We start from the raw sequence: 72,089 nt of genomic DNA on the forward strand, positions 1-72,089 counted from the left end.
ACAGATGACACAGTTAAAGTTGTTGTGTGAGCATTAAATTAGGGCTGCCTAACTTGATGTCCCTCAAAGCAGTTAGGTGTTTGGTGAAAATGATGAATTCTGGGGTGCTGACTCATGTGATCTGAAAATGCCATCCATTTCCTGATTCACCTTCATGTCTTCTCTAGGAAAAGAAGACTGTTTTACAATGAATACTTGCAGTCAAACAATGTTCTGTGTGTTTGTTTTTCTATCTTTCAGCCACTTCTCTGAACTGTTACCTTCAAAATGAAGAGCAAGGCAGAGGTGAGAACAAAGAAAGCCTTGGAAAAATCCAGTCATAACATCCGAGGAATAGAAATAATAGGAAATACTTATATGGTCAGAATTTGGATGGAATTTATGAGAAGTTACAAAGGGTCCAATTACATTTGAATCTAGATTTGGGAATTTTTATTTTGTACATAATAAAGATACCAGTGCATCTTTTCTTTGGATGATAATGCATTCTGCTGTCTTTAGACTTGCAAAACTTTCTTATACAGACTAATATAAGTTCAGCTTACTTCTCTAGTTGTTAGACATAAGACACCTCACATCAAGCTAGAACATGAATTTAATAAACCTTCACTGTTCCTCTGTATTTGCTGGTCCATAATTATAAATTTTAGGTCCCTGCATTTCTATGCCCCCAGCAGAACAAGTGGGATTTGAATAACAGGTATACATATATGTGACCTTATCACTACCAAATGCCAAAAGTACATAATATAGAGCTTATCTGGATATCAGGCTTTTGGTGATGTGTAGGTAAAGGTGATACTTGGCATAACTCCTACCTTTGTAGAATTAAAACATCACAGTTTTTAGAAGAGTTCTTAACCAATTGTGTAGACATTGTACTTGGGCAGTATTTCTCTGATGCTGATGTAGCCTTAAGAGCCCTAAATCACATTTTGTCCATGAAAACACATGAAACAGTCAGTGAGTGCCAGGCAGTAGGGAGTACTGTGTGAAAAGGGGCAGCAGCAATGGAAGTCTAATCCCAGTGATAAATTCCTCTGTTGCCTACACACTCTGCTCAGTTGCCTGCTGAGAAAAACTAGCCTAGATTGTGTTATTTACAACTGATCTTTTTAGCCTAGAACTGTTAAAACAGAATGCCAAACAACTTGAAAGTTTCTATAGAAATACTGTTAGGCAGACAAAAGAGAAAATAAATTAAAGCTAATGATTATTTATCACTGAGAAACACACATACAAAAAAGCCTTCTGAGTTTACTTCGCTAAATACTAAAGCATCCACCTCAAAGTCTGTTCTTCTGTCTCATTAGTCTTAGTTCATGGCAGTACAGAGCAATAGTAGCGTAAGGAGGTGCTCATTTCATTCTAAATTTGAAAGGAAACCCAACAGGCAGCTCTACAGATTGTTGGTTTTTTGCATCCTGGCACTTCTGGATTTAGCAGCTGCTCTGCCTGTCTGTGTTTGAGGTCAAACATTTAAGGGTCGACTAAATGTGAGGGAGATTTCCCTACCAAGCATCATTTACAAGAGCAGATGCTGCAGGCTGTGAATTAGGGACAGTGGATATTAGTTTCACATCATCTATTGACTGCTCTTAATAACCCTGTTTACATCTGATTCCTGCCTCAAATCCCTCCCATATGGTACTCAAGTACCAATTTCTTACGTTTTCCAAAGGTCACCTATAATCAGCAGGAAGAACAAGCCACAGGTCCCCTGACACAACATCACCACTGTGCAAAATCGGTGTTCAGCTGAACTCTCTGCAGACATACCTTTAGCTTTTATGCTGTGCTCTGTCACAAAGTGGTGCTCAGAACAAAGGCATCCCGTTTCCTAAGCACTTGAAAACTTTGCTAGCAAAATGCAGTGCACTTGTTCACTGCAGGCAGTCCGTTTAAAAATGCATAGCTATCTTCCACGTTGTTTTTCCATTTAAATCTGCATAAATCAGCGTGCATTGCATCTTTGTCAGCTGGCTGATATTCAACAATGAGAGGAAGTAGAAAGCAGCAGAATTAATATCTACTGATCATAGTTCTAGTGCTACCTAACATTAGCGTGTTTGACTAATTGATTGCCCTTAGCATTCTGCTAACAACAGATGTATGGTATGAGTTAAATTATTAAATCTGTATTGCTCTTATTGCTCTCCATAGCCTCAAACAGTTGTAAGTACTGAAATTATTTAAATCAGAAACATTGCATTTAAAATGTTTTAATTGATTTTCTTTGTATTTTTTGTTAATAAAAACCACTCCATTAAATGTACTGTGGGGTAATTATTTATAGTTTTGGCTGGATGCTTGAAAACATGAAGGGGATTGCACTGGAGAGCAGAACACCTACCAGAGTCAGCTCCAAGAACTCAGAATCTGATTCTTCACACTCAAAGTTTCAGAAAATAAGCCTCCTTCCAAAAGGCTTGGCAGGAGAAGGGATGTTCAGACATACTGGCAAAGAGCAAGAGCTATTGTTTCTTTGTAGTTACACCAGCTCCGCTGAGATTGTAATTTATTTTACTCTTTTTTCTATGTAATGAAGCTTGGAGTTCATAAAAGATCAGGTTAAAGTAAGGAAACTGAAATTAGTGTTAAATGTGTAAGTCGATCATCATGCTTTAAATAATACCAGAAAGGTATTATTTTATATATTTATATTATCTGGTATTTAAATAGTACCAAAAGGAGACTGAAGCTATAATGTCTATACACCCTGAAGTACCTCTTGTCTCTAAAGGACAACCTTATTGAAAGCAAACAGTGTGTGCACTGACCTATTTAAACAAAATGTGATTGGTCACTTATATCCTTTATCAGATGATATATGTTTGCAAAGACTTTAAAGGCTGAAATTTTTGAATTAGTACAATTACTATGCACAACAAAACCATAAATGAAATATTTTGCATAAAAATGTCAGCTGTGGACAGACAGTCTAATTAAACAGACAATAAGAAGCAGAGCAAGAAATAAATAGGAGCTATATTGCTAGTGCTATCATTGTTACTCTGATAATCAGTTCCTTATGATACCAGAAAGAGTGTTATTAATAGGACTCTGTCAACAAGTGGGGAAAAAATCTTGTGTTATCTCAACAAAAACAGGAGTCAAAAAATAACAATTCAACCCAAGGCCTCCATGCTTGCCAACTACTCAACTCTTCTCAAAAACAGGCCATATATTATGCTGAAATGACACAGGAACTTGGGCCACAAGACAGGAACTAATTCTGAAGTTAAGGACTATTTCTAAAGAACAGTCTTCCCAAAGCCATTCATTATGATCACTTAGTAAATGTGGATATCCAGTGCAAAGAGACATGATGGTTCTGAAGTCTGTATGCGTAAGAGAAAAAGTCATTGGGCATTGTAGGTGATTGGCAGCTTCTGGTTGGAGCATCATAATTCATCTAGTGAAAAATGTCTGCATCAAGTTCTGTGCGTTTTCTCCATGACACTGAAGCAAATGTAGTATCGTAACCACTGCATGTGGAAACAAGCAGCTCTGTTGAAGCCTGCATTTCCGAAGCTGTTATATATCCAAATGGTGAAAGATCCTCCTGCTTTCAGTACACAGGGAAATATGTGCCCTATACTCCTCGATCTGTCATGTTCTTGCTGAACTTCCCGCCCTTCTAACCTAAGACATCAGTTTTGCCAACCACCCTGGCAGGGAACAAGTATAATGATCAAGACAGAGCTCATTACCAGACATTACTTGATTGACTGATGGACCAGTGACATCCAGTCACTGCCTCTAAGAGTCTGGTCTGGGACAAAAATGTGGTCTGTAGTCCAGATAGAACCACAGGTTCAGGGATTTCAAAGCTCATTGGAGATTGACTGAAAGCATAATGATCAATTTTTGCATCCAGGATAAAAAAAACTGCTGCTTTTTAAAATCCTAACACTATTTTTGTAAAGGGATTTCTTTGCTCTTTTTCTTTATGTTTGTTTGTTTCTGTTGTTAATTTCGTAAATGAGTTTTCTGAAGTCAGAACAACAGAGCAAATATCTGCATGTATACCTAAATTATAGTGAAAAAAAAGAATAAATAAATAAATAAATAAAGGCAAATTGTTAGGATCTGTCATCATCTTTACTCTCCCTGATTCTCCTTCTGATTTGTAATACACCATTGTAAAATGGTGAGGTCACCAAAGCCAAGCTTTGCATATAGGATACACAAATTTAGATAACCTTTTTAAAGGCAAATGATGTCAGCAAATGATTTGATGTCATCAAGTGATGTGCTGCAAAGCACAGAACAGCTCCAAAACACAGATGGTCAATTTTGCTGCCTTTCTGCTGGTTCAGGGAGTTCAGAGTAGGAACTCAGGTTGGGTCAGTATTCACAGCTATTCAAACTGTTAGGGTTTGAGGTTTTTTTTTTTGTTTGTTTTTTGGTTTTTTTTGTGTTTTTTTTTTTGTTAGAGAAGGAATAGAAGTGCTACTCTTGAGGCAAAAAGCACATGAATTTGAACAGGTTTTTGTAGTCATTTGCTTTCAGTTTGTTGCTGTGACCAAAAGAAATGTGAACTGGCAGAAAACTGCTGTTAATATAATTCTATTTTGCAACAGCTGAGGAAATGACAAGATTAAAATAACTTCCAAATACTTGCATTGAACGTTTAATGGCTGATGTTCCTGGGGTCAGCAGGCATGGAGATGAGATGGGGAACATTTGGGCATTCTTTACAGCAGATTTCCATGAATAGCCTTCCAACTGAATAACTCAATGGGGTTTTTCTTCTTTGCTACATGCAGTAAGAGCATCTAAAAAAACATTCTGAAGTGTTGGCTAAGAATAAATATTTGGCAGAGACTATTCTGACTTCTCTGGGAGTGAGAACAGGTCGTATCATTTCTTAGTTGATAGTATCAAAAGTCTTTTAAGGAAATGAAGTGCCTTCATTTTCTTAAGCACCGATAGGATTTGCAATTAGGGGGAAATTATAGGTACAGTAAATAAATAGAGCTCAAAGCTCCCACTATATTCAGGGACATCTTGAAGTACATTGCAAATCTTAAAAGTGACACAGTGTGAGAAAGTACCTTCTAAGACTGAAGCAATTACATTCTGCTTGGAATTCTTTATGAAGAAACTGACAAAACAAAATTCAAATGCATTTTGCATATAGCAGATATGACAGAAGAAAACAACATGGAAAGACTTAAAGGGTGGCAAAATACTCTTTGGATTTGTTAGCTGAGATGCCAAAAGCAAACTAGAATTTGCTCATCACATTTTAAATGATGTCTTTCCTTTCAGTTTTAGCATTCATATCACTTATTCAAAAATACAGATAAATAACATATAGTCTATGTTCAATAACTATGCTACATAAAAAGGACAGTTGTTTGTTGTTCTTTTTTAAATCTATTTGAAAGAATCACAATACTGGTTACCACTGAGATTTCATTGTCATCCATAAACATCATGCCCTAGGAAACCACAGAAGAGTTGATATCCCTGTGCCATTTACTCAGTGGTTAGCACAACAGGCCTCTGGTTTGGCTTGGATCTATCACCAGGTGTTACTGTTACATATATATAACAAAAAATGATAACAGTCCTTCTGTTTGATAGAAAGTTACACACTGTGATTATCTGGGAACATTGTTAAAGATAAACTCTTCAAACATGATGAAGAAAAGCCATAGGCGTTCTGATAATAAGGACATATGGAGAGATCTGAGAGTCCTACACCGCCACCAATATCTAGGAATGGAATATCCAACTAAATCTAGCTAAAATGTCCTTAAGAGTACATTCGGTTCCTCAGAAATTAACTACCTGACAAACATGTCTTTTCTTGATATTTAGTTTATCCTTTGTCTTTCAGCTCCCTTCCCCACATCTGAAAAGAAAGTGCTGAAGGAATAAACAAGTCCTACTCATTAGTTTGGGTTTTTCTTAGTGAGATTATAAATGAATACACATTTGACTAAATCCTGTGGAAAATGTAATTTTTTATGTCACTGTAATTGCTCAGCACGTGTGCAGCTGGGTTTGATGATACCAGACCCAGCTTGTTGTAAGATCAATAGCAATGGCCTCAAGGAAAGAGGGATTGATGAAGAAAGGCTGATGGCTTGAGGGCTAAAACTAGTTTGGGTCATCAGGAGCTAAAAGTGAAATGTTTTAACTTGCCAATGAATGACTCTCTCAATACAAATACCAAGAAGCAGAGGCCAAATCCATTTTTTCTGCCTCGTTTCAGAAACTTTAATCTTTATGTCTTTTTGATTATTACAGAAAGAGAAGGGGAAATATTGTGCTATGTATATAGATATCACTTAAAGCACTTCTAAGAAGAATGAGAAAGTAAGTAGAATTAAATACAGTATTTGCAATGGAGCTTGCCATAGGCCAGATTTAATTCCACCACTTAAACGAAGCAGTACACAACTTCTGAAAATCTATCAGTGTCCCATTTGTTTGTGTTAGTTCAATTCAAGATGATGTAATTAGAAATGCTTTATCTTGGAAGAATCCAAGAGCCTTGCACAAGCACCTGGGCAAAAGCAGAACTTTTATCCCTCCAAACATTCATTACTGCCAGCTTAATGATGGAAGTGTAGCAGAAGTACTACAGTTCCAATGCAAACAAGGCTAATTTACTTGAGATCCCATCGAGGTGTCAGCCACTACTGCTGGGCCGAGAGCTCTGACTGTGCCATTGCTCCAAAATAACTTTCCTCTAAACACTGAGTGAATAAGCATGCAACAAACTACAAGTATTAGTTACAGAGCTCAAAAGTAAAGAAGTATCATAACTTTGCAAATCTTCCCCAATTGCTTCTCCTGATTCTGCCCTATGGCTGCAAGACAGGGCTGTAGGTGAAGCTCAGCTCAGCTCCATAACAGAAAGCTATTTCCTTTTTTTGTTCAAAGAGGAAAAATCAAAACTCCTTTGCAGTGTATTTTCACTGGTGAGGGTATTCACTTCTATTTAGTCTTTAGGGCTGAAGGATTACTTAGCAAGAAGGAAAAAGAAAGAGGAGCAGAGATTAAAAGGCAAGCAGATAAAGAAAAGCTTCAAGATGTAAAAATAGCAAAGGGTAAGGAGCATGTGAAAAGAAAAATAAATCATTTTTTACTGCAGAAACACAATAATAAAATCTTTTATCAGTAACACGAAATCCAAACTATTTATTTCCTCAAAAATATTCAATTAGCCCATCACTCAAAGCTTTCCAATTCTCTAGTGTAAGAGACAATTTTTTAGGGAAACAGACAATCTAGTTTAGGTGTCCTGCCACTGGTGCTCACCAGTATCAAATGCTTGAGGAAGAGTTTAACAAGTTAAACATACATCTAACCTTCAGTGATACATGATTTATAGGCAACCAGTAATAAAAGATCTTATCACGTTTATAGAGCCCTTGATTTCCCTAATTTATTTATTCAGCGTTTTTGAGCATCCACAGCATCCTAGAATAAAGAAATATCCCAGCTGAGGTTGGTTTTGAAAACATGCATTTTGTTTTGAACACATTCCCATTTACTCTCCACAGTAATGGAGTGAGATATGGAAAGGCACAGGTAAGACCAGTCCACCTGTGCATGTCTCCAAGACAGGTGCCTCCACCAGAATTTTGGGTTTTATAATAATGGGGAAGTCTCTGAGACACAAGGCCTGCTGGGGGATGTTGTAAACCACCTTTCTCAATGGGGGAGATATTTCTTGGCCTGTAACTTGGCAAGCCTGAATGAGAGGGTTTAAACTATGATCAGCTTGGTGGGGATAGCATTAGGAACACAGGTTGTGCCACAGGATGGTGTAGAACTGTCTGAGAGTGACAAGGCTAATGGGAACTTTTGTGTCACTTCAGGAAATTCTACAGGTTCAGGAGTACATCTGAAGTGTCTGAATACCAACACACACAGTATGAGGAAACAAGAAGTTCAGAATCCACTACTACTTGTGCAAAGTTAGGCTTGCTTCATTCTATGAGCATTCCGTTACAATTACATAAACAAAATTTCATTCTCACTCTTACCATGCTACATTCTGAGATCTTTTTGCAAAATTTGTAGATGTTCTTTATCTTTGCCACCCACAGTAACTCAGTATTATCAACATGTGCCCAAATGCCTCTTGTACATGAAGAATGACATTTTCATCAGATTATATTACACAATTAAAAAAAAACCAGAACATGAGTTAAAATACAAAAAAATGTTTTGTCTATTTCATCTCAATCTCTGATTTTGACTGAGTTTGGAAAAATAAAAATAAAGAAGAATGATAAATATTGTCACATTTACCACTTCAACACAGTGGGATTTGATTTCCAAACTACTTTCTACTGCTTGGATTATTTCCTTGATGAACGGCATGGCAGTTTAAGAGATTATCACTAATTGATTCAAAATGACCATATTGAGGTGTAACCTTGAAGATTCAATAAATACTGAGAAATTTTTTTTTATCTCAATCTTGCAACCATAACTACAAGCCAAAATGACTGCTGGTCTTCAGGTGTTTTAAACAATGCTTAGAGAGTGAGCCTGATTATTTCTTGACCTCTGCTGTCGTAACTGAGGAACTGAAGCATATGTCAGAGTAAGGCCTTCAGCTGTAAATGCAGAGCCTCAGACTAGTTCACTGCTTCTATCAAAGCAACTCATTTAAGCTTTCAGTTACAATGATAACTGGCCACAAGTTTAAAACATACAAGGAATAAATTATTTAAATGGTCAACATATACTAAGAAGATTCAAAGTTCAGACATAAATTTTCCAAGTAATAGTTGGCCAGCATTTCCCCATTCTTTTCACTTGTCATTTGAACCAAGAAAATGTTGCATTTATGTAAGTATTCAATTTCCAAAAAAAGCCTTCAGTGCTATCTCAGATAAACTGAGAAAAGCAAACAACAGGGGTTATGATGAAGAAAAAAGCAAATGAAAAAATAATTAATTTGTGGGAAACTTCATTAAATTCTTTGTGTGAAAAGTCCCCTTGACTTCTGAATACACTGGGAAAAAACAAACGAACTAACTAACTAACTAAAAACAAACTAAAGAAACCTTTACAATCCAAAACAGTAACTTAAGTTGTAAAAGTGAGAAGAAAAGAGAATGCTGTTGAAAACAGAACAAAGCAGACTAATATTTATGTCATTTCACCTCATTCCTTCTCAATAATTCCAATTTTCAAAGATTCAATTAACATTGGGCATTAAGCAGTAACAAGGTCATTGCCTCCAGCACCTCAGGGGCTCATAGCCATCTGCATTTCCTTCCCCTTCATTCATAGATTTAAGAAAAAGGCTGAGCAGGTAGCTGCTCAAGAGGCAGAACGGAAGGAATATTGTACTCCAAGACTATATTTAACAAGCAGCCATGGGACAGGGCTAGACTTTAAAGAGAAATTGTTTCCTTATATGTTTAATTCCATCTGACCTCTGTAGAAAAGCTTTGGATGACCAAGGTTATCTTCCTACTGTAAAAGCTATATCAATTTATGCATTGCTCTTCCTGTACAAGGCCATTAACATTGCCATTTTAGGCTAAACAGATTTTTCTGCATGATTGTGACTAGTGTAGAAAATACCTATGTAAAATCAGGTCATAATTCTGTAATATTCAAAGATCTTATATTATTTCCTCTTTGAAACAGTATTAAAACTGTGTATCTTACCCATCAAATATTCTATCAGTGTTAATACACTGAAGCATTGAATGAGTTAAGTAATACTGTTTAAGATGAAGTAAGCAAACTTTCATATGAAAATTATCATATCCTGAAAGAAAAGTGATGTACATGTTACACTCAAAATGCTCTTAGAGGTGTATACACTGTGAACATGGCGCTAAGCATTTATAGTGAGACTAAATGGTATCTTAATAGCCTAGTCAAAGTTATTAGTAGTCTAATTATAATAACACTGAAATTTACAGCAAAAAATATACAGGGAAAAAAACCCACACACATTAATAAGGAGTTTTTTTCACATGCTTTTCACTGTAGATGCATATCTGTTCCTAAACATTTCAGTGGAGGGGGCACAACAGCCTTCGTGCACTGATACTTTTATCGCTGCAATTTTTCTCCTCTTTTACCTAAACAGCCCTTGTAACAATGCAAGTTGACATCTTGTTCTGATCATTTTGGAGAACACTTAATTTTCTCCATTTTTGTAGTCACCTGAAGTGCTTAAGTAGACTATAACTGTACTTTTCCTTAGCCTTTTTCAGATGAAAATATCCTAATTTTATTGTGATTTCTTCTGAAGTCACATTTTCTACACTTACTGTAGTTCATTTTACTTCCTTCCAAAGTCTCTCTTGATCTCTTTTCATGTACAAATTCCATTATCAGAAGGATCATGAATGCTGCTACATTCCATGCCTAACCCCTTACCTAACACATTACATTCATCATCTTTCATTCACCTAGGCATGCTGACATACCTTTGTGACTGCCTGGCCACCATCTCAAACCCAGTATAGCCAAAACCAAACTCTCAGCCTTCACGTCCCAGCCACCCCTTTCCTGTCTTCCTCCTCTCAAAATTCTCAGAGGTCTCTCCCCATCATACCAGTCAGACACCCACAGGCACCAGCTTTAATTTAGCCTTTCAGCAATGCCTGCAGAACCCTCCCTCCATTCACGCTGTTAAAATTCTTGTTAAGGTCGGAGTTATTTTACAGATCACTTACTGTAGCATCTTGGCCCTGACAAAGGCATTTTTGCTGCAGACATATCTGTTTATAAACTGCTGCCAAGACTGTCTTCAAAACTCAACACTTCGATTAGCTCACACAGCTCTTTGCATTTTTGACAGTTCTTCTCACAATAAACAAACAAATGAAAAAATCACTTTTCAATAGCTGCCAAATCATTGACAACTATTATCATCCTATGACTCATTTTTTTCATTTATTATCCAGTGACAAGACTCAAGCTTTAATTAGTCCACATATTGCCCATCTGTTTATTTGATAAAAAATGCCTCTTCAAACCTACATGGAGCTGCATATAAACACACATAACTTCTCCATACCCACTCTAAACTCACCTCTTTTCTGTAGTGTCTAAACATCCTCTCCAAAACCACCAACGATGATTCATCTTCTAGTGTGCAGGAGACAAGCCTACAAAACTGATATTGTCCCATAATCTCCTTGTATGCTCTGGTTTGTCTTCACTTTTTAAGCCCTTTATTACGATGGACATTGTTGTTGTTACGCAGTGAGCTTTCTGCCTGTGGGTCCTGTGAACAACAGTGATAATGAAAATTAATAGTTACATTGTACCCTATGGAAGCTGAATTGATCCAACCCAGAAAAATAACTCCTCAGCTAGGATCTTTCACAAACATTGTAGTTTACAAAGTTTAGAAAAGTGCAAATGTCTGCCAACGTTGCAACATATTTGTATTCATTAAAGTTCCAGAGGCAGTAGTCCTGCTAAAACCAGTATAATAATATGGAAGTAATGTTGGCAGACCACATAAAATGTTAGGACAGAACCAGATGTTTCCTGGACTGTATGGTCTCAGTAATTTTTACACCATTAGTTTGCAAATAAAAGTAAAGTCCTTTTTAATGAAGTCAGTTTCTCCCTTTTTCCTGGAAGGCCCACCAGTTTTCTGGTATTGCACAGAAACAAGTACATAAGTTACCAATCAGGTTTTCAGTCACTCACTCTTCCTAGGCAATTCTGTTATTCTGACATTGTCCGTTTTCTGTTAAAAATGCCAGGCCTTCTTTGTATTTTATTCTACATTTTTATTCACTACTAGAATTTAGAGTTAATAATATAACTCATTTGTGGTGTCAGATTATCTGTTATAATCTGAAGAGCCCAAATGTACTTACTTAAGTACTTAAGTTTTCCAATTTTTACCTCTCTAAAACTCCCTGAAAAGAGGTTGTGGCAATCTGGGGGTTGGACTCTTCTCCCATGTAACTAGTGATACAGTGAGAGCAAATGGCCTCAAGTTGCACCAGGGGAGGTTCAGTTTGGAAATCAGGAAATACTACTCTGCAGCAGTGGGAAGGCATTGGAATGGGCTGCCCTGGAAGGTGGTAGAGTCACAGACCCTGGAGGTGTTCAATAAATAATTAGGTGTTCTACTAAGGGACATGGTTTAGTAGGGAAATGGTGGTGGTAGGTGAATGGTTGGACTGAATGATCTTGGAGGCCCTTTGCTAAAGCCTATTACAGCAGAGGTCTTTTCCAGCCTTAGTGACTCTATGATTCTATGATTCTATATTTTGAACAGGGAGTGATTAAACTACTCTGAGTTGCAGAATCACATTGTCACATTCACTCAAGATTTTTCTCTCAGTACTCTAAGTTCCCTATACTCCCTGTATGATTTATTTTTTTTTTCTGCAGGAACTCATGTAGCTTGAACTTGGTGTGCAGGTATTGAAAGTTCGAGCTTTTGTTTAAAATGCATCCTGTCCCTGTGCTTTATTCATCATCTCTGCCATGAAGTTCAGCCTATACAATCTCATAAAACTTTCATTATCAACACAGTTTTATTATTCCCCAGACTGTAATATTTATTTCTAAATATATGTAGATTGCTCCCAAAGTAGTGTCTCCTATTTATTTCCATGGAAACTACAACTGATACAAGGAGCACAAGAACACTGCTTGATAGAGAAGATTCTCAGCTACAAAATACAATTTTTCAGCATAGTCATCACTATTAGCTATGCATTTTTGCCATCTACGAACAATAGACTGCATGCCATCCTCATAAAATCTGTACCAGTGAAGATGGTCCATTGCTGCTAACACTGCTACTGAAATGCATCACCCACACCACTGAGTCCACATCCAGTTTTTGGTCTCCAGAAACATTCCACAAGTGTTGATGAACATTAATGGGTGTCATTATTTCCACATGGAGGAATTCAGTGACACACCTTTTCATCAGACGCACTTCCACGTCTGGCAGCATTTTGTCAGACTGCACCTCTGCTGCTATCTGTTGCATAGCAAAAGAATGTAATGGAATATTGGTGTGAAGGTTCAGCTTCTATTGACATACCACCACCATCTGCCTCTGACATCATGGGCCATGATAACAAAATAGAAGGCATTACTTTCAGAGCAGTCTTCATGTGTAGATTCCCTTACCGTTGTTCATACAGTGACATAACTTTGATATTCATTTATCCAAGTCTTTGAATTTCTAGAAGCATATATGTACTGTTTACTAATAGCAAGTATACACTGGACATGATGAAATGAATCCCAGAGAGGAATAATAGTAATTTGGAAAAAACAAACGAGCAAACAAACAAAAAACAGTAAAAATAAGCTAATGAGGATCTAGGAAGCATGGTTTCTCCAGTAAATATTATCACTTAAACATGCACATTTTTTAGGACCTTTACTGTCTCAGCTTTAAGGAAGATCCTAGTCTTCCTGATTAAGGTGGGATACACAATCCCAATTTATTAGATATATCTTGGAAAAGTCAGCTGGAAGCTGGACAACATTGTCCCAGTATGCAAGAAGGGCAAGAAAGAAGAGCATGTAATTATGGTGCTGTCAGTCTCACTTCATCACTTCATAAAATTATGGAGAAGATCATTCTGAGGGGTACTGAAAAACACCTGAAAGCAAATGCCGTCACCGATTGCAGATAACAAAGATTTGAAAGGAGAAAGTCCTGTTTAATGAACTTAACCGCCTTTTATGACAAGGTTACCCACCTGGTTGACTAAAGCAAGGTAACTGATAAAATCATTTTGGATTTCAGAAAAGCTTTCTCACAGTATCCTTCTGGACTAAATGACTAGCATACAGCTAAAGAAATACATAATACAATGAGTGACCAACTAATTACAGGCTAAAAGGGGGTTACATCAGGGGTTACATCAGTAACTGAGGTACATCAGGCTGGTGGCTAGTTAACTACTAGGGTTTCTCAGGTCTCCATTTTAGGGCCAGATCTCTTTAACATTTTCACCAACAACTTCTATGTGGTATTTGAAAGTATACCGACATTGCAGATGGCACTAAACTGGGAGGAGCTGTTGGCTCTCTTAAGGGTTGAAAAGCTTTGAATCTCATCAAATTAAAAGGCATCACCATCTACATGAAGTTTAGCAAGCAACTGATGGATTCTGTCTTTGGAACAGTGCAGCCCTGGATCTCCATGCAGACTGGGGGATGAGAGGCTGGAAAGCTGGTCTGCTGATACAGACATGGAGTTCTGGCTGACGATGAGCTGAACATGAGGCAGCAGAAGAAGGTTTTCTTCTAACACTCTAATGAACTTACTATGGTTAGTACTGAAGAGAAGAAAAATTTCACCAGCAATAATTTAACTACAATCATTTTTAGAATCATGATTTCTGGTTCCTGTTTAAGTGTTGCACTGCTGTGTGTGGAGATAAAGATATTACATGTAATGTTTTACATGTTTTATAACCTTAAAAACTAAGTTGACCGGTGAACTAGCATCACTCATGTCCCTTCCAAAATGGCATTTTGAGCTCTATTCTCAGTCAGAAAACATAGGCAAACAGCAAAATCAAAAGATAGGCAACCAGAAGATAAGGGCAAAAGTGTTTAAATCCTTTATGTTTCCTTGCCTTAGCAATGGATATTCAGCACTAGGAACAAATCTGATCCAGTTCCTTACTATTTCTGTCCTGAGACCTACATACCTGTGACACTGAGAGACAGATCACAGAAGATGGAGGTAGGAAATACACAAGTCCTTACTTTTTGCTTTCAAAAGGCAATGTCATTTTGTCTTGATATTTTGTTGATGTTGATATTTCCTTCTCCTTGGAAAAGATTTACTGACAGATGGAGTAACTGGTCGTTTTTTCATGAGACAAAATAGACAAATATATGTTATGGGAGGAGCATAAGTCCCATGTTTTGAATGCAACTTCTCAAATCACTAGGATTTAAAATCTAAGATCTTTCTGTGAAATTAAAACAAACAAACAAATAAAAGATAAAAAAAAAAAGTCAGGTTTTATAAGGAATTAATGCCTACTAGTTCGTAAAGCAGAAGTTAGAGAATGAGCTACAGGCTAGCAGACTGTCAAAGGCTGTAAGAGGGAGTTAGATATCTGTTGGCATTCTTTCTTTTATGCTCTTGCTGGATGAAAGGCCTAAAGAACTTGTTTTTTGATCATACACTTTGGCCAAACAACAGTACAAAGATATACACAGTCCTGTGTGTGTCTAGAGTGGTTTCCACACAAAACAAGCACTTAAAGAAGAACCACATATACTGAATCATAGAAACAAAGGTCAAAAAATGTCCTTCTGCAAAGTTAATAGCATCTGTTCAGAGAGCAGGAGGTTTAAAGCTTGGATACTTTTTCTATATTACTGAGTTCAGCACTAACAGCTCTGTTACCAAGCCAATTTTTCTTTTGACTTGGCCAGTACAGATTGTTGGGTTGTTGGGTTTTGTTGTTGGTTTTTGTTTGGAGGTTTTTGTTGTTACTTAGAGGTTTTGTTTGGTTTGCTTGTTGTTGTTGTTTTGTCCGTATGTTTTATGTTTTTCTGTTTTATGATCTGGACAAATACTTGTTTAAGTGAAGAAGTTTAAATAGTTGAGAACTGTCTGCATCGAATGGATTTAAGAATTAAAACCTTCCATCATTTTTACAGTATTATATATAAAGACTAATTTCTGAAATGTGTATCATGAAGGACATTCAGTAGAAAATGTAGAAGAGAGCCAAATTATGTTTCTGATGAACTTATGTTTCACTAGCTATTTAGAACAGTAAGCATAATATACAAATGATTGTGTACAGCATAATCTCTATTAATTACACCTATCCCAATTCCCACACATTCAAAAATACTTAGAACAAATAAACACCATTGTAAACTAGATGGTATAAGAAGCAAGGTATAATAACGGAATGAAGTATAGGAAAAGAGGATTCTATAACACATGAATAACCCAGTCCTAGAGTAAGTCCAGTTTTAAGAGAGGAGACAAGGGTGGTCTTCCAGATGCACTAAGTGGTGCCCATGGAAGAGGTTCTTCTCTCCCATACTTGTCACCAAAATTTACATCAGATCCTCTGCTAGTGGTGTAGCTTCCACATATTACATAAAGCTGCCAGGTTGCTTCATACAATTTTCACTGTTTATATAAGCTTAAATGATTTTATATTGAAGCAGATGAGTCATTCCACTGGTCCTGTTGCAGTAGTAACAAGAAGCAGGTGCTGGAATCATACAGTAAATTGGCAGATACCTTTCTCAGCTTAAGTTTAAAGCTTTAAACTTTGTTAAATGTGGAAATTCTAACTATCATTATAATTGTTACCATCCTACATGAAGATTAGGAAAAGGAAGGAGGTGTGATTATTGTAAGACCCCACTATACCTAAGAATAAGTTATCTTCCTCATCCTTCATTCTCCAGCTCAATTCTGATGTTTGGCATGGCCAAGACACAGACTCCACTGATTCTTGATCTCACTCCACATTTTCCTGTTTGCCTGTCTATGGACAAGCATTCAGTATCAGACACTTCTGTGTTATCCTAGCCAAGGATATGTGTCCAAGCCGTAAGACTAAAATGCCTAACAAAGCATTTCCCATTTTTATCTAAATAAGAAAATCAAGTATACTAGTCAGTTTTGGCTAAGTTTCTTTGAAATGTATTCAATGACCCAGAACAGATCTCCAGTGCTTGGACCACCTCCATCTTTCTTACTTGCCCATATAAGCAATAGAAACAATCTGTGCAGCCAATGGAGGAATTTCAAACTTCAGTTCATACTGTATGAATGCCTTATAAAAGAGGGGGTATTTTTCATAAACTTGAAAAATTTGTGCTTACTTTCTACAGTCTGTTTTGTTTCTGTAAATATCACACTACTGACTTAAAATGAGGACATTTAATTGTTACGTTATGCTTCACTGAATCAAAACCACAGGACTTATTTCGTTGTGAATTTATTGCATATTTTATTCCTACTCAAGTAGTGGAACAGGCTGCTTGTCTTTGATTTACAGAAAGAAGAAACATTTATTCCTTCATATAAATGTTTGTGTCTTTTTACCTGTTTGTGTACAATTGAATCAGTTTGGAAAAAAGTATTTAATTTCCTCTCTTAACCAAGCTTACACAAACACAATGCAATGCTAGCAACTGACTCCAACAACAGGGTCTTCTCCATTTGTGTGGTAAGAAGGTCAACAACAGGAACTGAAATGCTCAAACTGAGGTCAACATCTGGTCTGTGCCTTTCAGAACCTGGTCTCAAGTATCATTTCTGAAGCAGATCTGATGGAAGTTTGCTTGTGTCTGCAGCTGCAGCCAGACAGCATGCAGCATAGCTTGCCAGCATGTCGCTGACCCTCCATTAGCTACAAATTCTTTCTGTTGTGTAAATGAGGCCTTAAACAAAGACAAGATCCCAAAGAGCCTCAGTGCATTTCATTGGCATCTCACTCCAGGGGAGCAAGTTCCTCTGAGGTAAGTCTTCATTTCACAGGAGTTCATACAGTCCAGATGAGTATTAATAGCCAAATTCCAGATGGGTCATCACTTCCCCTTCCCTTTTGGTACTGCCTGAGAAAGGCCAGAGAAGATATTTGCTGCTATGCTGGGATAATGAGCTGTCTCAATCCTATTGTGGCTCTTCTTCACTGATCTTGCCACAGCTGCTGCGTGACTCTCACAATTTTTAACAGGACAGACTACATATTAATCTAGAGTTCAAACAGAAGGACTACTTCACAACTTTGTTCAAAAGAAGCATTTAATCTCCCTTCAGGGCAAAATACAATAGTATGATTCAAGTTGGAAAAGGTGGCAGAAGAAAATGCTTGATGTATTGCATTTATTTCAAATGTGGGCTGGATTTTTTAAAGGCCAGATCCCACTTTATGCAATAGCTATTGATTAAGAATTAGCCAACAGAGATCTTTAACAGAGGTACTGGTACAGTACTGTCCTTCACAGAAGGGATTTTCTATAAAGGTTCATATCTACACTCAAATTATTTCGTTTTTCTTGTCTAGAAAAGAAGACAAGGTAGTAAGCCACATACTCATCTACTTTTTCATGCACTATCCAAAGGTGACGTGGACCAAATCACGTCCGTAGCAGAAACAATGGAGGATCTAGGTGAAGTAAGAACTGACACACGACCCTTTGTCAATAAAGCATTCTGCTGCTAGTACACCTGACAGCTGCAAATTGTGAAACCAGTTCCTGCTAGCATTTCTGGATGAACAATCTGATCATCTGCTTCAAGGAAGCTTTCCTTTGCTCTGAAGATAAACTTATCTATATATGAGAATAGACACTTACCCATAACATAAGTAATGTATGTCTCAGACATGCATTACAAGGGATGTTATGCAGCCCATAATTGTTATGGGAATGCTCTCTCTAAATAGCACTGAATTCACATCATAACATTCCACGGCAGGATATGATAAATGTGGTCTTCTCATGCACCTCAATGTCTTCTACACTGATTCCCCTAAGAGCTACCTGACGTACATCAAACAGCAAGAAGTGCTCATAGGATATTTCTGAACAACGATTGTGCTTGCTACAGTACTCAAAACAGCAATTAGCTACAACAAATCTGGAACAGCACATACAACAGGATTTCAACCTTGCTGTCAGTAAACCACACTTCATATCCTGCCTCTTATCACTTCATCACTTTTATTCGATTTCCAGCAAAATAAAAGGATCAGAAACCACCAATGCAAAAGGCAACAAATCCATCATTCCACAGTGTATAGAGCAAAAATAAGCTTCATATCTGCATTGTTAAAAAAGACAGGCAGTAATCTACAGTACAAAGGGCAACAGAACATAGAATCATAGAATATCCTAAGTCAGAAGGGACCCATAAGTATCACCAAGTCAAACTTCTGTTCCCACACAGTACTGCCCAAAAATTAGACCGTATGATTGAGAGCATTGTCCAGACGCTTATTGAACTCTGTCTGCTTGGGATTATGACCATTACTCCCAGTGTCTGACCACTCTGGTGAATAATTTGTTTCTAACCCCAGCCTGACCCTCCCCTGATGCAGTTCCATGTCTTTCCCTTAGGTCACCGTCACCAAAGGGAGGAAATCAGCTACATGGATACAACATATCCAATATGACACGGATACCAGAAGAAGTAAGGACAGAGCACTGCTAAAGTCTTGAAAACCAGAAAATAGGTTTGGGCTTGTTTTTGTGGGATATATGCCTATCCAAGCCTCATTTCATATTTTATAGAGATAACAAATGGAAGAACAGAGATAACTGCCAAGTCGTTTATCGCAGACTTAACATTCTAAAGCTTTTTATTTTGTGCCATGTGAAATACCAACCAAGGGACCAATGTTACACAGTATAATTTTGTACATTACTGGTCAGAAAACCTTGACTAAGAAACATCTATCAAGAAACAGATTGCTAGCAACCGTTAGAAAACGTAGGCTGCTTTTCTTCTCTAAGGGCATTTCCAGCAAGAACTGGAATACTATCTTGCCTTACCAAAAGCGTGAACTACAGTGATAAGCTCAGGTGAAACAAAAATCAGAAAAATACTCTCTCTCTCTCTCTCTCTCTCTCTATATATATATATATATATATGCTTATGTGGCTTGGATTGGTGCATTTCTGCTTTTCCATGCTTGCCATAGGCCGTAGCCCATGCCTCAACTGATCAGATCTCATAGGAACAAGGCAACAAGTTTTGGCTGGATAACAATAGTAGTATTTTGGGGGAAAGTTGCAACAGATCGTATAAGCTGAGAGCACACTAAATGAAAAAGTGGTCAACCATAAAGAGAAAACTAGACGGCATGCATGAAGTTAGTTTCAGCTGTGGGATGGGCCACACTAGTATTCAGATAACTAAACAACTGTTAATATTTGTATTTTAAAAAGAGCTTTGAGAATTGAATACGATCAACAGAAGAGGCAAAACAATCTAGAAAGAGGTGAAAAATATTCATAGATAATTCAGACTGTAACTATATCATAGTAGAAACATAAAAGGTTACTTGCTTACAGTAAAACTACCATTGTTGTGGAAAAGTATATATATAGTGAATATTAATGAACCACTGAATCCAAAAGGAAACAATGTGATCCAAATCCTACCTCAAAAAATTGGAAACAGAACATGCAGAATTTGAGCCCAGTGAAGTGGATTTACTGTGCATGAAAAAGCACTGATTGTGAATCGAGTGGTCAGGAATCAAATGTTTGAAATACTGCTCAGGAAAGCTTAGAATCATAGAATTGCTCAGGTTAGAAAAGACCTTAAAGATCATCAAGTCCAACTGCAACAAGCAATACTACCTTAACTCTAACAACCCTCTGCTAAATCATGTCTCTGAGCACCACATCCAAACGGCTCTTAAACACATCCAGGGATGGTGACTCAACTACCTCCCTGGGGAGCCTATTCCAGTGCTTAACAACCCTTTCTGTAAAGAAGTTTTTCCTGATATCCAACCTAAACCTCCCCTGGTGCAACTTGAGGCCATTTCCCCTCATCCTGCCACCTGTCACCAGTGAGAAGAGGCCAGTCCCACTCTCACTGTATCACCTTTCAGATACTGGAAGAGAGCAATAACATCTCCCGTCAGCCTGCATTTCCTTAGACTAAACAGCTCCAGTTCCCTCAGCATCTCCTCATAGGGCTGATTTTCCAAGCCCTTCACAAGCCTCGTTGCCCTTCTCTGAACCTGCTCCAGTACCTCAGTGTCCTGAACACAGTACTTAAGGTGAGATCTCACCAGTACTGAGTACAGGGGCAGGAGTCTTGATAACCAAACCTTTTAAGTTTAGGATTACCAGTGATTTGATGAGTCTGTCCAGAGAGAGATATCACCATACAATTTGCTTATTTGCTAGCTTAAATTACTTAGTCCTGTAGTATATATTCCCTGTTTCAGCAGTTTTGGACACACTATATCAAACAGTTAACTTTTCCTGTTCCAGATCCTCTTCATTGATTTGGATTAGATATCATTCATTTACATTTTCTTCCCTGCAGAAATACGATCCCCCCCCAAAGACGATGGATATCAATGGATGCTAACAGTGTTTCCTACTCCATTTGAGCAAGTTTGGTATCAATACTGTAGTTTTATTCTTCTACACAACTCTTGATATCACATGTGAAAGGATGTCACCATGTATGACGTACAGAAAATATCTCTTCCCCTTAGCATTTTGTGAGTATTTCATGTACTTCTTGAATATTATGGTCATTGCCACTTACACACAGATTCTTGTGCAGAAAATCAGTAAAATCTCTGCCTGGTTTTAAGGACACCTCACATTAAATCCATACAGTTAGGAATATTTATTCTTCAGTCACTTAATCCTACTTCAGATTTACATGATGTTCTAGGAATGAAAGATAATCCTGATTTCCAAATACACAGAGCTATGAACCTTTGATCCCCCAATTGCAATCATTCATGCAGTACTAATGAAAGAGGTAATATAATTTACAAGTACTGCAGTTTAATGAATATGCTAGCATATTGTCAAAGCTTTGCTGCTTTCCATTCTCATCATCTGAGTGAATCCAGCATTAGAAAAAACTAAGAAATTATTATATCTGTGTACAAACTTAGGAAAACACCTGAAAATCTCCAAGTTGACTAAAATTACTGAAAAATATATATATATGAATGAGGCATACTAAGTGTGCTAACCATAAGAAAGAATATCTTTAAAAAGGCAAGGTGTAGGAGCCTAAAATGGGAACTATGGTCAAAATGAACTTTCTGCCAATAGCTATTAAAGACTGTGCCTGAATATTTACAGACTACCCATCAAAAAGAAATTTATCAGAATTCATATATAGAATACCTAAAATATTAACACCCATATCCTTGTCTGGCTCATTTTTATTTCAACAATATTTTAATACATTTCATTTATCTGCCACTAATGTGATAATGCTTATTGGGGTTGGTTAAAACAGTGTACCCCTTGTCCTGTCAGAAAGGGTGATCTAATCCTCTTCAGTCCAAATACTATTCTGCCTGGTACCTGAAAATATCGTGGCAGTTTATAAGCCAGGGTATACAAAATGTCTTCTGTTTGCCAGATGTAAGTGATGGTATGCCTGAAGGTTTTCTAAATGTTATGGCAGATCTTCATTACACCTCTATTAAAAGGGGAAATAAAACACATAAGGGGAATATCTGAAAGTGATTCAAGAGATGAGAAGTCGTAGGAAAGGAAAGAAAGAACTTCCAAAAGTGTAAATTGAGCAATAACAGCTCAATAATGAGAATATAAATTCCACCCCGAGCGCTACACTATCTGGCATCCGAGTACAATCTTGTCCAGTGGAACCTGCAGCCATGCTGGAAAAGTGGGACTGGAGAGAAAAAAAATCTACAAAGCAATGTATATAGTACAGAAAGTTAAAGTTATGTGAAACTTATGCCTTGGTATATTCTCTTTCTGAGGTCAAATCCTTAAAACAGGAAAGAGTCTAATTTTACTGAAGGTCCCTACTTTAGAAAAGAAGCACCCAGCCACTTGTGATGAAGCATGGAAGGAGCAAGGCCCAGTATGGTCAACTCTGCTTACTTCAACTCAGTAGCTAGAGCATTTAGAGGAGATGTGGGTTTAAATCTCTACAGGATGAGGAAGCAAAGGAGCCAGAGTTTGCAATTTGTTAGACAACCTCTCTAGATAACAGTTTACTGTTTAAAGTACAGGATACTTTCTTCCTCTCCCTATATATCATGATGTAATAAGAGCTTTGCAATGGGTTGGTTCAGTCAGCAGGACAATGCCCATATGCAGGTGCTTCTAGATCTTACATTGATTAGATTAGATCTTACAGTGATTAGATAATCATTCTGTACTGCTAATACACATGAAGGTAAGTACTCAAAAAACAATTTGAGTACAGATACCCTTATGGCATCAAAATTTGAAATGCATTCAGTATAGAATACATCCTTATTTACATTTCCAGACTCTGTAGCTTCTCCAAGTTTCTGATTTGTTTGGCTGTGGGTTTTTTGTTTGTTTGTTTGCTTGTTTTGTAAAAGCTAGGGAAAAGAAAGAATATGAATGAAATAGTTCATAATTATGTTTGCCATTTCTACCTGTGCTGGGTTTCTAATTTGACTCAACAAATTAAATCATTTTGTATTTCACTGCCAGCAGTACATCAAGTACATAATGACAGCAAGTTTACATTCCTGAGTCCATTTCACTCTGCTTTCTTCATAGTGTTCACGGATGTGAATGACCAATTTTCTGAAGAGCAATTTTTCTCATGGAAGGATGAAACAGATAATTATATTACTCTGGTGACAACAGTGAGAAGCTCAATATAATCTGCTGAAGGGGAAAATCTTTAAATCGAAGCCTTCAAGAAACTACCCCAAACAACATCAGAATGAATTTTAAAGAAGCAAGAATCTGTAAGCTAATCATTCAGGATTCAATTTTACTTCCACTATAGTAAATGAGAGCTTTGTAAGTACTCTTAATAAAGGAGGAGTAGCAGGTTAGGAAGAAAACACTTCATAGAAATCATTCTTTAATCAGACATTCAGAAGAACACACAGAGCTCTCCTGAAAAGTGGCCAAGAAGATGTCAGAAGAACCAACCCAGCAGCAGTCCCCAAGGTCTTTATTGGATCCATGTTTACCATTCTCATTTCTTGAGCTGCTAGAAAGGTAGTTAGAAAGTTTCTTTAAATTTAGGCTAACAATAGTCAGAGAAACAAAACTGGGAGATTATATATTTCACTTTATAATCCAACCAGTTGGAGTAGGTTGTCAAAATTAATCATGTTGAAAGCATTGAACCAATTTTCTTTGAGACCATTCCTGTATTTTTCCCTGGAATTTAAAAATCAAACCACATCTGATAATGGCATGAATGTAGCATGACCATACACCAGCATTTGCAAGCAATTCCTTTTTGTGATTCAGGATGAAATAATTTAAAGACAAATTTGTAACAGAAAAAGCAGAATTGAATTGAAAACACTAGCCTTGTTTTAAAAGTTCAGAGACTTGGAAAGGCTGGTTTTGTCTATCTATTGTCAGCTTGCTTACTTAGGTTTCACAAAGCAAATACAAAGGATGCAATTGCTATGATGCAGAAAGAAACCCAGGGTGATAGAAAGCACTGAGTTGCATTATTTAGATGACTGAAAAGTCCTTAAGACTGAAAAGTCCTTCCGTATCCCGGTCAGTCTTTCAATATGAACTTCCTGAAGACAAAATGTCTCAAGAAATGGTATGAGGAAGCATTTAATTCTAAATAGCTACTGGGATAAACGACAGGATATTTTAGGAGCAAGCAAACTGTCACTGGGGATTTAGGATGACTCTCTCAGACTCTCTCTTTTTTCAAAGGGAATGGGCTGGTGTCTGCAAAAGTAGAACATCAATGTAGTAAGACACAGTGACTCCACATCTTAGCATCAGTGCCATTTTCCAAGCAATGGAAGGAATCAATGTAGAAAGGAAAGGGGGAGGTGATCAAAGACTGGGCAAGTAGGGAGTAACAACACAAAAAAGGAAACAAAGAATAGAGGGCAATTTGCATTGACCAGTGACTAGCAGAGTTATCATGAGTGATGACAGGAAATGACAGAAACCTGAATGAAGAACAAACAGATGTCATCTGTCTTGGATGAATGAGAAGAATCTCCACAGAGACGGTGAGAATCTTGAGTGGTCTGAAGACAGAAGAATGGCTGATCCCCAAAACTCGTGGCAAACGCTCAAGACTGTAATACTCCCTACACATACAAGTGGTTGCTCTGGTGCTGCCTCAGACAGATCTTCTCATGGCAAGATGTTGGTGTGCTTCAATATTAATTCAGCAGAGAACAGAGAGTTAGATAAGTACGTAAAGAAATTCACCTTTGTCATGACAGAAAAATCTCACTGAAAGAATTACAACCACTTAAGTTGCAAGCCCTTAATAGCTGTTTTCATGTCATTTCTATTTTCATTAAGCTATGGCTCCTCACTCCATATTATTGATCAGCTGCATTTTAAAGCTGTTTTCAAACCTTGGCACTTAAAATCTTGCATAATGATTCCCGCATTTCTGTAGCAAGATTTTATTTTATTTTTTTTGTCGTTTTCTCTGTCATTTCACCTTTCACCAGCACAGCACCCTTCCAGGAACAGAAGTGAGGCTGACTGGCCTGTAATTACCTGGATCTTCCTTCTTGCTCTTTTTGAAGACCAGAGTGACATTGGCTATCCTCCAGTCTTCAGGCACCTCCCCCATTCTCCAAGACCTCTCAAAGATGATAGAGAGAGGTTCAGCAATCACCTCTGCATCTGTGGATGCACCCTATAGGGTCCCATGAATTTATGAACATTAGTGTTGCCTAGTCGCTCACAGGCTACCTCTTCCCTGACTTAAAGTAAAGTCTTCCATTCCCCAGACCCTCTCACTAACCTCCAGGGTCTGGGATTCCTGAGGGAGAGATTTTTCACTGAAGACAAAAGCAACAAAGGCATTCAATATCTCCACCTTCTCAGTATCCCCCGTTAACAGAAAACTGATATGCTCCTCACCAATTCTGAAAGCAGAAATCTAGATTTTAAATGTGCCCATATCAACCAACACAGAGGGACATGCAGAGGCTAAATAAATAAATAAATACATAAAGTTGTTTGCATAGTGTCATGATGCACTAGCTTTGTGCAAAAATGCCTCTTTTTCTCACATTCCTCAGCTACTGCTTGATTATGGTGTATTTTGGTGTACCCAAGTGTATGTAAGTAACTTTTCTCCTTTGTTCGTCTCCTTTCATTGCTGCCAAAATAAATTTGTGCAAAAAGGAATCCATGAGAACCTTTTAAGTAGAGATACCATGGGCATTATTTCAATTTTTATTCCCACCGTGTTTTCCTGAAGTCAGATTTTTGGAGCTATGCAGTCCCTGCATTAATTATATACATAGACACAGAGACTCTCCTGATACACATCTTCTGACACAATGCATACAATTCAGTCCGAACTAATTCAATCATAGAATCAGAAAAGAGGCAGCTGGAGTCTTCCCACAGCAGAAAATCTTTCAGGGGAATACCCTTGGACTGGCTAAGAGAAAGATTGATACAGAATTGTAACAAAAGATGTTTCCTTATGCGCAGAGTAAAGCTGGTCAATGACCATTTTACTAAATCTTGAAATACTGGAGGACACAAAGAAATTAGCAGAAAGGCATTAGGAAATTTTAGTGAGCAAGAGCTGAAATATCTGGAATGAAAAACAATGGTAGGAAAACAACAGTAGACTGTTAGAGAATTGTTAGCAGTACAGAATCTGTAGGAACTAAATAAGCCATAGAAGATGTGACCAGAGTGCAGGAAAGACAAACACCAAAGCAAACAGAATAAGAGCTCAAGAATCTGCTGTCATAAACCACCTCATACATATTGCAGCAATTATTTTGGTGCTGCTATGGAAATATTAGGTATGTTTGTGTATCTACAGCATTTTGTTTTTCCAGGATTCCAGTAAGTCCCCATGTAAAGTTCACAAAATATAGCTAACACTATCTGCAAGGAGCTAGAAAATGAATGTGAAAGAGGGTATAAGAATGAGCATCACAGAAAGATCACACTCTGGGAATATGTGAAATGTTACTCAAATCTTATAAAAGACAGTGTTTACAAACAATGGAACTGCAGTGTTATTTCCAGGTGACACAGTGAATAATGTATCTCTAAAAGGTAGTGTGCATTCTAAATCTAAATCACAACAGTGAGACGGTTGCAAGCAGACATACTTTTGTGTGTGTGTGTGCATGTATGCCTCACAGTGAGATACCGGAAACTATAAAAAAAGACTTTCTTTGGCAGAGCTTGAACAAGCACAGCTTGTATATCAGACTTTATCAGTGAAGAACAAAAGTGTAACAATTTAAATCAGCCTGGTTTTCTTCTCTAGAGTAAGATGTGGGATAGGCAGTGATAGAAAAGGTCTTTTACCCTGCACTCTTAGCAATCTATATGCTGAAAGGCAAAGAGAAAAAATAAACTAATAAACAACTCTAAAGACAATAAAGATTTTCACAGAACAGAAATAGGTCATTTTATCAGTGACATTTGAAATATATATGTTTCAGTGAGCACATAGCCAGCCCCAGCAAGTAAAGTTCAGCAGCAAAGCACAATCATCTCAATATTTCCTGGATTTTTGTTGGTAACAGATACTGAGCAAAGATCTAAGTTAAAAAAGGTAGAAGAAAAAAAGCATTTTACAGAATTATTACATCCACCTGCAGGTCAACAATCTGGACTTCCAGAACAGACAGGGAGAGAAGAATAGGATGGTGAACAGGACACTACAGATTTTAGAGAAATAACTGGATCCATACTTTATTAAACACACCTTGCTTTTTATGTTTATGCAGAGAGCTCATTCCAGTTATTTCATTATGTATTCAAGGCCAGTATAACTGGCTTTGCACTAGGTGCATTGGCTGTTGCTAACCATACAGCTGTAACATAAAGAACTGGGTGCAGTTTAGTCTTGTCTGGATTTACTTGCATTTTGAGAATTGGCAGCTTGCACCATACTTCTTGCCATGGTAGCAGCACAGCTGTCTGTACCTGAGCTGGCAAGCTCAAGGCTCAGATATCTTTACTCAAATAACCATAAAATTCTTGCTGTGATGTTGGCATTCACACGGTACATTAAGATCTGTATTCATTGTATGTGACTTTATCTGAATGTGGGAATTCTCATTGTGTTCACATATAAATAATGTGTATTATTTATACACATCCTATTGATCTTGTGGTCCATGTCAAGGCAAGATTGGTGGGACACCGATATTCCACAAACTTAATGCTTTAAAAGAAACGTGATCTAAGTCAGATAAAGAATATTTTTAGAATGGGGAAAAAAAAAAAAAAAAAGTGAGAAAGAGAAGGAAAAACTTTAAAGAATCTGTATCTCTGTGTTCCAGTTTTGCCTTCTTCCTGTGTCAAACTTCCTATGACACCAGGCCTTAGGCATCAATCAAATAATGCAGGCCTCCTGAGTTGTGTGCACAGATATGGCAAGATATGTAGATATGGCACAAGGCTTTGAATATTCAGAAAGTGTGACAGTAGCTACTGCTACCATTTTGATTAAATGATACACCCAGGAGACAGTCAATATTTGAAGGAAACTCACAGTCAGAAGAGTGTCACATTGGTATTCAGTTCATTTTTCACTTATAGTGAAATAAAGTGTTCCTGAAACACACTGTCATAGCAATTGTTCGTTAGTTATTGTCCCTTATTTTCACTAGTTAGAAAAACAAAGTGATTATCTATCAATATTATCTACCAAAGAAAACAAGTTCCTGTGTTGAGGCAGGAATCTAAATGGAAATGGACTATAATTATTTTCACACCACTTACTTCATCATATGTAATGGCTGTGGGGATAGTTTTTGTTTTATAGTATCTTGTTCAAATTCTAATATGTTTCAAGTGAAAGAGAACTCAGGTTACAGAATAAAGTGCCTAAATATACACTGACAAAATTGAGAGCTCCCAGAGAAATGACTGCCTAGATCTTACAAAATACTAGCCTGTGGTCATTTTATTCAGCTTTTGTCCCCCAGACACTACCTCTACAAACACAATATTTCTGAGTATACTTTACTAAGTTAATATCTTGAGATTCAAGTAACTATGCCACACTACTCTAAAACACATCTGTGCACTCTTTCCACAGCTTACTGTAAAGGACAGTGAAAGCTTAAAGGATCTAATTAAGCTATTCTGTAGGGAGCAGGAGGTGAGGACAAGCAGTGGATAAGTAGAGATTAGAATATGAAAAAAAACAGCAATTTAAACTGACTACCATCTCTGAGTCTCAACCTACTTCCTTAGTACCTGCAAATGCCCTATTTAGACATGTGCAACCACTTTCTAGAGTAAGAAACTAAACAGAAATATTCAGTAAAAGTGTCTTCTATATATGAGAGAAAATAAGCTGAAACTGGCTGTTAGCTTAACTGGCACTAACAACTAGGTTCTTGGCAGCAGCAAGAAAAAAAGAACAAATTGGTCACAGAACATAAAAGAGAAGAGTGAGGGTCACAAATTAAATGGTGACACACAAAATTTCAAATAGTTAAGAAAATATTCTGTTTCTTAGTGTTCTTCCTTGCAATTTTATTTCATACAGGAATGATTATTTGGACAGGCTTTCATATAAACACTTTTAGAGAAAGTAGATTCTTACTAAAATAATTGTGGCACAGGATGACATGGCCTACTATTACCTAACACAGAGTATTCAGATGACCATGGGCAGCAGAAGACTTCACAGGGCAAACTGGGACAACATAGCATTGCACTTAATAGGTAAGAGACTAAAAGGACATTAACTTTTCTAAGTTTTACCAACAATATTCAGCTGGGGTTGCACCAGTCGAGAAACAGAGTAGATAGGACCAGTCAGCCGTGTCAGTGACCAAAGAATATTCACAGGCATACATAGGGTCAACAGAAATAAACAAACCAAAAAAACCCACAGATACAGTTTAGGCCACAGATCCTTGCTGGGTTGTACAGAGCATGAAAATAAGTAACACTTTTTTTTTTTTTTTTGGTCTAGATTCATGGAAGACTGCTTATATAAAAGCCAAAAAGCAGCTTAGGAATAGACATGTCCCTCGTTAACAGTGGACCTGGGAGTATTAGTTTGCATTTAGGGTAAACCGTGAGACTTCTCTAGAAACTTCAGTTTCTTCTTTAGAACTATTGATTTGGCTAACAATTTCATTTTTCAATGTAATGTGTTGCAGTAGTCAGACTTGGCAATCACAAGCATGAATTAGCACAGCCAAACAGCGTAGGAAGACAGGGTGCAGTTTCCTGTCCAGCCTCAGGCAGAAGGGGACATTTTGCACAGCTGGCATTGTGCATGTTTGTAAAAGCAACATAACTTGCAGAAGTCCCCACAGGCTTTACATTTTGACACATCCCAAAGTTCAGTCTAGTTAAAGTGCTTCCTTGTGCCAAAAGAAACCTTATATAATGTTGGAGGGAAAAAAGAATATTTCAAGAAGCACAAAAATCAGCCTAGCTACAAACTAAAAGTCAACACCTATCATTGCAACTATATTTTCTAGAAAATAACGGGGGGGGGGGGGGGAAAGCATGGAGAAATGCTGAATTGCTTGCAGATTTCCTTTTTGATCATCATTAATCGTCCCACTCTGTATGCAACCTCAACCTTATCAAAACAGAAAACGTCACTGGCAAAGAATCTTCCATAATATGGACACAGTTTTGTATGCCTGATACCTGGGTTAACGGGCAATATTTTAGTGAGGAAAGGAGAACTAAGTGTGATTCTAGCAAGACTGAAGACAAAGTAACCTCTCCCTTGATAAAAATACTACTGTTTGAACCTGTTCTTCCTGCTTTCTGCCTTTGATTCATAATCAGTCTTTCATTTCCAAAAGAGAGCTGCAAAAGTTTGGTCTGAAATTTGACTAAAGTTAGACAACTTTTCTGCTATGAAGAAGCACGGGTTTTGCTTTTAGTATACCTCTACAGAACCTAACATGATGCACATACCAGAGCTAATCAATACAGGATGCTTTAAAGAAAGACATAACAACTGAAAGTGACCAACTTTTTTTTCATCTAAATATTTTATATGAGAAAAAATGAGATTTTGGTAAATTGTCTTCTGGGTTTCAACTGAAAAAATACAACAGTGATTTCATGGGCAACAGGAAACACAAAGATGTTGGCTTTAGGGAAGAAAATATGATGCAAAGGTAAACAAGAAAGAGCAGCTGCAATTGTGAAGATACTTTTTTCAGGGAATTGATGGAAGGAGGATGGAAAAACTTTTGACACTGTCCCTGGACAAATCTAGGTGACATTTTTGGACTAGCCTCACATAAAGCAAGCCATGTGATTAAGCAGTATTCGTAGCGCAAAGTGCTCACTGGTAAAATGTCTAGATGCCGTGTCTGTGATAGAATTTATGTACTTAACCTTCTTTCTCAGCCCAGATGTTCTTACATGTTAACTTGTCATAAAGAGCAGAGCCTTTTCATGCATCAAGAAGTAATTCCAGACAGTATGTGACTTTGCTACCCCACATTCTGAAATGGAAAGTACTTAAGTAAATTACCTAACTCTTTTGAAAATTTAGCTTCACTTTTTACCATCTGAGATACAACAATTTCTGTTCACATGTGACGGTCTCAGAGTCCTTATCCAGACTAGATACTTACACACAACAAGGAAGAGACATCTCATTTTCCATTAATTCTTTTTCTTAGGATTTAGGTGTTGTTTTTTGTTGTTACAGTTTCAGGAGAATTTAATGTTATTTTCTGTTCTCTCCTCTGTGGACATGCCACCAGCATTGGTTACCAAGGATATGTGCTGCCAAAGTATCCTCTTAAATCAAGGTCTCAACATCTGCTATATTCTACATAATCAGATAGCTATGACAAGAAAATCTACCCAATTATCACTCTTAACAGCTTCTGAACTGTATCTATTTCTGTCTGGTTCTGTATTGAGGCATAGTATAATTCGTATCTCTCTGACAGAGAAGAATCACTGGAGAGAGATGGGACTGCTAGACAGATGTGCAGCCAGCACTGACATGAAGCTTCTGTTACAGTTTCCAATAATTGATTTTGTTAGTCTCCCTTAGCAGACATTTTACAGAGAAGCAATCCAAAAAAATAATCTCTATGGACTGCAATGAAATTAAGATCTGGCTAAAAACAACTCTAAGTAGTAGAATTATGTGACTGTTATATAAACGGAGAACCAACAAGAATATGAACCATTGGGAAAAGGAACACAGATATTTTTTCCTTGATTTTTTATTTCTTTTTGGAAGCATTTAAAATTCAATAGACAATATTCAGTGCAGACACAACAACAACAAAGCCCCACATCCTATTCCCACTCTATCTGATAAAGAGAACAGGGAGGACAGAATCATAGAATCATTAAGGTTTAAAATGACCACTATGAGAATCTAATTCAACCATCAGTCTGTAACCTATGCCCACATTTTGTCTCTGCATCAGTTGCTTAGATGCTGTTGAATTGGCATGGCCCAAAACCTGTCCATTTAAACAGCTGCACCACTGCATGCCAGCCTTCATACCTTTTGCTTGCTAGTCTAGACACAGCTCCATCGTCTGATCAGTGATTGAGTGGACTGAAAGCATCTCTGTCCCAGTGCTCTCCTCCCACAGCTGGTGCAGGCAGAGATAGAACTGGGTTCAGTGCTCTGGCAGAACAAAGGAGCTTGACTTGGCCAAGGTAGTAGCTGATTATCACCCAAAGACCTGGCAGAGATAAGTTACAGCAAGAAAATAATGCAGGGAAGACATCACTTCTCAGCACCTTTCCTGTGCCAGAGCAGGGCTTTGCCAGAATCATGCCAGGATGTGAGTTTAGATACCTCTGATTTTACAGGGGATATGACAGTGGGTAAGACAACATGCCACCAAAAGGTGATTTTGTTATGTCTATCCCTTTCTAAGATAATAGTGAATTGCAGGGTGTGGATACAGCAAACAGACTCATAGGCTGGAAGGAACTTCAGGAGGTCGTTTCACCTAGTCTTTTCCACAAAGCAGGGTTAACACTGAATTCAGATCAGGTTTCTCAGGATTTTGAAAAAACTGGGCCATAGAATCCACAGCTGCTCTGGGTAATCTGTTTCCCTCTGCAATCATCTTCACAAAACACATGGAACTATATTATATACAGTGAGAAACTCTCAGGGAGATGACAGTATCTTCCCTGATCACTACTGACAGAACACTCAGCAATGACACAAAGAAAAGGTTCAGACTGGACATCAAGAAAACATCTTTACCATGAGAGCAATCAAAAATGGGAACAGTTTCTAACAGAGATGGTTAATGCCCTATGGCCAGCAGTGCTCAAGAGGTAACACCCTCAGAAATAAGTCTTAACTTTCAGATAGACATGAAGCTGTCAGCAACTTGAGCTAGATGACCTAAACTGAGGAACACTACAAGAGACCATTCCCCAGAAAGATATAGCCCCATTCCATCTTTCAAGCTCTACTGCTGAGCCAGTTCATCACCCAGCATAGCATGAATCTGTTTATCTCACAGCTGGACAATTTGTCAGAAATTTCTCATAAAACTCCAGACACTTCCTGGGGCATTGCAAGCCTGGTAATCTGCCCAGCACACAGTAACTGCTGCTGCCAGAACCACTGGAGTGATGGCTTCCTGCAACTCCTTGGCATCAATGATCTGAACTTATAATTGTCTTTTTGCCCTCATTTTATAGGCAAGTTATCATCTGTAGACCATGTACAGATTCTCTGCGTAGAGATTTACAGAGTGTTCAAAGAGTAAGCCAATGGACAGGGTTGCTGGTAATGTCCTCTCAAAACAATTACTTAGGCTAAGAACTGCTCTCACTGTTGGTAATGTAACCAGTTCAAGTTCAAAACATTTTTCTCAAATATCAAAGAAAAGAAAACAAAAATTCATTTTTGCAGAAACCAATGTATGAACCCTGTCTCACCTTCAGTCTTGGAACATCTTTCATTTCCCCACATAAAATGGGGTATGAAACACCGCTCAGTGCTTTCTTTGCTGGATTTTGGCACACTTTTCTCCTAAATTTCTTCTAATATTTTGACTACATTGTCTTCCATAGTATTACATGTTAGTTTCCCTCAGAGGTGGCTGATCTTTCTGAATGCAATACCATTTAGTCTTTAACAGTACCCTCAATTGCTTACAAGGATGTCTTTAATGCCTCAGACCTTTACTTCATAGGCTCACCCTTCATTCTGTTTTTATTTAGAACTGCTCAATCAACAGAATTCCAGACCCCTGTTACTAAAAAGCTTAAAGCTTTAATAGATTCGTTTTGTGTGTTTGAATGTCTCATTCTTTCTGGAAAAGAGAATTTGGCAAATAAGCAGACATTGCCTAGTATAGATCTAAGGGACCTTAATACATATGTAGCATGTCTTTAAACAAATATGTGAGTATGCTTGATATCAAACACAGTAGTATTAGTTGATATCCAGGTGGCTAGCAGCTGGAAAGTCCAAGACTATAGTGAAGATAAGCTCCAGGTCTGTCTGAAATCATAAACAAAGACATGTATATATGAACATTTCATGGGGCCCTGCCACTGCCTTGCCACACTACACATCATAGGAGGTTATACATCAAAACAGAGAGCTTTCTGTGCATTTCTGCTGTTATCCACTCCAACTGGTGTGACCTCTATAACCAGTTCTGAATGAGAACACATCCTGCAGCTAAATGAAGACTATATATTGTCATCTTGAGAAAGACACAGCTCCATTTTTATTATGTTCCATATTCTAAAACTTAATGGTTATTAGTTAAACAGAAAATCAAATGCAAACATATTTTCGTACAGCAAGCTTGGGTATTGATAGTGATTCTTTTTCTATTTTTATTTAATGTAGTGTGCAAGTGCTGAACACTCCAAAGAATAATCCTGATTCTTCTTGCACATATTATTAAATTTCCTTTCAACATTTAAATTAAATACCTACAAAAATTAGTGGTCATTATTAAAGTTTTGATTTACAGTAACATTTATAAAAATTGAAGGAAACAAAAACAGAAAGAACCCTGTGCGCAGGAACTGGAGGCCAAGAATACACAGTGCACAAATACTACACAAAACTCTAAACTGTGGCATGTGGTGATTCATGGTACACTTAGATTCTTGAATTGTTCCACCTGCCAGAAGAAGTGGAGAATGCTTTCATTCAGCTCAGGTGGCAGCCTGCAGGCAAGGCAAACCCAGGGCAATATGAGTACATTCAGGCTAAGTAGAGAAGCAGTACCTGTCCTCTATTTTGTGGTTAAGAGTTGTAACTGTATTTTACTGACAACCTTCTCTTAACAGTAAGCTGCCCAGTAAGTGAAAACACATGGACACACAAACACACACACAGAAACACACACACAGCTTGTGAGAGGCTAGGTACTGTCCATGCAATTGACAATTTGGCAAGCTCAGAAGTCACAGCAGAATCGACATCACTCTGCTCTGCATTCCAGCCCCAGAAGGGCAAGGGAGGTAGGGGTCTTACTGCTTTGAGATAAGCAGCTCTCAGAATTCATAACTTCTTCAGAGACAGATACTTTGAGCTATTTCTGTGATTATCACACCACCAGGCTGAGGCTTTCAGATCATAGCTTTAAACTCCAGTGCCCCTAGTTCACCTAAATCTCACCTATTAATCTAAAAATAAGTTATCAGGGCTAATATTGATTATGTGTTTCATAACACAGACAACATATTTATTTATATTTAATAAGACAATAAAAGACAATAAACTTCCACAAAGAAATCTTAATTCATCCAGACTTTCCATCATACCTACAAATGAAAACATCTAATCATTTTAAGAGCACCAGAGCACACTTTGAATTCAAGGGGATGTATATACTTGAATATACTTACAATAAATACACCTTGAATACACAGATGATAACTATTACCAACATGTCATCTAGTAGTGCCAATTTTTAGCCCATTCCTTACTAACTCCAGTAGGGAAAGCTGAGAAAATGCTAGTGGTATAACACATCTTCTTCTCATTAGATATTTATATTTATGATAAGAGTTCACTTAGATCTTCCCTCCCCACCAACCTTAAAAGACAATTCTGAATTCACTTGGCCTCTAAATGTATCTATACACCTTGTTATCACTGATTACCTTCTCTTCTTCCAGGCAGGTCTGGCTCTACAGCTTATTCTCTGCTGTGGGACCATATGAGCAGTGGCCAGAGGTCCATTCAAGGACTGTACCTGGAACAATTGCTTAGAGGAAAAAAAGAAAACAAAAAAAACCCACATCCTTCCACTAGTCAGGTCTGGGCCTTCTGAATCCACATTCAAACCAGTCTCCAGCTCACCTATTCTTTATCAATAAATGTACATGATCACATTCACAGCCCACATACACTTCTACCCCTCATAAAGCTGAATGAGGAGTGAACTCACAGCATAATAGTACATTGTGTAAGAAAGTAATTAATTCAGTTTTAAATCCAATAATTCCACTCGCTGACTCAAGTTCCCATATTTTGAGAAACAGCAATTAAATTACTTCTTGCTCACATTCCTCATGTCTGTCTTGATTGTATAAGATCTCTCTGACACTGCCCTTTTTTACAAGCTTCCAAGCCAATAGGTGTGAAGTTTTACCTTGTTCAGAACACATGCTCTGCTTCTGACCAAGCTCATAGCAACAAAGTGACATGAGTTATGGAAAGAGCAACGTGAACATGATTAAAAGCTAAACCTGAATAGCTGTCACACCCTAAATTTTGTGTTCTCCTACCCTCTAGGGTAGGGTCTTGAAATATTGAAATAAATTTTACACTGAGGCTTTGCACACAATCTAACAAAGAGCCAGGCTGCCTGCAGGCTTTTCAGACAAACTTTCCGAGGCAGACATAAGCAGCTCCAATTCAAAATTTCTGTGCTCTCAGAAGGGTTTATTATATTAACCTCAGCACAGCACCTCCAGAACCGAGCTGGCCTGGGGCAAAGCAGCACACAAAATGCCAAACAGGGTGGGTATGTAGATTGCAAGGCACATAAAGTGGATGACAGCAGAGACATCACTTATGTGAAGAGTGAAACAGTGTGCGGGGAAAAGTCTGTCCTGTTTAGACAGTACTCATGCTAAAAGAAAGCCAGTAGAGCAGCACGAGCCGCTATAAGGTGAATTCCCAGATAAGGGCTTTCTGCCAGAAGTTTTAATGGTATTTGTTTTTCTAAATAAAAATTCTGAAGAAGAAAAAAGTTTTACTTTATGTATTACTTTTTTTTTTTTTCTGTATTTTGTTTCCAATGAATGATAATAATTCAGTATTTTATGTGAGGGAAAATGTGCTTCAGTAAACAAAACCGTATAGCTAGGAGATTTAAATAAGGAGAGCTAAAACTTTGGCATTAAGAATCATTAAGGTTGGGAATATCCGCTGAGATCCATCTAGTCCAGCTGCCAACTCATCTTCACCATGTTCCCAAGTCCCACATCTACACATTTCTTCAACACCTTCAGGGATGGTGACTCCACCACTTTCTGTTCTTGCTTTTGTTTGTTTATTTTGTTGTCCTTGTTTTTTTCTTCAAAGACATGATTGTATGCATGTTTCCAATATGAATGAGGTCTTCTTTAAACTTAGAGAAATACATCTGGAAACAGAATTCAGCTTACTGTTTATATACTTGAACTGATTTGGTTTAGTATAATGATAACATAATAGAGTATTATAATGAGTGCCTTGCAAAACAGATAATTTCACTGGGAAAAAAAATATTTTGCTATAGTTTTTGAATTTGTAGCATCACTGAAGATATTAGTATTTAATACATAATTATTTTATCTGCTGTCTAAATAGAGTTACTTTTAAATTCCTTAATAAAAATGATAGAATTATAAATAGTATTATACATACTAATTATAATTCTCTATATGTTATAATTAAAATTTATTTTAAATAGTATCTTCCATTTTAAAATATTATTTATTTTTATAAGCTTAAACACATAGTCCTAACTAAACAGCACTACTGTTATGATAACTGACTCTGTCTATTTTACAAATACCTCCCCCATAAAAAAACAAATGAACAAACAAGAAAACACCTGCGAAACCCAGAAGAATATTCAGATTCAGAGCCACAGCTGAACAATATGTAAACAATATTGAACTGGACAGGTAGGACTTACGCATGTTGACTTTATCTCCTAAGTGCTCAAGAGGGAACTTCACAGTTCAGTATGAAAGATAGTCTCTTAAAAAGAAAATTGACAAATAATTCATTCCTTTTTCTGTAGATGCATTGTGTACTACCAGCTTCTGAGAAAATCCACAGGGTCATGTAGAAATGGAATGGTAAAATACATATATCAAGAACTGTCCCAGCCTACAGTAGAGCAGAAACGTTTCTCGTTCAAAGACCTTGTTCTGACACGAAACCCATTCCCTCCTCTGTCTTGAACCCTGACACTACTGATAGTATTCCCACTTGTTATCTCTAAAGGAAGTCATCAGGTCACTCAGTTCAGGCCTGCTGTCAGACTAGACACTTCTCTTTTCCGATAACAGGAAAAAGTGCTTCTAATCTCCTTTCTCCAGAGGAAAGTAAAGACCAATTCTATAGCACTGGCAAGTCAGATCTATAACTCCTGTCAAAGAGTACTGCATAGAAGAGGTGGCTTGAGGGTGGCAAGGAGTATTTCAAACTCTTTCCAGGTTCATTTTTTTCTGAAATTACAGCCTACCATGTTTGGTGGAAGACAGAAAGAGTAATGGTGTGCAGCAGTATCAAAAGCTTTGTCTTGATGCTGATGTACAAAGAGATGCCAGCAAGAAGTCTAGGAGTTCTTCCTCCAAGGAGAACCACACATAAGTCTCCTCTTTGAAAATGAATGTCAAACCTCACCTAACACAGCTATTAAGGTGCTGGCAAGAAAAAAGTGTCTCAAAAGTGCAAAATCAAAGCAAAAATATCAAAGTAAAAGGAAGTGACTTCTACAAGTTTTCAGAAAATAAATGTGTCTTGGTATGTTGCCATCATGCCTTTGCACTCAGAAGAGATTATACAAAGTGCAGTATCTTTCAGAATTATGATTTGAAGAACCTGACCTGACAACGTTATTGCATTTTGAAGTAATGTAAAAATCATTTTCCTAGTGAGTAAGCTGCTAATGACCTACGTCTAGATGCTTGTAAAACTTTGAAGCAGGGCACAGTTTAGAAGCAAAAAGCTCCATCCAGGCATCAAGTCAGAGGCTTGCAATAGAAGATATCAGCACTTGGGTATCACTTTTTACTCAGAAAGTGGGTGTTTCATCCAATTCTGAACACTGCCCTCTCACCCTGTTTAAGAGGCTGAGTACTTTAGAGGACAGACATATTAGGTTGGTGAAGAACTCTGAGAAAAGCTCTCAGAAGAAGTAGAGGCACAGATATTTATTTAAAAATAATTTCAACTTTTTAAAAATACAGTTTAGAGTTGATACTTACTTTTAAACTGTCTGCGCAGGTGAAAGACCGGGTAAAATATTATTTTTTGACCTACCAAATGGTTATTCCAAAATTTATTTCTCAGTATGTAAACAGATTTTATCATTTCTCATATTAGCAATCTAAATTCCATTCGAAGAATCCACATATCAAGAAAAAAATCAAGAACAAAATAGATTTTAATTGATTGTATCTGTTTCTGTATCTACTTCTGCTGTTTTACTGTAGGCAAGTTGATTTTGGAACTGGAAAGAAAAAAAATCCCAAAAAACAGGTTACCCTTATTACTGTATTTTGGCTTTAATTTAATTAGCTTAATTTTAATTGTTTGCGTCTTGTGAAAAAATCTGCCCCATAACATTTCTTTTTTTTTTTTTTTCCATAGCCCCTGCAACAGTTTAAAGTATTATATAAATTTCATATTTCATACCCCTTGTTCAGTTCTCCAGTTTCTGTTGTTCTATTCCTGTTGTATTTATATTTTCAGAATACATGGCATTGGTCACGATCTTGATGTGCTTTTGCTGTTTAAGAAGTTAATTAGTAATTTGTGTGCCCCGGTGGCGCAGTGGTAGGAATGCCGCTTTGCAACACCGGGGCCTGGGTTCGAATCCCCCCTGTGGTGCAAGTGGTAGAAGTGCCGCTCTGCTACACAGGAGGCTCGAATCCTGGGGGTTGGACTCGATGATCTCTAAGCTCCCTTCCAACCCACACGAGACTATGATACTATGATGATTTACTGGAATGTTCTTAAACAATCTTTTCAGCAAACATCTTCTGTATTCTTGAAGTGCATTAGACGGATTCCAATACAAATCTTTTCCCTGTGGTATTGTTTTTGTATTTGCAAAAGCATTCTTGTAGGAAGACCATGCTTTGAAAAGAAAATATACAGATTATTTTCATAGATGACATGAAGTTATGACGGTTGCCACTCTTATTTCAGAATGACTCTTGACTTCAGCTATGCTTCTAGTAATGTTACTGATATGAAGATTGGCATCTGGCAGACTTTGCTTCCAGAGGCAGTAGCAGAAAAAACAAGCAAACAAACAAACAAAAACAGTAAATAAAGGCACTGAAGTAACTGCTATTCATTGTTGTTAATAGCAAACTCAAGACTTGTCATAAATTGCACACATACACAAATCTGGAGTGACAGATATCTAGACTCTAATTTCAAGCTGGTGTCAGATTTGTTGGGAACTTGAGTCTCAGTATTCTAGCTTTCACTTCATTAAAATGGATCTAGTAGTTCATGCCTATTTTTTGAAGACTACCTGAAATCACAGGGGGAAAAAATCTGATTTTAATCTTATTTGCAACACCTACATTCAAAAATACTGAAATTCTCAATTTCTGTACTGAGAAGGCTCTATAATAATGCAAACCAATGCTGTATTCAGGAGTTTTATTCATAAGGACTTGGACAAAAAGAAAACTTAAAAGGAGCCCTGCTACCAACTCTACAACAAATATTGCAATACAGTAGCACAATAGTCTTTTTGTAAACCCTCTTGCACCACTTTCTGCAAAATAAATCACCTCTAGAGTCTATAGCAGACATAACTGAAGTTCTTTCTGTTGCCTGATGTTATACAAACCATTGAGTGGTTTGAGCTGTGCAGAGACACATAAAAAAAAAAAAAAAAAGAAACAAGGTTGTTTTGTGTCAACCTTTGAGTTACTGAAATGTAAGTGTCTAAAATGGGTCTGTAAGAAAGAAGGGGACAGATTATTGAGCGGGGTCTGTTGTGACACACCAAGGGTAAATGGTTTCAAACTAAAAGAAAGATTTAGACTGGAAATAAGAAGTTTTTTTATTGTAAGGGTGCAACTGGCACAGCTTGCCCATACGAGGTGGAAGCCCCATCCCTGCAGACATTCAAGGTCAGGCTAGACAAGACTCTGAGCAATCTGATCCAGATTTATGTGTCTCTGTACATGGCAGAGGGGTTGGACAAGATGACCAATAAGGGTCCCTTCCAACTCAAACAATTCTAAGATTCTATGATAATCTTTCATGGCTGAAGTTAGAAAAGAGAGAATTAAGGTAACTTCAGCCACATTAATTTTTCTAATGATGCCTTTTTTAACCACTAACAGTAACCAGTGGAACACAATGAATCCAGTAAGCTTGTATACCAAATGCCTGTTTTGTTCAGTTTAGTTTAGAAGTCTAGGAGTAAAGCCTTCTGATCACCTTCTGAAATGTATGGGTCAAAAGTTATTACCCTGCAAAAAAGCTGGCAAAAAAAACCCACTCCAAAACAAAACAATAAGCCCACAAGGCAGGCTTCTGATATATAAACTATGATAGACCCTTAGTGACTAGAAATTATTTTCAACTTTTAGAAAGTGTTTTTGTTTTTAAGCTGTACTGAACAGTAGTCCTCAAAGCTGTGCATTTTATATACTTATGCAAGGATATAAATTAATATGAAGGGACTTGTTTGTTAAGGCAGCTGTGGGAAAATGTTGCATCATGCTCAGAATAGAAAGGTCATGATGAAAATTCAGAAGAACTACACAAGAACTTCCAGTACATGTTGGTTATTGCTCACTAGTACAACTTCCTACTTATTAAGGTAGAAAAACTACTCACTAGATCTGAAGATTTTTGTTTAGTTTTGAGATTAAAAAATATTTTAAAAGGAAATTTGTCAAAATACAATGACGGTCTCTTGGAGAAAATAGGGAAATTATGGTACTAAGTCAAATAATTCTTACCAAATATATGCTGCTTCACATCAATGGGATACTTTAACACAGAAATAATTCCCTGTGTTAAAAACATTCCTTGAATTATGATTCACTTTTACTGTGGAGTCATCATCAAGCTTCATTTCTGTGCAGGTCTTCTCTGCAACTGAACAGATTTTCAAACAATTTTTGTCAAGTGTTCAGTCCTCACAGCCACTCAGATGGGAAGAGACACTGATTTGCACAGCTGCCATCTCTAGGTGGCTGAGGCAAATGTAACACAAGACCTGTGGGAGACGTTATGGAAGCTGGAAACTATGTGGGATGTCACAGGACATAAGAAACATAAAATTGCTTGGGTTGGAAAAGACCTTCAAGATCACCAAGTCCAACTGCAACCTAACCACACTACCCTAACAACCCTCTGCTAAATCATGTCCCTGAGCACCACATCCAAACAGATTTAAAATACATCCCGGGATGGTGACTCAACCACTTCCATGGGGAGCCTATTCCAGTGCTTAACAACCCTTTCTGTAAAGTTTTTCCTGATATCTGAACTAAACTTACCATAGTGCAGCTTGAGGCCATTTCCCCTCGTCCTGTCACCTATCACCAGTGAGAAGAGACCAGCTCTGCTCTCATTGCAATAAACTTTCATGTAACTGAAGAAAGCAATATGGTCTCCCCTCAGCCTCTGCTTCCCCAGACTAAACAGCCCCAGCTCTCTCAGTCTCTCTTTGTAGGGCTCATTCTCTAAGCCCTTGAGAAACCTTGCTGCCCTTCTTTGGACCTGCTCCAGCACTTCCATGTCCTTTCTGTTTTGAGGTGCCCAAAACTGAACACAGTACTCGAGATGGGGCCTCACCAATGCCAAGCACAGGTGGAGGATCTCAAACTGCAGAAGACACTTTTTCCTAGGCATACCATACCAGCCACAGGTAAGCTGCACGTATGCAGTATCTATGATCTGAGATAAAATATAGGATGATCTTGAAAACATCTCTTTCCTACTTCATAAAATGTGATGTTGGTGCCTTCAGTGGTAATATCTTGACACTTGCTTGACATTGTCAAAACATTACAGTTTTCCAAAGCAACAAGTACAGACCCACTGTGCTTCAGCTTACTGAAATTTATCTCACATTACCATTGTTTTGTTTATTTGCTCTTTTTATGGTCTCCATGACAATAAACCTCACCATCAGTCCCAGCACCGGGCATGTTATCTCTTCCCTTGGTATTAAGGTAGCTGGAAGCCAGCTGGGTTCATGGCCTTGGCCACACCAACTTTTACAGCAATTAATACTTCCCAAAACTCCTCAGATGCTGCAAACTAGCCCGCCTGGTGGCTAAAACATAAACTATACCTGTCAGTGTTCTCCTACCATTGACTCAAACCTCACACTGATGACAATTTGAGAGGTGGAAAAAAAGCTGACTTTCCTGACTTCACAGGAGAGAAATAAAAATCAACACCTTGCATGGCAGTCATAGGAGCTAACAGAAGGCCTGTGCCCATGTCCAGAAAGCTCTGTAGGAAACCAAGCATGAAGGGAGACATATGACTGACTGTATGTGCAGTGAAGTTAATCTTTAAGAGGTTAAAGAGTTTTCACTTACGTCTATTATTTCCTTTGTTCTGTAAATATTCATGAGTTTTCAAACAGTTGAAAACGATCTCATGTTAGAAACTATGTGATAAAATAGCTGACAGAATTCAGTAAACACCTGGAACGAGCAATCCTGACTGCAGTTAGCTCATTTGTTACCACGTGTGAGAATCATAATGCTCTCTATGACGCTAAGAAAGGTGTCTTAGCCTCACTACAAATAGTTCTATGGAAACAAACAGCAAAGAGCTAGTTTGTGGCCAGAAGGACAATGGAACATTAGCAAACAGGTACAAAGCAAAACAGGGACCATTTTATCACAGCATACATCAGTAATCAAATTCAGAATTATCTTCTCTGCATTTCAAAAGTGTGCTATTACTACAAAAAGAAAAATAAGCAATGAAAACAACAGTACCTTTGTGTAGATACTGCAGACAGGAAAAGGGATGATGGAAGGGGTGCAACAGAAACCTGCAAAAGGAAAAAGCAGCATTCAGTGGGTGAGCAGCAAGTGACTACTCACTGCTCCTGATAACAGAAGTGCTAAGGGTCACCAGATGAAAAAGATCAGGCTTAAAGCAAACAGCACTAAGTATTCTTTTAATTCAGAGCATAACCAGGCAGCTTGGTTACCTCAGATCTTTCTAGAATGTTGCAAATGAGTTCAGCACAGGATTAGGCAAACTAATGGAACAAAAGTCCATTATGAACAGTTAAAGACAAAAATGCAGATGTGAACACTGGCTCAGGAAGAAAGCCCTTATGCCACAGTTTGCTAGATTTACTGTGAAGGAGTAGTCAAAATTACTGCAAACAAATACTCTGTTTAAACTTGCAGCAATCCACCAGGACGTCAGGAAGTGTGTGATATTCTCCATTTAAATTCTAAAACGCACAACTGGTCTCATAATTAAAATCACATTGCTTTTGCTCTGCAACTGAAATACACAGCAGGGAATTTTAAAACATCATCAGGATTGCAATTCCTGCAGAGTGAAGGTGAGACAATCTGGAGAGGAGTTAGGAGAAAATGCTGGATTATAACAGAAACCTTTCCTTTTACATTCATTTAAGTTTTGCGCAGGGCACAGTTTCTACAGAAGTTCATTCAGATCTCAGTAGCCAACATGCACTTTTGAGAATCACAAGAACTTTGTTTCCCCTTTCTTGCCACTGCTGTTGATTTACTAACACCCCTCACATCTTTCTTGCTTTAATTATCTCACCCAGAAAACTGAGATTGTGAAACGTTTCTCAAAAACAGCCACTTGATTGAGATCTATGAATTAAATTATAAGAATAAATTGCATTTATTGATCATCAACCTACAAAATTAATCTGATCTAGCAGCCCTATTCAAAGACAAAGGTGGAATAATTCGAGTAATCTGACAGATTAATTTAGAAAGAATGATTGCAAAAAGTGTATTTTATGGAAGTCTCTGTGCATTGTCAATACCTTCGTTTATTTTGCTGATGATCCCCTTTGTCAAGATTTCCACAAGATTTTTTTCTAAGCTTTTACTGAAGTTTTGCTCCACACAGATATGTTCTTCCCTCAGAAAATGGGAAGATGGGGAAAGGAGGAGACTGTCAGGGCTGTCCCAGGTGGGATACTGGTCACACACACCTCATTTCCAACAGGTATCTGGTTGCCTCTACTATGAGGTACTTGAGTACCACAGAAACAAAGATGTGTTTGTTCAAGTAAAACCTTGACAATACATCAATGTCAAAGCCTAAGTTTCTATCAAAACATTATTTTTGTCTTCTACCAAGACACTAGCCAATCCAAGGACAGCTTTGTTAAATGCTAGATGTAATACCTTAAGTCTATTCTGTATGCAGCAATACAGCAAAGTTTTCCTTGTAATGTTTACACTTTTATCAATCTAGATTATAACAATATTCTGTAGTTCCAATTTGAATTCAGTAGTGAGAGATATTCATTAAATATTGGAAGAGTACTGAAAGGAGGTGGCTTCCTGATAAAGGTCTGACATTACAACATGCCCCTCTAGATGTTTCTATATGACTGTTTCTTGTATATGTAAATCAGAAAGTTAATATTGCCCTTACATCTTTCTATATATTATGACTTAGCTTTTTAAGAGATAGTTTTTACCTGTTCTCAGACAGTCATAATTATCTAGGTCAGTGAACTGAAATGTGTTGAGGCCTGTTGCAGGGTGTTTTCAGCTCAGAATATTCACTTCTTGATCACTTGTTTATCCTCAGATCCCATGTGATGCGTGTACTTTTAGCCTGCAGGACATTGGGAGAATCATGTTACAGCAAAACAAACATATTACAAAACTGAATCAGGTTATGGTCACATATCACGTAGAGGCACTTTGTTTGAACTTTCACAAAAATAGAAATACAGTAAGAGATTTGTAGTTTGAAAAATACAGCATACTAAGATTGTTTTATGTATCCTTACTAATAACTATAGGAAAAAAAAGTTACATTGAATTCCTGGTATACAGATCTATCAAGCTTAGTATTTTTTAGATAAAGAAATATACCAGTATAAAGCAGTCAACCTAACATCATTCAAATATGATTAAAACGTGTACTTATATTTCACAAGCAGCATCATTCTTCATTTGTCTCACGTGTAGAAAACATAAAAAGTTATAACGCTACATCAGGACAATACATGTGTGCAGCCAACAGTGCTAATATATTATGTACTTGGATGTAGCATGCTGAGAAATGAAAATATACATCAGAGTCGATATGAACAGTAGATTCAAACTGATGGCACACCTCAGAAGCTCTGTACATGGAATAAACATCTTAGATTGCCCTCAACATAAAACACATTTATTTTACTTTAAGTTGAAGGCCAAATGATGAATTCAGCTTTCGCAAAGTTTATAAGACATTCTCATAAGAGTTCATCCCAACATGACAGCAACTCCTTTGAAACTGGTGGTGCTATTTTGGAAAGCAATAGAAAGGGTAAATATATATATATATATAGTGGAAGAAAAGAAGCTAAGCTACAGCAGAGAGCACACAACCACCACAAAGCTTCTGTGCAGAGGCTTTATTGCCCGAATCTAAACTGAACCTTCAAATCAAACTCATTGCCATAGAGAGTTTAGTGATATGGAAGATTCAGTAGTTGTTTTTTAAAAAATATTGCTTGCTATGTCCACTCTGAATTTCAGTGTGAAGCCTTCTTAAATCATAATAAAAGCACACACTGCTGTGATTCAGTTTGGTGTGATTTTATTAAACTGGCCCGAACAGAAGGATGATGGAAGATGAGCGCTCTTCCTAATCTTCTTTGCTATTTCTTGTTTGGTTATATATGTTCACTTTTGTAAACAGAAGCCTTTCCTCTTTAAACTCAGATTAAAACCATTATAAGAAAGAAATCATAAACACTTATGGCTAACATGAGGGTCTGCTTTTAGATTTCTAACGTTTCATAACTGAGTTAGTTTAAACATGATTTATTTCTTAACCCCAGCAGGCCACAGTTTTCTCCTATTTTTACTACAAGATATATTAGAGAATTTACACTTGAGTGTTTGATCATCCTCACCAAGTGCTAATTTTGAGAATGATCCTTGAGAATTCATCTTGAGATTTATGATTGAAACATATATTAGCCTAAAAGCATAACTTCAGTGTTAACAAGAATAATTATTTGACTTATCCTAGATTCTAATCTCATTTGCTTAGAAGAAACTCTTTTTAGAATTCTCATTATCACATTCTTCATCTCTCCTAATAATCTTCCAAATTTTTGTCACAAATATGCAGTTCAGAGAAAAGCATATAAAAAAGTAAACAAATAGAAGTAGAAATGGCAGTGCCTGCAGATGTACATGTTCATGTTAGATATGCACAAATAACATTGCATTGTAAGTAGCAATGTTGGCAGCACACACATCCCACATAAAAGTCAATGGCCTGAAACACTTTGAATATGTTAAGAAAGAAATTATTTACAGAGGTAAATAAGCAATACACATAAGGAAAAGCAGAAGACAGTGAAGGAAAGTCTGCCTGATTTTCGGGACTGACATTGCTTTTAGTGAAAAAGTGACATTTTTTCAGGACAAAGATGATTATTATCTAGATTTGTATTGGCAAAGAAACACTATCCATAATCTAGATAAACATACTATTTTTGGTGCAGTAAGGAATAACACACATCAAGAAAACATAACAGAATCCATTTCTGTTGGAACAAAGCTCTTCTGATAGCTTGGCTACTGAATATGTAAATTTATTTCCCTGGCAATCAGTATGAAAAGAAACCCGAGTAGGTTTTTTTGGTTGGCTATCAGAATCTGTCAGTGCAACTCAGAGCCAAAACACAGGTGCTTAAGAAAAATGTGCAAATCTCACCAACCTAAATTCACTGAAAATACCCAGATTTGAAAATGTAGTGTGGAGTATTTACAAGATGGTAAATATTACAGCTGTTTTTCTGTATCATTCCAAAATTCAACTGCTTAAATCCCACAGATGCTATACTTTAATATTAGACCTGTAAGTTCCAGAAAAGAACATCAGAATTATACCTGCGTGTGTCATGAAAACAATCTCAAATTCTAACAACTTCAGTGCAGTGGACACCATTTTTTTTAGTTATTTAATTGTCCAACTGTTTAACTGTTTAGTTTCAGACTGCATATATGCAATTTAAAAAGAAATGACAGGGCTCAGGGGAATCTGGAAGGAAAAGAGAAAGCAGCTCATTATTTCAAATGCAGCTGACTCCTTTCAGAGGCAGGGGTCTCCAGGCTCCAAAGCACAGAAAAAAGAAAGCAGATACAGCACACTGGTAGCAACTGGGAACTGTGAGAGAAGAGTTGTGAAGAGTCAGAGGCTTCTGAATGAAGAACAAAAAACAAACTGTTTTTAAACACTATAGGGGCTCAAGACTCCAGAGAATGCTTAGTATTCCATCTCACCATCAAGTCAACAGCAGAGCCTGAAAGTGAGAAATTCTCCACTTAGCAGGAATGGAGAGAGTTAATTATGAATTCTCCTTACTCTAATCCATCTATTTTAGGCATTTCCCCCCTCTATTTAAAAACTAGACTTTTCCTAAGCTATATTTGAGTAAAAGTCAGCTCTTCAGTGTTTTAAAGCCATTTTGGTCACTGTCTTCGGGGAGTCAGTTAATAAGAGTACATCTAGGCAGATGCACTTCAAAGCTTTGGCCAGCTCAGTTACACTGCACTTAGAATAATGTTTTCTGAAGTATGATTGTAATTGGGCTTGGATTTTCTCTAAAAATAGAACTCCAACAAGCAAGAGAGGGCAAGGACGTTCTTTGATTCTGAAGATTCATACCATATAATTTCTAGTATCTTATCCAATATTAAATTTGGCTGTTAAAATTTTCATGAGTCGCATATATTTTGTGACATTTGTCATTTTTCTTTCATACAGGCAGAGTTTTTCTCTGTGAATCCATATAGAGTAGAACAGTCAATCCACAAATCAAGTGAAATAAATTTTAACACAAAACACAAAGAACTAGATGTATAAGGAGGGCTCTTAGTGTGAAGAGCTGGTAGTTCTGTTCTGGTATAAATTCTGTGAAGAACAAGATTTTAAAGTACTTTTTTGCAGTTAATATTGTATTTGGTAAATGAATAATTATTATAACAAGAATAGTAAGAATAAAAACAAATTTCTGGACTGAGACCACAAGATTTGAAATAGACACAGTAAAGAGACTCTGCCTGATGTGATCATTGGGAATCCAAGGCATATCTGACCTGAAAACACAGGATTAGTTTATAAATTATGGCTAGGTTCAAATATGAGAAATTACTTTTTGACTTTCTGGACTGTTTTAAGAAAGAAAGAAAATCTGAGCAAAACATCGATATCTCAGTTCTGTTTGGAGAGGACTCCATATTCAGGCACATTAAAAGGCAAAGGAAATTATCTTTTCCTGTATCTTGGCTTCCCGCTAATGGTTATCATCACATCTGTCTTTCTGAGGCAGGACATAGACATCCATTCAACTCCTTCTTGACTCAGGCATTACTGTGTTTACTAGGTGAGGAGGCAATAGATATATTTTATGTGTATATGCATTTATGTGTTTCACTCCTAACCATAACCCTGAAAAAGACAATACAACATATAGGCATCATTAGTTCCCCTAAAAGCCCTGTCAATACAGACAGAAGCATAAATGAACAAGTGGAGATAAGTCCTAGAGTGACACATTATTGGCTACACAGTTAAGAGATTTACTCACATTCCTCATCAGCTCATGTACTTCAAAACAACTCAGCCCTTTCTTAGATACACTTCAGAGTGGCTGGGGAAAAACTCTCAACCCTAAATCTCACTTGCCTCCAGGTTAATATAAATCAGATTTGCTGGAACAGGATTACTCAAGTGCAAATGCTTCAGCGTTAGCTTCTTCATGCATGCTGATTACCATGTCAAGTCTTGTGCACCACCTACACAATATTCTATGCAATGCAAATTTCTACTTGTCCTGATAGAGCATGATTCTAATAGGACAAGGACAAGGCTGGGTGAAGGCATCAAAAGAGGAGTGGCCAGCAGGGCGAGGGAGGTGATTGTCCCCCTCTACTCTGCCCTTCTGGATCCCATCTGGAGCACTGCATCCAGGTCTGGGCACCCCAGTGTAGGAGAGATGTGGAGCTGTTGGAGTGTTTTTTAAAGGAGGGACACAAAGATGATCAGAGGGCTGAAGCACCTCTCCTTTGAGGAATGGTTGAGGGAGTTGTAGTTGTTCAGCCTGGAGAAGGCTGTGGGGAGACCTTCCAGTACTTGAAGGGAACTTATACATAGGAAGGAGATCAACTTTTTACATGGTCTGTTTGTGACAGGACAAGAGGGAATGGTACTACTAAAAGATGGGAGGTTTAGATTAGCCATTAGGAGGAATCCTATTCCCTTTTCTGGAGGCACAGATCCATGGATCTGCTAGTCACGGAACTGGGCAAAACCAGTCCGTAAACCATTGACAGTCACCTCCAATTTACAATTACCCTATGGAAGCAAGGCCAAAATTTTATGCTGTTTTGGTTCCTGTACTAGCCACAGAATAAGCTGTTGGTAACTAATGTTGCTAGGTATACTTGCATTTACAAAGTCTCCAGGTTTACACCAGAAAGCTGTTGAAAATAAGCTATGAGATAAGTAATACACCTCAGTTGTTGCATACAAACTCCCTGTGTGGATATTGTATTCTACCTGGAAGGAATATCTGTACTTCAGTAACAACTGTAACTGCTGCATACCCTGCTACACTTAATTAAATTTTAGTAGCTCGCATACTAATATCTGCAGCAAGAGAGGCAAAATTACTAACAACAGAAGCAGTGCACCAGCATTGCAGTCACGGACCTAAAAGAGAAGTGAGCACCTGCATGCAGTTGGACCTCAGGGACACATTTTGTTCATGACATCAAGGCCTGTATCATCCATACTGTGCCACTGTCAGTAGTGTAGGTCCTGTGGACCTCCTCTAACCAGCTGCAGGCAGATTATTATGTGCAGTTTGAAAAAGTGGTGGGAGGTAACACAGTCTAGTTTGCTTGAAGCAAATGGTCATCATGACAGAGAAGAAAAAGCAGTACCAGATTATTAAAATCTCTACATTTCTCTGCAAGAAAAAAATAAGACCTTGTTCCTTATGATCTAAACGACCTAAAAAGGTCATCTGTCAGAGTCCAGAACAGCCCAATGAAAGTCCCCTAAAGGTATAATCTCACCAAAGCAAACAAGACTTCTGAACAAGAATCCAACTAGGTGGGGTGCAGATGCCTGGGGTTATCTTGCACAAGTTATTTTGCAAGCACATGCGCACAAACTCACATTGCAAGCAATGCACAGAATATCCATTAACTTCTTTCCCCAGTATAACTCCTGAGCTAAGATGTTGTGGAAAAAAATACAAGGAATTCTGGAGTTGAAATTTTCCAGATTTTAGTTCTTGTTTTCAGCTTAAAATCCTGCACAGCCTTATTATGCTTGCTTTGCAATCTTTCACTCAACAGCTTGTTACCTAAATAACAAACACTGTTGCTTCTAGGTTCAACATCTCTACTTCGATAGGCAAACAAGAAAAAAAGACACTTGCAGGAAAGCACAGTAGATTTTCAATGATGAAGCTTAATGAAGAATGCTAAGAACAAACTTTTTTTATTATTATTACTCTGAACTCATCACCCTGAGCAGAATAATGAAACATTCATAATTCACACGGCTCACAATCAAAGCTCTGAATCAGTAGGATTAACTGAGCACCCCGGTAAGCACAAGGCATCATGTGTATTTACCAATGGATTTGCTCATCAATCATACTAACCTTAGGCAAATGAACAATAGCCTGGGGGTCAGGGCTGCTGTTTAAGCAGACCTTGAGGCTAGGGAAGATGCCTAGCAGGAACTTATAGAAGCTTAGCATCAATAAACCAGAGGCAAAAAAAAATAAATAAAAATCCTGCACATGGGAAAGAATAACCTCAACTTGATATCTGCTGCCTAGGAAAAGCTCTCCAGAAAAGTTCAGAACTTGAACGTGTGTTAGCAGTTCACCCTTGTGGCAAACATAATAGACTTAGCTTCATTGATAGCAGTGCTGCCAATGCATCAAGGGAAGGAGTTATTCCTCTGTGCTCAACACTTTGAGACCACATCTGGAGTACCATGTCCAGTTTTGGCTTCCCTGGGAAAAGAAAAGACACTGAAATTCTGAAGCAGTTCCAACAGACGGTCATCACATTGAGTGAGGAGTATATGTCATCTGAGGAGAGCCTTAAAGAATCCATCAGATATTAGGAATCTGACTAATCTCAAGATGAAGACACATGAGAGAAGTTGTACAGAAGCTGTGGAATCTCCATCCCTGGAGATACTCAAACCTTGACTAGACAAGGCTGCTGCGATCAACCTCTTACTGGATTCTTTTTTAAGCAAGGGAAGGACCAAGTGATCAGCCTATCATTCTACAAAATGATATCAACTTTTTTGATATCTTCATTTTTAAGAAATGCTTTGCTCTTCCTTCCATTTACTTCTGTTTTCCCTCCAAAAATAAGCAGAATAAAATGTTCCAATATTCTTTTTTTGTTGTTGTTCAGGAAGCAGGAGCATCACCTTGCACTTGGACTTGTTGTACCTTATTAGATTCACATAAATTCCATTTTCAAGTCTGTCCAGGTTCCTCCGCATAGCATTCCTTCCTTTTATTGTCTCAACTCAGCTTACAAGGAAGCTTACAATCACATTTCTAAGTTAAAGAAGTTTGTTTCTTCAAAAAGTGTGGCAAGAAAGATTCTGTTCCCTGGCATACTAGTTAACAACAACTCTCTGCAGCAGCTCCCTAGGACTTAGGTTGCTGTTTGAAAGATAAGACCAAACTGTAAAGGTGACTTCCCAGAAAGAGAAGCATCTGTTTCTTATTTAAGTAACTTTATTGATGACTATGAGATTTATGATGTAATTAAAAATATTTCCCTTTCTAGCTGAGGAAATAATTCCTCGACAGAACTGAAAGTGGTGTTTCTCTTTCAAAATTCATCCTCTTTTCATCACTATCAGCTGCGTATTTTGTAACAAAGAACCAGAAGTTTAATTAGCTTAGCACCTGGTCAGTGCATACACTTAAAAATATGTCACTCCAAATGTAATACCTCCTATTCATTTCCATGGAAACTACAACCTACACAGAGAGCACAAGAACACTATTTGACAGGACAAATTCTCAGCTACAAAACACCGTTTTTCAACACAGTCACTACCAGCAGCTCCGTGTTTTGGCCAGCAAAGAACAAGAGCCTGTGTGCTGTACCCATAGCAATCTGTACCAGAGGAGGTCATCCTCTGTTGCTGTTGCCACTGCTGAAATACACCACCCACCACCTCACTGTGCTCACATCCACTGTTTGGTCTCCACAAACATTCAGCAGGTGTCAGTGAATGTCAGCGAGTGCCATTTTTTCCTCCATGGAATTTCCCCACACCTTTGCTTCATACGCACTTCCACACCAGATGTCATTCTGTCACACTACCCCTCTGCTACAATCTGTTGCACAGCAACAACATGTAACAGAATAGTGCTGGAAAGATTCAGCCTCTACTGCCACACCACCAGCAGCCTCTGATGTCATGGGCCAACATAATAAATTAGGAGGCATAACTTTCAGAGAAGTCCCCATTTAACTGTCTAGAATATCATCTAGAGGTATTTGAAAGATATCTTGTATTATGAAGTATTCATTTTCAGCTCTACCACTGCCTCCATCTACCTAATACAAATTCTTCTCAAATGGATAATGCTATGATTTTAGTTTTATTCTGGCTTGATTTGGGGGTTTTGTGCTTTTCACACATTTTATTCATTGCCAGCACTTAACTCATCATACTGAGGTCAGGATTTATTTCCTGAAAAATAATGGAGAGAAGTAGGTATGAGAAAAACATAAGACAGGCAGTTCCAATTACTAGCATAACTTTGTTTCCTGAAATTTCTTTTAATTTCTTTCCATTCTGTCCTTTTGGTAATTTAACAACTGAGATGTGAAAGTTCATGACAGTTAGGAACGTGTTAGGTGGTCAGAGAAGAGAAGAAAAAAAATATGCAGCATAACCAGACAAAGGAAGGCTACTAAAGCAACAGCAAAAAGCACTGCTCCTCACCCAAGTTGTGCCCGAGCAATAATTGTATACTGTTCGCAGGTTCTGTTATCATGCACTACCTATATAGTACAGTCCACTTACCTCATGACATATACTCACAGCTCATAAGTGCATAAGTTGCATATATTAAAATGCTTTGTGGTTATTCATCTGGATTTTGCTAAATATAATTAAGTCTATTCCACTCCTGCAAAACTGCTCATCTGACAATTATTAATTAATACAGTTTGTATTAACTTTCTTGGGTCACAGCAGAAATTGACACTAATCACCAACTTGCTGCTCCAGCTATTTCACTAGCAATAATAATAAGCTAGCATAACTTTTAACAGAATAAAAGCCTGATGTAAACAAACTGTTCTCCAATATTTAATTAAAATATAATGAGGAACATGGAATACAGTTCTGGGTACTGCTTAAGGTTGCATGGCATCATTTCGATGTCACATCATGTGTCACATCCGTTTATTGACAAAGAAGCATAAATGACCCCTGAGCACAGACATGTGGAAATAATGCCACTCATTTCAATATTCAATTCTCACTGTTTGTATATTCAGGAAAGAACAATTTTACCCTTTGCATTTTTACACACCACAACTATCAGCAAGGGCTGCAGCAAAAGCCCATGGATATCTGTAGATGCCTTTCCTTTAAATGCAATTTCAATCATACTACATATTATTGCTGCAAACAGAAACTTTTGGTGTTTTGTTTTTTTTTTAAAATCCTTTTTCAAAGAAGGGCAGGCTGTTCCAACACCTCACCAATCCCTTGGTAAAGAACTTTCCCCTAACATCCAAACTAAATCTTCTTTCCTTCAACTTTAAACTATTTCCCCTTGTCCTGCCATTATCTACCCTTGTAAAGAGTTGATTCCCCTCCTGTTTCAGTCCCCTTTAGGTTCCCTGAAAGGCTGCAATTAGATTGCTGTGAAATCTTCTTTTCTCCAGGCTGAACAATCTCAGCTCCCTCAACCTGTCTTCATAGGGGAGATGCTCCAGCCCCTTGATCATCTTTGTGGCCCTCCTCTGGACTTTCCCCCACAGCTCTCTGTCTTTCTTGTACTGGGAGCTCCATGCCTGGATGCAGTACTCCGAATGAGGCCTCACAAGAGCAGAGAGAGGGACAATCACCTCACTGTCCCTGCTGGCCACCCCTCTTCTGATGGAGCCCAGGATACCATTTGCTTTCCAAGCTGCAAGAGCACACTGCTGGCTCATGTTCAGTTTTTCATCCACCAGGACCCCCAGGTCCTTCTCTGCGGGGCTTCTCTTAAGGACTGCTCCTCCCAGGCTGTAGAAATGCCTGGGATTCCTCCAGCCCAAGTGCAAAAACTTGCACTTTGCTCATGGAAATGCAATCAATGGATTTCAGTATTTATAACTTGGGTTAGTTATTTATTTGGTTCTAATGGGAAAATTTACCAACTGGAAGAAAAAATTCATTGCAGAGCAAAGATGTGTCTATTTTCATACCCTGCAGGTTTTGTACCTCTAAATGAAGATATCCGTGGCATTGCCAGCTTTTGTAGGATTCCTTTCACTCACACCCAAATAGAGAAGTCATAAGGGTAAGGCAGGGCTTTGTTTACATTCTTTCTGAAATACAGTGAGAAGAAATAAACCAATGCTAACACTTTTTTTATTCTAAATGTTCACAGGTAGGTGATCTTCTAAAGTATCAATATGCCAAAAAATGACTGAGACTAAAAGATCTTTGTTTATAATTTGTTTCAAAGTACCACCTAGTTTAGGACTCAAACCTACAGAAGAATGGAAAGTCTTATTTGAAGGGGACAAAAGGCAAAACTAACCAAACAAAAAAACCCACACACCTTAAAGACAAGTCCACATTACAAGAATTTACCTCAAAAAGGAATACAGTTACACTCAATGCAGTCCTGTATGAGTCAGCTCATTTCTCAAAGGTAAGGGGAAAACATACTATAAAGTCAAGGACAAATACAGTGATTGCTAAGCCTGGCAGTACAGGGCTGCAGCAGGTGAATCATCGCCATCAGCAAGTACTAGCTTGGAGAACACAGCACAACACTCATCCGTGAGATTAGATAGGCTAAAGTTGATCTGATTAGACTGATGCAATGTGTCAACAGGCACTAACCTGCAAAGAAGTCTCACTCAGTTCAGTTAATTTCAGATTGAAAATGTGGATTACTTCGCTGACAAATCAAGGAACAATGCAGCAAAGTTTTGCTTCACACACACTAAGTTAGTTAGTTTGTCAAAACTGTCTTACCTTGAAAATACGTGGATAAAATCCTGCTAACCTCTAAACTTGCTGTAGCCACCAGGTTGGTTGCATTGCCTTCATCCAAAGACTCCACACTGATAGATCATGGTTGCTGGCTCCTGGTCTCCACTAAGCATCAATTTCAGAGCACCTCGATGCACCTTATAACCTGAGTAACTGGGACTTCAGACATCAGCTGAGTTCCAAGCCATGCACCTACTTCCTTGCCAGACTGTTAAAACACAGATACCAGTTTGTTTAACCAAGTAGACTGCTAAAAACACTAACTGGTTCACTCCAGCATAACTGGAGATCACCTCAGGCCTTCCACACCTCAGGTAAATGACCTCACCACTGAATGAAAGGAGCATAGAGAAATGCACTGTTTCCTTTCAGGTTTCATTATCTACTAGGCTTCCAAAAAGTTTCCACTTACATATTTTTATTTTTATTTTTTTAATTCTGTTTGGGTTTGAAATGCTTTTTGTTGAACAAAGCTGTATTTCTAGGAAATAGTTATTAAAGTAATAAAAGTATTTCAGAGCCATGTAAAGTATCCTGCTCCTCACCTAGAGGACTCAGACAAGAGGAATTTAAAAACAGTCATGAAACTATACTGTAATGTGTTTTCTTCTTGCTGGAAGTCAGCTGGGCCAAGACAAACCAATAAAACCAATTCTTCTTAAGGTGTACTCTCTGCTGTCTCTCAAGCAAAAATTGCTGGAAATACAGTCAGTGAATCAAACTCAATAAAAAATGAAGTCCTGCATGAATCTTGAAGACTTTCAGAAATTGTATTCAACAATGCAGACTCAGTTCTGAAAGTTTATTTGAGTACACTAATGGAATACATCAGTAGAGATAACCATCTTAAGCTTACCACAGAGAATGTTATTGCAAAGCATCTCACTCTTTTACAGTGGGTATTTTCTCCTGTTGTTATGACCACATAGAGAAAGCCAACATAACATGTTGCAACATTACTGTCACAAGAATTCCACAAAACTTCCTCTAGTTTTATGTACTTTATTAGTCAGCCCCTAAAGAGCACCTATTAAATGTGTCTCATTGTTTAGTAATATTTTATAGTAAACTCTAGAAATAGGGTACCATAATCTTTCCTGGATTCTGTCTTTTATTCTTCATGTTGATCACTTCTGCTGTCAGCTGTGGGGAACAGAACTCTTTACAACAAGGGTGATGGGGCACTGGAACAGGTTGCCTAGAGAGGTTGTGGAGTCTCCTCTGGAGATATTCAAGACCAATCTGAATGCCTACCTGTGCAACCTATTATAGGGAACCTACTTTAGCAGGGGTTGGACCAGGTGATTTCTTGAGGTCCTTTCCAATAACCTGCAATTCTGTTGCACTTTTTTGCAACAAATTTAGTGACCTGCTTAGGCATTGAGTTCACAGTGACTTGAAAGAGTGGCTTTGGCTGTGCACAGACTGGAGAAAGAAGCATTTTCAGTGGTTCTTTCTTTGGCCATATGGACCAAAGTCCTACTCTTGATGCCTTACACAATGGCAGCAGTTGAACTTACATAGTCTCTCTTTTCCCTACCACTGTGAAAATAAATACATCTATTTGGCTACTTAATAACTAGGTGAAGAGAGAAGGACAATGCAACACACTAGGCTACAGTTACTGCTTGCCTGCACTGTCCCCCATCTTGTTACCTCCTTAGTGATTTCTTCCACAGAAGTACAATTCATGTCCTCCTTCTTGTACTTTACCTTTCTTAGTCTGCAAATATTAAGACTAGAACGTGAGCTGATTATACTTTAAAACTTAAAGTTCAAGACTCAAAAGAAAAGAATGCCAAAGGTAAAGAGCATTTCAACAGTTAGTATTAATTCTAACATTCGCATCATGTTTTACTTCTGTAGCCCTTCCAGCTCTTTCTATTTCTTTCCCTCCCCCAGTCCTGAACTGTTTTGTGAGCAGAAAGAATAAACAGGTATAGTTTATGTTATCTCAAACCTCTAACAAACTAAACATATTTCAAGCTCTGAAAGAATCAGGATAATAGCTATGATTTCATCATTATAATGTCCTGGTTTTGAATTTCATCCAAAAATAGAAGTAGAAATTATGATTGTTTCAGATGCATCTTTGGTAAATATCAACAATGTAGCCTATGCTACACAGGGCACAGTGATAAATGTTGTCTGTATCAGTGCCACAGATGCACAAAGACTCACAGAAGAATATGTTCCTATAACAGTTACAGTTCACTTTACTGCCTGAGAACTATCATTGATCTTTGGAACAAAAAAATTATCTCTATGCATTTTGTATTTGTGAAATCTTCATCTTATGATTGTAGTCAGACAAATGCATATGTGATAGCTACATATCACACATATCAGACTCCTTCAAATTGTATTAATATATTAAATATGTATTATTAGTAGTATATTAATGTATGAAAATATCAGCAGTCAGGCTCATTTCAGAGACTTGAAAATTGATAGAAGACTGAGCAATCTGGAAAAACTCTGGTTGTAGCCACATACCCAATCCAAACAAAGTGTTGATGTTCTTCATGCCTGCCCTGCCAGGTGCACAATGTCAGTGCAATGCCTGGACAAAGCAAGACAATGATTCAGTTGAAAACTGATTGTGGTGAAGACTGAATTTAATCTTGATCTTTCCAGTTAAGACCTTGATTTAAAGCTGAGTGAATTCAATAGGATTGAGGAGCCTGCAGACTAACAGGACTCTGGATTAGACTTTTAGTTCTTCAAGTTGTCCACTTACACTGATTAACAGAGAAATTGTTTCATAATTTGTTCTGCCAAACTGGTGGAGGAACAAATTGCCTTGATTTTTTACTTGACTGGTTCAAATAGAAACAAACATTTTGACAATGCCAAAAAAAAAAAAAAAAAAAAAGAAAAGAAAAAAGAAAAAAAAGAAAGCTTATATTGTAAAACTACCCTTGTCACAATCTCTATTACTTCTGTGATAAAAATCTTGCCTAGAGGAGTACTAAGACTGTGTTGAGGAACGATGAAGTCATACTTAACATGTCTGAGACTCCCAGTTTGGCAGGAACCTGAGAACATATACAGACAGAAGTCTGTTCTCCGCAGCAGAAACACATATGGCAGTTTGCAGAACTTCACAGACCAAAGGTACTTGTGAATAGAAGTCCCATTGTTCTAAGACTGCTAAGGTCTGAAAGAGAAAACGAACAGCAAAGGTGAAACACACAAATGAAAAGGAATTCTTTCAGACTGATGCTCTTTTCATTTCTCTTCATTTCTCATGCAATTGCAAACTAAATACTTAAGAATACCAGGAACTGGTGAGGAACATACTAATTAATCAATCCATCCATTCTTATCCTGTTCTCTGCAGAGCAGGGGTTTCCCAGTGCAGCAAAAGCAAAGCACATTTGGGAATACCCATTAAGAGCAGTAAGTGGAGATAGACCTTGGGACAAAGCAGTCACCACAGCATTCTGTCCCAGGCCCTCACAGACAGCTAGTCTAGCTCTACCTACACTGCCAGAAACTGGCCCAGAACACCCATGCTTCTCTCACAAAACAGCACCTCATGACTGGCAGCAGCTTCTCCTACCCTTCAGTGCAAGGATACACTTCTCAAAACCTTATGGCATGTTAAGGTGAGACCCTTCAGGACCCCTGCTTTGCATGTCCACTTACCCCACTACACTAAAAACAGAAAGGGGAGAGTTGCTGTACTAGTCATGCAAGACTCTCAATAGAGATGATACAGTCACACTACCAGGGTGCATGTGCTGCCTGGATGGTAAACATGTTTCTCTTGGCAGAAATAATGTGGTATTTAATTAATCCTTTTGTCCAGACTTGCCGCTCTGGAGCAGCGCTTCAACCTCTCATCACCGCTGATTCACAGACCAAGGTTTGTCCCTGACACACTGACCATGCTGACCAACTCTGCTCGCTTTTGATCTATAGGATTTTTCTGACTAAAAACCAAACAGATTGCAGGAAAATCAATATGGAAATAATAAGCATGTCAGGATCTGCAATGGCCATGGCATCCAAAGGAAATGGTGAGACTATCTTCACCTTGCAGGTTTTCAGGCTGTGCTAACAGTAGGAATTAGTGTCTGACACTCTTCCTGCTATAGCTGGTCACCTCAGACATATTCCTTAATGTTTTTGGCCCTCTCCTTTTTAGTTACCTCTAAGTGTTCTTCGATGTTGTATACCATCTCAAGGGCAAGAAAGTCTTTTTTACCCACCAAGATGCCTAAATGTTTGCAGCATCTTTCACAAATAAAATTTAAAAATTCCTTCTCTTTATTATAGTTATTTCCCTAAGCATCCTTTATTCAAGTTTCTCTCCTATTTCTACATCTGCAAGTCCCTACTGATATTTTGCCTTACTTCTTCCAGGAGACATATACTAAATAAATAAATAAAAGCAAAAATCACATAGAATCATAGAATCACAAGGTTGGAAGATCATCTACGAGATCATCCAGTCCAAACATCTTCCCATCACGATTGCTATCACAAGCCACTAAACCATATCTTGTAGCTCCTCATCCAGATGCCTCTTGAACACTGCCAGGGATGGCAACTCCACCACCTCCCTGGGCAGCCATTCCAATGCCTGACCACTCTCTGGGAGAAAAAGTTTTTCCTTATGTCTAATCTAAATCTCCTCTGGTACAACTTGTGGCCATTTCTTCAGGCCCTGTTTGCTGGGAGAAGAGGCCAAACCTGTCCTCAACACAACCTCCCTTCAGGATGTTGTGGAGTGCAATGAGGTCTCCCCTGAGCCTCCTCTTCTCTATCTGTAAAGTGTCTGGTTCCAGAGAAAGACTAAGTATTTTCTTATATCCAAACTACTTTCAAAATATTAAACAATAAATATTTTAGACTTGTAGTTACTGAATTTACCCAAACCATTTATGTTTTTATGTTATTTTAAATGCAGCTTATCATAGTCATTGAAGCCAAAGGTGTGGGGGAGGGGAGGGATGGTTTTCTACCAAAGTAAGACAATCAGAGCAACATCCTGTAATGTACAACAGAAAAAGTTTATTTTGCTGTTCTTATTCCTGATATCTCCTAAAAAATACCACCTTGAGAGCCACTATATTGTGACAGATCTTTTCCATTAAAAAATTAGCACCTGGCTTGGAAATAAATGCTCTTAATTTCATACTACCTCTTGCAAAATCATTTAGAAAATACTTCAATAATTGCTTCAGAAAGAGATTAAGACTTCCAGATTATCAATCACCTGCACTTTGAAGTTAGAGTGTTACCATCACACACACAAAATACATGGTGCTACTTTGGGTTACCAGCATATGAATAAAATTTCCCCTTTTCCCCTCCTTTAAACAAGCACTTTATTCTACATTTCATCACTTAATTAAATACACATATAGTACAGTGCTGAAATGGGAGATGCCTTATTGTCACAGAAGAAAATCTAGTTGACAGTTTACATTTAAGCCAGTTCATAGGATTCTATGTAAAATAAAACTGTCACCTTTTCATTTAGTTCCACTATTAGCTATGGTTAAACATGAAGCTCAAAATTCTATGTGAGGGCAAGTTAAGAAAAATCTATAATCCCTTCTTCAAGCAGTGATCTTAATATGGTTCCATCCATGACCTCTTCATTTTATATTTGTTCCTGACCAGTGTCTGGGACCAACTGCTTATTGCCTTTGACACAGAAGAGACATAACTAGGGAAGTTGGTGTTTTTATTCATCACTACTTCCAGTTCACACTCTAGTTAAGCCAATGGGCTTAGGACGCTATCAGACACACAAAAACTTAATGAGTAGCCCATGTGTTCAGGCCAATGGCCCATCAAGCCCAGTAAGAAAGGTCTCCCAGGATTACCACAGGCTCAGACATTTTCTACAGTCTGTTCCTTTCTCCAGCAACAAGATTTCATGAATTAGGGATGTTGGTCAGTAGTAACCTCCCCTATGCTTTAGGTATCTATTTATGCAGCTGTGGCACATAAATTAATCTAACTTTTGAACCTGCTGATGCTATCAGTCTCCACAGCTTCCTGCAGCAGCATATGCTAGAAGTTCACAACCTGCAATGTAAAACACCTTCTTTTGACTGATATAAATTTATCTACCATCATTTTTCAGCTAATGCTCTTCAATTCCTGTATTTGGAATTGAAGATCAACAGTTTCAGTAACCCTTCATGATTTGGAAACCTCAGTCGTTTCACCCTTCAGACATTTTTCTGAAGTGAATTAACTTAAATCTTTTAAGACCCTCCTTGAACACTGCTTCACACACTTTATCATTTTAGCTGCCACTCTGTCTGTTCCTCCCTCAAAGGCACCACATCCTTCTTTAAGTCTGAAGGCCAAAACTATACACAGTGCTCAAGATGCAACTGCATGAGAATTTTACAGAACACTAAAGTAATGCATTCTATTTTGTCTTCAAGATTCTTCCTGATGATGACAAAGATTATTTATTATTTTTTTTCACTTTTGACTTTTTCCAGCTGCTTCTGCAAACTGAGATAATGGATTTTAGAGAACTGTCAAAACAACACTTACGACAACTCCAAAATCTCTTTTCTGGGTTGTGACTGCCAATTGCAAGTATATTAAATACTACATCCAGAATATCCCTATGTAGCATATAAAGCTTTAGAAATAAACCCCTGCCTTCCTAAATCTACTCTGCAAAAAAGGATCTTGATCAATGCAGAGTTAGAGGATATTTGCTTATTTGAGCTTAGCTTCCACTTACAAATAGAATTGATTGCAGCCTTGTTCTCCACCCCTCTAGTCGCATATTATACAGCACTTTTCTGCAGGGAACCTCTTCCCACCTCTTTTTAACTTGCCCTTTTGAAGAAGCACATCTCATGCAATTACACTTCGTCTGCACATGATAATTTACCATTCCATTTCCTTGGGTACCTTTGAACCTGTCAGCCAATTTCAAACACTTACAACATAAGGATAAAAATCTCCAAGATTGCTACATCCTAGAATTTAACTGAAACAGGAAACTGGAAAGAAAGGAGACTCCAGCCAGTGCCTCTACTGAGAAAACAGTTATAACACACAGTCATCCTTAACAGAAATTCTGCACAGAAAGAGATTTTCAATGTCTCAATTGTACAAAAAAAGTTTCATTTGGAGTTTGTGCCCTATTAGACATCAGAGGATGTAATCACAAGATACTAATCCATCAGAAACCAGTCTTCATTAATTCTAACACTCGTAGAGCTACGTATTGATTTACCTCCGGTAATGACTCACAGGAAACCATTTAAACTGTTTCATAGCAGGAGGGGAACCTGAACCAGATGTAGGCTCAGCTGGAGTTGCCAACAGACCCTCTGTTCTGGCTGGAAGGTACTATTATTGAAGATAATATTTCCAAGTTAGTAGTGTGACTACTAACCGGTACAGAGGAATAAAGTGTAAAATACCAACTTATTTTTATTGCACAGAAATCTACACTTGTAGAAAACAATTGCAGCTAAGTCCAGAGCACAGGCTGTCAGTAGCTTTGGTGAATAGAATTAAGAGAGGGGAGGAAAGAGGGGATTTCCCCATGCTTTCCATTGACCAGGCTGGTAACAAGGAGGTGAGAGCTCATCTCCTGTAACAGCAAAACCCTGCCGGGAGTCAAGGCAGCAGTCCCCAGTCCATGAGGAATCATTTGGCTTTACTGTAGGACCTTCAGGTGAGGCAAGGACTGCTGTGCCTTGTGGAAGCCAGTGCCTGCTCCCCACATCATTTTATTCCCACAGGGCTTTTACCTAGTCTGAAATGACAATACTGGAAGTCACTACGGATCTAAACACAATCAACTCCTGCCATAGTTTTGAGGACTCTCAGACCCCAACACACCTAAACAGCCTTGATCGGCCTCACTGGGGTCTCCCCTGCACTTCACCTATGGTCACTGAGCTCCTTTTCAGCCAAGGCCTGGCCTTCAGGTGTGCTAATCCCTGACCACACCTCCCAGTTGGACCTCAGGTGGATTTTCTCCTGTACAGACATGCTGCAGCTCATCTGCTTGTCTTCTCCTTAGTTTATGTTCCTATTGAAAGCTGACACTGGCTTCTCAGTCGATTAACATTCTCCACTGTTCCTTCAACTTCCACAAGCATTCAACAACACTTCTAATTTGCTTGGCTGAATATAACTAATAATCTATTCCCCATTACCTTTCAGTCAACTAGGAAGAAATCATAAGTTGAAATAAAAACATGGAAAAACCACACTGGGAGCTGAATTGCAAGGCTGTTTAATAATAAAAAATAATAAATAAAAGCACTCAGCCAAAACATCACCACCAGGGATGGACCAAACATCATTTGAGAATAGATGGTAACTCATGATATGATAAATCATATATGATATGATAAGATAGTGAGAAGCAAGACCAAAAAAGTCCAGAGTTAGAAGAAACACAGTAAGAAGTGCGGTAAGAGTTAATTTTTGAGCAAGGATTCCTTTTTGCTTCTTTCTGGAATTGATTTCCCATTCAAAATATTTCTTTTCCTAGTATAGACTGAAAGCAAGTTCAAAAAAATGAACAAAAATACAGTTCTGGTTTTTTTTTTTTCCTGCACTTGCACAGCTAATATTAATTTAGAGAAGCTTATAAATTGATTTCTTAAATCTAACTGTTGAATTTATTGGAAGGATGTGGGCAACAGCTACTGGCTTATTCAAAGAGTCTGACTTTTGCACAGAAAATGAAACAAACAAAATTATCTCTACAATTAGACAAAGTTCCACAAAACAAGCCTTTTTGCACTTTCAGCTTTGATATGCTGAGACACACTGAACAAGTACCACAATTCTTCCTTGGGATGGGCCCTTTCTCTGCTAATTTAAGCAGTCATCAACAGGTAGATCTCTCTATAAAAATATATAATGACTATTATATACAGATAGTACATAATACTATGTACTGTACATAAACAAAAACCCATGAATAGATTTTTAAATTTTTATCAAAAATTATGTTAATTTACATCATCTTAACATAACATACTTAAGTGTAGATTACTTAAAATAATGCCTCCTATGTATTTCCATGGAAAGTACAACCAATGCGAAGAGTGCAGTAATAATACTTAATACAGAAAATTCAAAATGCCATTTTTCAATATAGTCACCACCTTGAGCTATTTGCTTTCACCCGTGATGAAGAGGAGTCTGCACGCTGTGTTTATAACAGTCTGCACCAGTGGAGATGACCCACAGTTTCAGAGCTGCTACAAGGACATTTACTGAAATGCACTGCCCACCATCTCACTGTGCTCAAATCCACTGCTTGGTCACTGTAAATATTCAAAAGTTATAATTGAATGTCAATGGGTTTAATTTTTTTTCATGTGGAACAATACAATGGCACACTATCACTTCATCTGCATTTCCATGCCAGATGCCAGTCCATCAGACTGCCCCTCTGCTGCCATTTGTTGTATAGCAACAAAATGCAATGGAATATTGGTGGGAAGGTTCAGCCTCTACTGCCATATCACTAACAGTCACTTGTGACATAATGGGCAAACATCATAAAATAGGAGCCATTACTTTCGGAACAGTCTTCATATAGTACACATATATGTCTAACATATACAGCACATGTTGAAACTCCTGCACTGGAACTACAAAATATATTGTCAGTTTCAAATATAACTAATATATATACATTTGGTCTTTGTTTTTTTGTTTGTTTGTTTGTTTTTGTCTGGTCAAAACATGCTAAATTTCTCACAACCTGATGCACAATAAAATTTAGTAACCTCCTATGTTTACATTTATTTTTTAGCCAAAATCAGATATTCCCCTCAATCAAATGAAGTCCATTTTTCCATAGACTTACCACCAAAACTTCTAGGAAACTTAGGGCTATATTTGAAGTCTCTTCCTGCTAACTTTGATAAGGCTACTAAATTGGAGCTTTATGCATGTAGGCAGCAGCCTCTTTTAAGGGAAATAACCTGCAGTGGATAATGCAAAACAAATGGGAAAGCAGAGAAATTTGAAAAACACAACAGCTTTTCTCTTGTTTTAGGCAAACCAATACCTGGGATGATCTGTATTAGCTCCACTGTACTCATACTATGCCAACCTTCTGAGTGGAAAGATTGAATAGAAATCTAAACAGCTGCCAATGTCTTCAGCTACCCTTCAATGAGCTTTTTTGTTTGCTCATTGTTTTTCCTTCCCTTTGTGGTACGGTTGATTATTTCAAAATATGATGGAACCACAATGAAAAAATAATAGCAAATTCCCAAGAAAATATGCAGGTTATGTTTCTGTTTAGCATGATAAAATGAAGACACAAAACTGCTGCAGAAATTTGTCAGTGCTGAAGGGCCTGATGATTTTGTTCCCAAGCACACTCAGGACCCTCAGTGGAGAGGAATTAACCAAAACTACAAATAACGTGACCTACAGTGACCTGCATAGTTCGTAAACCTTTAATCATAAAGGATGCATGGTAGGATGTTGTGAATCAACGAGGCAGTTGAATTTTATACACATACTTTGTTTCTTTTCCACTAAAACAACAAGACAGTTCTACTGTATCCAGAATTTCAAATTAGGCTTTACCAGCAACAATATTTTACTAGTAATTAGAGCTAGTGGCAATGTGGTTTTGTTTTTTCTTCCTTCTGCTCTGGACATCTTTCCTGCTAATAGTCTGCAAAGTTTTGCATCTCTTACCTTTGCAAATGACTAATATTGTGTTCGGAGAGGTAAGGCTAAGGTACACCTACATGGATAAAAACAGCATATATTTTAAGTCCTGAAAATGTGTTTCTTACTGTTGGATGCTTTTTAAAAGCAACAATCCCATTAAAATTTATCAGGTTCCCTGAGTGAGCTCACTAAATACAGAAGAGCAGCTCAGGGGCACAGAGGGCACATTCTACAGCAAACAGATTGCAAAGTACTATCAGCATCCTTCAGAATGACTCCACTACTGGAAAAAAAAACCACTTTCTTTGCAGTCACATCAACTTCAGCCTCCCTTGGAAATACCTGAGAATAAGAAGCACATAAGGAATAGCACAGGCACAGTACTGCAATCTCCCAGCTCCGTATGGTGCTTGCTACAGTCTCACATATGGTATAATAGCAGAATGGAAGTTATTTTAAAGTGCAAACTATAAAGAAATAAAAAAAATAGGAGGAGACCAGAAAAATAATCTGGTATTGTCACCCTGATAATTGCACAGCTGGATCTCAATTCGAGAGCTTACTGAAAGACCCCATTCCAGAACTGTCAGTTATCAGGAATCTAAGTTGTGGAGTTAAAAGCAGATTAATATCTTTGTTCCCTCAGGCTGAGTTAAGAATGGAGTAGTTATTTCCACCTTAAGAAAAAAAAAAGAAAATAAAGAAAAAAAAAGAAAAAAAAAGAAAAAAGTAAGCAATAGAAGTATAAGATATAAGATAAAATAACATTAAAGATACAACAGTTTTAATAAAAACAACTATATTTAAGTTTAAAACAACTGTGATTTGTTATGAGTCACCAGCCACAGCAAACAACCAGGCAGTTCATTATGAATGATTTTATGCTTTTGGCCAGCACCCCTTGGGCTTCATCTTTCCTCTGATGTCCTATATGGCAGTATGTTTCTAGCTTTTGTCTTGAGGGGCTTGATTCTATGTTTTATTAACAATAATCTGGTGGGCCTTTTTTCAGTCTCTAATTTAAACAGAAGTTATTAATTAAGAAATCTCACATAATAAGAGAAGATGATCAATGCTGGCCCTTAGCATTTTCACACATTGATTCTAGATAAATCTCTCCCTTAGTCATGGAAATTAGGAGTGTTATTTTCCTTGTCTTCTATGCATTTTTACAAAAATACAGTCCATACTTCTTGTTTAAAATGCTCACCACGTATCTATTTACCTATCGTTGTGCATTGATTATATTCACAGCAACAAAACTTGGAAAATTCTCGTGTTAGGAGTACAGTCAAAACCTTTCATTTGTATAAACACTTCTCTGCAGCGCCTTGAGAAACAAATAACCTTTTCCCAATTACTTTTTTCTTTCACATGCGTACTTGCTTCAGCTCTCAGTCTATCTTATTGTTTGTAGTCCTTACAACTAAGTTGCATAATGCATTCCTTTGTTCCAGTAACAAATAAAATCTCAGCAAGCTGTCCTTAATATACAAGTCTGCTACAAAGGAAACACATAAATCTTTTGTTAATGTGTCTTAATTTTTATATTTCAATATCATTAGATTATACATGCCACAAAATGAAAACTGCAAGTCCAGGAAATACAATGACTCTCTTTTTAATTCTGCAAAGGAGTGAAATAGCCACAAGGCCATACTGATCACTGAATGGCTTAGGTTGGAGGGACCTCAAATCCCACCCTGCCCCAGCCCCATGTCGTGGGCAGGGCTGCCACTCAGCAGCTCAGGCTGCCCAGGGCCCCATACAACCTAGCCTTGAGAGCCTCCAGGGATGGGGTACCATAGCTTCTACCAGCAGCTGTGCCAGTGCCTCACTGCCCTCTAAGTGAAGAATTTCTTCCTAACACTAAGTTTCCCCTCTTTAGTTTTAAAGCCATTCCCCCTTGCCCTACCACTTTCAGATCACATAAAAAGACAGTCCCCCATTCTGCTTTTAAGTTTCCCTCAAGTACTGGAATATTGCAATGAGGTCTCCACAGAGCCTTCTCTTCTCATAAATCTCAAACAGGGATTCAGCCATTTTCACACAGATTTACAACAGAACCATAGGTTTTCTCCTCCTCTGAAAAGAGCAGCTGAACAGCGCAGAGTGATCCATGAAACTACAGCATGACTGTACAGGAGCTGTGCACTTAGGTACCTGTTTTACATAATTCTGCACTTCACAGTAGAAGGCATGTTACAAAGCATTTGGAGAGACTAAATATCTTCAGAAATATCTCAATATATAGAGAAGTAAAAGGAAAATAACAAAGGAAGACAAGAAACATCTACTTCCAACCAGCAGATTAAGACATATTTTCTTCTAATGAAAAGACGAATTGCAGGGAAGTGACTTCTGTTTTTAAAAAGCAAAGCTAATACAGAATCTGCTTAAACAAAAATATTCCTGGGTATGTCTAGAAAAGTTAGGCAATATTACCAGTGTGCTTCCAATAGTGTATGTTCAGTTTTACTAGCAGGTCAAATTACACTGAAGTAAAACACAGCCAGACAGTATTATTTTAACTCTGCCTAAACACAGCTATAAAGGTTTGACAGCCAATGCACTTTGATATCTACAATGAATTTAATTCATGCAGACTTTCAGAGTATCATGCAATAAAAAATGGTTTCCAATCTTCTTAACTCATAGCACCTGTGCTTGAAACAATTCACTACTTTCTATGAATTAATCGTTACTTATACAAAGGAGCAGTTGTAATCCCCAACTTAAGAAATGCGAAAGTCAGTACAGACTTTAGCTTTTATTGGCAGAAGTTCTTAAAGAAAAATAGAACTACTTGGCAAAATAATAATAATAATAATAAAAATCATAGAATCAGCAAGGTTGGAAAAGACTTCTGAGCATCATCTATTCCAATCATCCACCTACCACAAATAATGCCCATTAACCATATCTCTTAGTATGACATCTAAAGATTTCTTGAACGTCACAGATGGTGTCTTCATCACCTCCCTGGGCAGCCTGTTCCTGTGCATGACAACTCTTCCAGAGAAGAAATAATTATCTTTCCTAATATCCAATCTGAACCTCCCCTGGCACAGCTTGAGGCCATTCCCTCTCATCCTGTCAGTAGTTACACAGGAGAAGAAGCTGATTCTCACCCAGCCATGACCTCCCTTCAGGTAGTAGTAGAGAACAGTAAGGTCTCCCCTGAGCATCCTCCTCTTCTCTGGGCTAACAATTCCAGCTCCCTCATCTGTTCCTCATAACTTGCGCTCCAGACTCCTCACCAGCTTCATTGCCCTTCTCTGGATGTGCTCCAGGGTTTCAACAACTTTCTTGTAGTGATGGGCCCACAGCTGAACACAGTAATCAAGGTGGAGCCTCACCAATGCTGAGTTCAGGGGAATAGTCACCTTCCTGCTCCTGCTGTGAATGCTATTTCTGGTACAAGCCAGGATGCCATTGGCCTTCTTGGCCACCTGGGCACACTGCTGGCTCTAACAGGTCCATTTCTTCAACACAATCTTCCAATCACTCTACCCCAAGACTGTAGCATTGCCTGGGGTTGTTGTAACCAAAGTGCAGGACCCAGTACCTGGTCTTGTGGTCAGCCCAGTGACCCCTACTGTCCAGATCCCTCCGTAGGGCCTTTCTACCCCCAGGCAGATCAGCACTTCCTGCCAACTTGGTGTCATCTGCAAATTTACTGAGGGCACACTCAATGCCCTTGTCCAGGTCATCAGTAAAGAAGCTGAAGAGGACAGGCCACAATACTGATTGCTGGGGAACACCAAAGGCAATGGGTCACCAGCTGGATTTAACTCCATTCAACACCACCACTCTCTGGGACTGGCCGTTCAATCAGTTCTTCACTCAACAAAGAGTGTACCTGTCCACATTTGAATTAGAAGCAGGATGAGCAGACATCTTTATCATGACAATGGATCATTGTAGAAAATAAATCAATGTAAAAAATCTTACTACAAAGAGAATTCAAAAATGATCTCTGTAAGATCTTGATTAGACTTGATTAAAGTGAGCCACAGTGAATAAGCTGATCATTGAGCTCAGTACTTATCTCAAAATAAGCTACAGAACTCTGTCTCTCCAAATGCTGACAGAGCAGAAAAAAAAACCCACCAGGATTACCAGCAACTCCAAAGAACTTCTTGAAATACTGCTTAAACAATTTTCTTCTCGCCTTCCTGCTGTCTTTGCTTTATATCTTCTCTCCTTACCTGTTACGAAGATTTCTAATTCAGCTGATCTTACCATTTCTAATGAAAAATCTCAGTAACATTAGGCAGATCCTGCTTGTGTGCTTCAGCAGAACATGAAGGTCAACAGCTGCTCAGGCTTCACTGGGGGCAGAAGAAAGAGGAAGAGGGGTCTCCTCTGCTGTCGTTGTCTCTCCGAGATGCTTCTTCCAGTTCAGCTGAGCGTTTGGCTTACATTTCACATGAAACATCCAAGCTGCTTGTGAGCTCCAAAAGCACAGAGGGAAGGCAGCATGTTAAAGAAATGTAAGCCAAACAGCTGATGCAGCTGTATCCAGGCTGAGGGGAATAGGGAGCCCTGACCACCAACACAGCACAGTTTAAAAACCTCCATCACCCTTTCTCTGAAGCAGCACTGTGAATATGAATTTCTTCATTCTTCTAGAGCTACTGCAGCTATGAAGGTTATGTTTCTGTTTAAAAAAAATAATAATAATAAAATAAATAATAAAAAAAAAAACAATGAAAAAAAAACAAAAAAAAAAACCAACCATCTGGGAACGATCTAACATTTCTGGCTACATTTTTCATTGAAAAGTGAAAAGGAGCTGCTGAAGAGTTTTGAGATCTGTAAGTGAGAAGGTCTGTGGAAGCTCAGGAATACCAAAAAGCATCTGGAAAACATTTTATAAAAACATGAAAACAGTTTAGAGCATTAATTCTTAACAACCTGACACTTGAAGGGGGAAAATAAAAAGCAAAAACTGCAAAAAAAAAACAAAACCAAAAGCAAACCAAAACAAAAACCCCACAACAACAAACAGCATAAAGAGTAACAACTAACTCCCTCCTGAAAGGTATGCTAAGACACATGGAAGAGAGGGAGGAGGTAAGGAATAACCAGTATGGCTACACCAAGGGCA

At 37.9% G+C, this 72,089-nt stretch overlaps 2 long non-coding RNA genes and 1 other non-coding gene across 3 annotated transcripts in view; 2 read left to right on the forward strand and 1 right to left on the reverse strand.

Moving 5' to 3' along the window:
- LOC107309519 overlaps nt 1-476 on the forward strand; it is a 4,213-nt gene extending 3,737 nt beyond the window's left edge. The window contains exon 2 of the long non-coding RNA XR_001553215.2: nt 241-476. This is a non-coding gene — a long non-coding RNA (uncharacterized LOC107309519). The remainder of the gene's footprint in view (nt 1-240) is intronic.
- Nucleotides 83-151, forward strand: LOC116653058. Its single transcript, XR_004306466.1, has one exon. It is a non-coding gene; the product is annotated as a small nucleolar RNA SNORD123 (small nucleolar RNA).
- A 7,809-nt stretch (nt 477-8,285) lies between the features above and the next one.
- LOC107309520 lies at nt 8,286-45,773 on the reverse strand. The gene is made up of 3 exons (XR_001553216.2): nt 45,498-45,773; nt 43,789-43,844; nt 8,286-11,233 (listed from the first exon to the last, which is right to left on the reverse strand). It is a non-coding gene; the product is annotated as an uncharacterized LOC107309520 (long non-coding RNA).
- Nucleotides 45,774-72,089: the final 26,316 nt, after the last annotated feature.

Source organism: Coturnix japonica, chromosome 2, assembly GCF_001577835.2.
Source record: "Coturnix japonica isolate 7356 chromosome 2, Coturnix japonica 2.1, whole genome shotgun sequence".
In the NCBI taxonomy this organism is placed as follows: Eukaryota; Metazoa; Chordata; class Aves; order Galliformes; family Phasianidae; genus Coturnix; species Coturnix japonica.